Raw genomic sequence first — 72089 nt, forward strand, 5'->3', positions numbered from 1 at the left:
TGCCAGAAAACCCTATGTCCTTTGGTTCAGGTTTACAGGGAACGAAAAATTTAGGAAATCTGTTATTAAAACCCTGGAACAGCAGCTGACAACCCATACCGATGGCCATGTGCGAAAGGATCTGAAATTTGATGAGATTGCATTTACTCTCCAAAAAAAAAATGTAATTGCTCATCACGAACTTACTAAAATAAGACACTTCACAAAATGCATTACAAAATAAGATGCAAAAGACAAGAGATGAAAAACAAATATATGTGAAAACTCTTAATAGCACTCCTAGCGATAGTTATTGTGTATTAAAATGTGTTTACAGTTTTTTTCGATTGCTAAGCGACAGTGGGCACAACTGGAGTCACATGTTCAAAACTCTAACCACAGTCTGCACAGCAGCAGCTCATGTGGACCAAACTCTAGTTTGTTTTTCATTGCTTGAACACAGTTTTCAAAACTCTAACACTTATCCCATGACTTTAACCACAACCTGCACAACACTGTGGATCTACAGCACTTTGTTCAAATGCTAACACCGTGCTGTCAACACTGTGAACCACATTCAAAGCGGAATACATTTCAGCCTGGTGCCTTTCAAACACTGCTGATTGCAATTTCAGCTGAAAGGCTAAGCAGGTGTCTTGTTTTAGACTTGTTAGTGAACACACATATATATATATATTACAGATATAGGATTGTCTCAGAAAATTAGAATATTGTGATAAGTTCTTTATTTTTCAATGCAATTAAAAAAACAAAATGTCATGCATTCTGGATTCATTACAAATCAACTGAAATATTGCAAGCCTTTTATTCTTTTAATATTGCTGATTATGGCTTACAGCTTAAGAAAACTCTAAAATCCTATCTCATAAAATTTTAATATTTCCTCAGATTTATAACAGCTGAGTGTTTGTCAAGGCTCAGGAAACTCTTGCAGGTGTTTCGAGTTAATTAGACAATTCAAGTGATTTGTTTAATACCCTACTAGTATACTTTTTCATGATATTCTAATATTTAGAGATAGGATATTTGAGTTTTCTTAAGCTGTAAGCCATAATCAGCAATAAATCAGAATAAAAGGCTTGCAATATTTCAGTTGATTTGTAATGAATCCAGAATGCATGACATTTTTGTTTTTTTAATTGCATTACAGAAAATAAAGAACTTTATCACAATATTCTAATTTTCTGAGACAGTCCTGTATATAGGTAGAGGTCAGAAAGACTCATTTTGGAAATGGAACAAGGAAGACGGGTTCGTGGAGGGAGAAGGGTGGCAGGGAGAGGGCGGATGCGTGGAGGAAGACAAAGAGCTGTTATTCCAGATGAAATAAGGGCTACACTTATAGACCATGTCGTGAACCATGGTCTCTCATTGAGAGAGGCAGGGTTGAGGGTGCAACCCAATCTGCAAAGATCCACAGTGGCATCTGTAATGCGAATTTTCCATCATACAAACAGGTGAGAGTTACATCCTTACAGTAAATGAAAACATTACAGGAATCTATTTTGTATTGCAATTATAGAATATATAGACAGATATATTACAGTAAATTTGACTGTAAAATATATTTTTACAACAGTACCCAAAGGCTGCCCCCAACAGGGGGAAGAGGAAAAATATTTTCAGATGCGCAGGAAAATGCTATTGTTGACATGGTTGTTGTCAACAATGCAATAAAACCATGGAGATTAAAGATAGAGTGCTGGCTGATAATGATATATTTGAAAATGTTAATTTGGCTCAGCACAACAACTATTGCTCGAGTCCCAAAGAAACACCAGTTACAATGAAACAGATATACACTGTACCGCTCAGAGAAACAGTGAACGGGTAAAAGAGCAAAGATTCCAATATGTCCAGGTAAGACGTCTACACAGCTATAAAAAATATTTACAGTTAAAAAAAACACTCGCATTTCTACAGTAAAACTGTGCACTTACTGTTTTTCAGAGAGTAATGGAGGTGGAAGCACTGGAAAGACCACATTCATTTGTATTTATCGATGAAGCTGGATTTAACCTTGCCAAAACACGGCGCAGAGGAAGGAATGTTATAGGTCAAAGGGCCACTGTGGGGGTTCCAGGCCAAAGGGGGGGAAATATCACCATGTGTGCTGCACTGGCCAATGATGGTTTGCTTCTCAACACACCACTCATTGGCCCATACAACACAGAAAGGCATATAGCTTTCCTAGAACAGCTCTATGCTCAGCTAGTGCCAGCAGAACAGGGGAGCCAGTAAGAAACCCAATTTTTTGTCATAGTTTCATATAACGTTGCATTGCACCACTCGGCAGCTGTCAGAGATTGGTTTGCAGCACATTGCAGATTCATGGTTTTGTACCTGCCTGCATATTCACCTTCCTCAACCCAATAGAGGAGTTTTTCTCTGCCTGGAGGTGGAAAGTGTTTGGTCACCACCCACATGACCAAATGTCTCTTTTGTGAGGACACGAGTCCAGAGGACTGCCAGGGATGGATAAGGCACTCCAGAAGGTTCTTCCCTAGGTGCATGGCAAGAGAGAACATTAGATGTGATGTTGATGAAAACATGTGGCCTGATGCTGGAGAGGCAGGATTAGTCCCTCGATTATTTGTTCGAATTACAGTATGTACTTTTAGTTTCTAATTTTTTTTCTCATTACTGTAACTCTTAAATTTCTACAGACTATTGAAGCAAACTGCTAATTTTCATCCTGCTTAAAGAATTGTTATGTTCTAAAAAATTTAATAAATCATGTGAAAGAATGTCTCTTTGCTTTGAAGAAAATATTACTTTGTTTGAAGTCACTGAAATTGTTCAAACTGTAAAGATGAAAAGTTAGTATTTTCTGTATTGGTGTTTGATGCTAGTGTTCTTACTCTCAGTGTGTTCTGAGTGACAGTGTGTGTTACCTCAGTGAGGGTTGTGCATGTTGTTTGGGTGCACTGAGGTGATTTGAGCCATGTGTTAAGAGTTGTGTTGCTTGGAATGAGTTTTGCAGGTGATGTGAACTGTTTAGCTCGGGTGACTGTTGGGAGTGCAGACTGTGGTTAGAGTTTTGCACATGTGACTCCAGTTGTGCCCACTGTCGTTTAGCAATCGAAAAAAACTGTAAATGTTGAAGGGTCGATTCAAATAAAATTCACTGAAGGTACTATGCCATGCAAGTTAGATAAAATACACTGACAGTATTGTGCAATGATAATACATGAATAACGCTGAATGTATGAGGCAATTGTGGAAGGCCTCAGACAACAACTGTGAAAGGAACAAAGACTTTTGTCTGGGAAATGTTTTACATTATACAATATGTACACATACGACATCCCTGTCCCAGGACCTCACATCAGATGAGGAAAAACTCCCAAAAATAGAAAAAAAAATTTCACAGGGAAAAAAGGGAAGACACCTTTATGAGAGCAACAGATGAGGGTCCCTCTCCCCGGATGGACAGAAGCAATAGATGTCATGTGTACAGAATGAAAAGCGTTACAACACATTCAATGAATATGACAGAAATGTTTGAATAATTAGTAGGCATGGACCACAATCCAGATTTCCACAATCCATGCAACAGAAGGAGAATGAGGGATTGGGGCGCATCAGTGGGGCTATGGCAGGGGGCAGGGCCACGGAAGCAGGAGGCTGGCCCACCAGACAGGAGGCATTGTGAAAGAGGCCAGGGCATTTGAGGCAGGACGCACAGAGGAGGCAGGGCCATTGGGAAGGAGGTAAGAAGCAGGGGCAAGGAGATTAAGGAGAAGTGGGAGCATGGGGGATTTATAGATGGAGCAGTTACCACAAGAGTGAAAACACAAACATTATACCAAACTGCAAATCATAGACAATTTCCTCCAGACATGTGTATACCATTTGGTGAAAAGATCAAAAGATAAGTGAATTAATTTGATATATTACAGCAATTGAGGTCTTACTTAACATAATTATCTAACCTGACACAAAAAACAACAACTAATACTAATACTGCTCTACCCAAGGGTTAAATTGCAACTTCATATTAAATTAAGCTCATGTAAAAACAAGACATTATTTGCATGAAATAAAATGCATCCGATTTTTCATTGTTGTAAATATGATACGTTTAATGTTATTTCATCTTATATATGCAAACCAATTTCATAAGTATGATTCTTTCCTGTCAAAAAAGATAGTTGTTACCGAACGGTTGATTTGTCATGTAAATGTAGTCTTTCTAAACTAATAAATGTAATTTTTTAAATGAAAAAACAATATATATGAATATTCACTGGTGTTGAGATATATGTAATGGTATTCCATTAAATATTGGATGAAATATATTGTTTTCATAAATGTTTTCAAAAGGTTTTTGTTAAAAGTAAATATGGTAAATATCTTGAATAAGTACACGTAATACAACTACTAATTGAATGGTAACCAATTGACATATTTCGGAAGATAACATATTACTATTATTATAAAAATACATGGTTTGTAACTTGTTTTCCTTTCTGGTTTTCTAACTAGATGGATGCAAAATATTGTTACGGTGCAAGGCCAGGCAATTATACTAGAAAATCCTCAAGACTGATGCTGATCTAAGTGATGACGATGACCATGGGGAAATGTATCGGATAATTTTAAGTCCCTCATCACCCCAATCAATACGATTTATATTTCTTTAAATGTGCCTGCTTGCAGTCGGTTTAAAGGTTCAACTCTCCCAGAACAAATAGATAATATATATGTGTATGTACATGTAGGGGTGGGAGATGACATAAAAAAATTTAATTTGGGGGAAGGAGGGGAAACAAAAAAATAAATTTTAAGGAAAAAAAGGAGGGTTTTGAAAAAATGTTTTTGTTTTTTGGAAATTCCCGGGGGTTGAAAATTGGGCCGGGGGGGGAAACCCGGGTTTAAATTAACCAAAAAATCCCCAAAAGGGGTTTCTTAACCCCCCCCGTTTTAAATAAATTTTTTTTTGGGGGGAAAACCAAATTTCCCGGCAATTAAAAAAAGCGGGGCTTTTCCTAAAATTTTTTTTTCTTCCCCCCCCCCCCCAAAAAAAAAAAAAAAAATTTGGGGGTAAACAAATGTCAACTAAAACATATAACACTGTGCCCTTTTCCCTTTGGGAAAAAAAGTGCATATCACCAAACTGGGTGTGAAGTGTTCCAATTGTAGTATGCTGTGATTACTGTCAAAGGACATTGTATTTAATTAATTCACTTTATAAATCTATTGTAAAGAATATTTTTTGAAGAAAATATTACTTTGTTTGAAGTACGAAATGTTCAAACGTAAGATGAAAAGTTAGTATTTTCTGTATTGGTGTTTGATGCTAGTGTTCTTACTCTCAGTGTGTTCTGAGTGACAGTGTGTGTTACCTCAGTGAGGGTTGTGCATGTTGTTTGTGCACTGAATTTGCCATGTGTTAAGAGTTGTGTTGCTTGGAATGAGTTTTGCAGGTGATGTGAACTGTTTAGCTCAGGTGACTGTTGGTAGTGCAGACTGTGGTTAGAGTTTTGCACATGTGACTCCAGTTGTGCCCACTGTCGTTTAGCAATCGAAAAAAACTGTAAATGTTGAAGGGTCGATTCAAATAAAATTCACTGAAGGTACTATGCCATGCAAGTTAGATAAAATACACTGACAGTATTGTGCAATGATAATACATGAATAACGCTGAATGTATGAGGCAATTGTGGAAGGCCTCAGACAACAACTGTGAAAGGAACAAAGACTTTTGTCTGGGAAATGTTTACATTATACAATATGTACACATACGACATCCCTGTCCCAGGACCTCACATCAGATGAGGAAAACTCCCAAAATAGTAAAAAAATTTCACAGGGAAAAAGGAAGACACCTTTATGAGAGCAACAGATGAGTCCCTCCCGGATGGACAGAAGCAAAAGATGTCATGAGTACAGAATGAAAAGCGTTACAACACATTCAATGAATATGACAGAAATGTTTGAATAATTAGTAGGCATGGACCACAATCCAGATTTCCACAATCCATGCAACAGAAGGAGAATGAGGGATTGGTGCGCATCAGTGGGGCTATGGCAGGGGGCAGGGCCACGGAAGCAGGAGGCTGGCCCACCAGACAGGAGGCATTGTGAAAGAGGCCAGGGCATTTGAGGCAGGACGCACAGAGGAGGCAGGGCCATTGGGAAGGAGGTAAGAAGCAGGGGCAAGGAGATTAAGGAGAAGTGGGAGCATGGGGGATTTATAGATGGAGCAGTTACCACAAGAGTGAAAACACAAACATTATACCAAAACTGCAAATCATAGACAATATCTTTGAAATAAAGAACAAAACCTAAAGGTGTAAAACAGAAGCAGTTCCAAATGCTAAAAAATAAATAAAAAAACACAAATAGGAAAGTGCAACAAAATGTATTGGAAAAAGAATGGTTGCCTTTCATTTTGTGAAATCAATTAGAGTTATATATCAGAGAAGGGAAGGAGGGAGACAAAGGCAGAGAGAGAGGGTAAAGAATGATAGTACAGTACAGCACAGAGCACGAGGCAGATGTTAAACTATTCTCTTTTGATTTTCAATATTAAAATCATTTGATCAGTGGAACGTGTCCTCACATTCTCCCCCTACAGCAGGGGTTCTCAAACTTCTTTTCCCGCGCCCCACTTCGGAGGAAAGAAGATGTTCACGCCCCACCGCACCAACTAAATTGTAACAGAATGGTCCATGCTGAATTAGTATTGAAATAACACATGTTTGTGACTCACTTTCAATTAAACCAGATTGCTCCATTAGACAAAAAACTAATATGTTTTCAATCACTTTATAAAAATATCGCATCGCCCCAAAGGCCCCGCCCGGGAAAATATCGCGTCTATCGTAGCCACAAGCATCTGTACGTTGACTTTTCATGGGATTCGGTCGCGCGAAAAAATAGTTTTGCTTTTGGTGTGAACGCACCTTAATATTTGGAAAAAAATAGCTTATTGTGGCTGCATTAAACCTGTTTTGCACTGAATATGTTTTCAAGATTATAACAATAAAGTGCAACCTGAAAAAACTAAGACAAAACAAGTTCAAATATTTGTCTATAAAGAGTTTTACTGAGTTTTACACTGCATATCTTTTCAAAACTAATGTGTAACCTTTGGAAATCCAAACAAAACGAGTGCAGATATGTGTAGTGATTACGTGTTATCACATATTATATATGCTGCAATGAGCTTTCCACTACACCTCTTTTTAAAACGGGGTTGCAGGCTTGATATAATAAAATTTCGCACTACACTCTACCAGTCCCAGCTGTGTAAACACTGGTACAGCTGTCTATGTATAAAGCATATGTAGTTCTTTGTTTGTTTTTTACTTGTGATTTTGTATGTATTTTATTATATTTCAATATTTTGTATGCATTTTATTATATTTCAATATTTTGTACCATCTGGACCTTGAGTCTGTAATAAAAGTTTGATTGTTTGATTCATACAGCCACTCAATAAAGCTGAATGTTGAGCTCTTGTTTTGAAGGACAACAGCAGGAATGCCCAACTCACAGAAATCGTGAATCGCCAGGAATCTCGGTCATGAGAGCTAACCTGTTAACGCTGTAAAAATGTACATTAAAGTACAGGCAATTCGCTCTTTATTTACTAATGACTGAGTATTATATCCGTGTACTTTGTAATATGGTCCTAGTACTCACATATAAATGCATCAACGGACATGCACCCCCCTACCTACAAGAACTTATCACTCCCCTAACCTCCATCCGCACCCTCAGATCCACAGGCCGCTCACATTGGGTCCCCGACACCAAGCTCCGCACCATGGGCGACCGGGCCTTTGCTCGGCAGCGCCAACGCAAGGAACAGTCTCCTGACCACCTGAGGGAAACTCAGACACTGAACTCTTTAAAACTGGCCAAAACCTTTTATTCAGGAAGGCATTTCTTTTACCTTGAGTTAATTTATTGTCAGCTATTACATTCTGATTTTTTTTCTTTTTATGGGTTGCTTTAACTATGTTTTAATCGGTTTTATTTGTTTACTATATGTGTGGCACTCTGAGATTCTTTGAAGGAATTTGGAAATGAAATGCATTATTATTATTATTATTATTATTATTATTATATGTGAAGTTCTAAATAGAGGTCTTGAAATAATAAAAATCTGCATTTCCCCTGCCTGTAATGACTTCATGCCCAACGCTCCGCTACCCCTTCTGTGAGTTCAAGGCTGGGAGGCAAGGCAAAGGGCAGGATTAAGAATTAAACAGTATTTGCTCCAGAGTTAGCCACCTCCTTAAGAATTTGAATGAAGAATTTTCTGTGCATCTGAGGCTTTAGACAAAGCTGAAGAAAAGTAATCTCAAGTCATAAACAGACTAGGGCAAGAGTCTAAAAACAGGTATTGTGACTATGATCAACTTGAATGTCATTCGTTTTAAATCCTTTCTTGCAAGTGGACATGACATCCATTGCTGAGCAACTGAGTGCTGTGTTCAACTTGGATGCTGGAGAGGTGGAGATGGAAATCGCAACGTTTCAAAATGACCTCCACCTCAAAACCTATCAGTCTGCACTAAACTAGTGGTGCCTTGTGGACACAGACATAGGTTAAGCCAAAACGGCCAGCAACTCTGTGAATCAGCCTTTTCAGACATGAATGTGTCAATAACAAACACAGAACATGCCTTACTGATGCACATCTATTCAATTCAATTCAGTTAATTTTATATAGCCCAATATCACAAATTACGAATTTGCCAAAAACTCCCAAATAACCCTTCAGGGGGAAAAAAAGTGACAAACACTTCAGGAAAGCAACAGAGGAGGATTTCTCTCCAGGATGGACAGAAGCAAGAGATGTCATGTGTACAGAAGGAAGCATTACAGAGTTATATAAACACATTCAATGAGTATGGCAGAGTTTTTGAATAGTTCGGATTACACGATACAGAAAGGGCAGGAGCATCCCTGGGCCATGACAGGAGGCCAGCCCGCCAGGCAGGAGGCATCAGATACAGCCAGGTCCAATGGACCCTATGAGGCGTGGAATCACAAAGACTCTAGGGAGGAAGCAAAGTTAATAATGTGATGGGGAGATGTAAAGTCATTCATAAATAGAGAGAGAAGAGGAGATAGGTGCTCAGTGTATCCTTAACATTCCCCAGCAGCCTATAAGCCTAGAGCAGCATATCAAGTGGCTGGACCAGGTGAACCTGATTCAGCCCTAACTATAAGCTCTGTCAAAGAGGAAAGTATTAAGTCGACTCTTAACCCTCCTGTCGCCTTAGGGTCATTTTGACCCGATTAAATATTTAACCCTCCTGTCGCCTTAGGGTCATTTTGACCCGATTCAATGTTTCACCCTCCTGTTACCTTTATATTTACTAACATATTTTACCCTTTGGGTTCAATTTGACACCAGCAATTAAAATCTCCAGAAAATTATTAGAATTAATATTGTTTTCCAAGTTTAAGTGTGAGGCACTTTATGTTTGTTTGTTGACTACCGAAAGAACACCGACATTAAACATTGAATGGGGTCAAATTAATCCTAAGGCGACACGAGGGTGTAATATTGATTCGGGTCAAATTGACCCTAAGGCAACACAAGGGATAAATGAGGTGACTCTGTCTGCCTCCCGGACTGAAGGTGGAAGCTGGTTCCATAAAAGAGGAGCTTGATAACTAAAGGCTCTGGCTCCCATTCTACTTTTTAAGACTCTAGGAACTACAAGATCAGACCCTTGACCATTGTTATACGACATTCCGGGACAGTTACAAACCCCTCCCCCGCCCTGCTTTTGGTAAAGCTGATCACACCTCCATTCTTCTGCTCCCCGCATATAGACAAAAGCTAAAACAGGTCAGACCGGCTGATTAATGAGTATACAGACACTGTTTCCAGTTACATCCAATATTGCATTGAGGACATCGTCCCGAAGAAGACTGTCCGGTCTTTCCCTAATCAGAAGCCCTGGGTTGACGCCGCGGTCCGGACCCACCTTAGAGCCCGGTCTGCTGCCTTTAACTCCGGGGATCCTGATCAGTACAGGAAGTCCAGATACGACCTTTTGAGGGCCATCAAAGCTGCAAAGAGGACATACAGGAGCAAGGTGGAGTCTAGCTACCATGGCTCTGACCCCAGGTGCATGTGGAGTGGATTAAGAGCCATTACAGACTACAAGGGGAGGGGCTGCAGTGAGACCCAGTCCTCTGTCCTTCTTCCAGACGAGCTGAATGCTTTTTTCGCTCGTTTTGAGAGGGACAGTGACCCCCCTGCAGCGGAGCTACCTGAAGGCCCAACCAGTGGTGTGCCTACTATAACTGTAGCAGAGGTGAGGCGCTGCTTCAATAAGATCAACCCTCGCAAGGCACCTGGCCCGGATGGCATATCAGGTAGGGCCCTCAGGGGTTGCGCTGACCAGCTAGCGGGGGTCTTCAGCGACATCTTCAACCTCTCCCTCAGCCTGTCTGTACTCCCCACATGCTTCAAACGGACCACCATCGTCCCTGTGCCCAAGATCACCAAGGTCACCTGCTTGAATGACTACCGCCCGGTAGCACTGACCTCTGTGATCATGAAGTGCTTGAGCGGCTGGTCAAATCATTCATCTGCTCCTTGCTGCCTCCACCCTGGACCCGATGCAGTTTGCATACCGGTCCAACCGGTCTACAGATGATGCCATAGCTCTGACCACGCACACCGCCCTCACCCACCTGGACAAAGGGAATACATATGTGAGAATGCTGTTCATTGACTACAGTTCAGCATTCAATACCATCATCCTCCAGACTCGTCTCAAGCTCGTGGACCTGGGACTAAGCACCTCCCTATGCAAATGGGTCTTCGACTTCCTGACGGGGAGGCCACAGGTGGTGAGAATCGGTGACCGCACCTCATCTACAGTCATCACCAACACAGGCACCCCCCAGGGCTGTGTGCTCAGCCCCCTCCTGTTCTCCTTGTTCACACATGACTGTGTAGCCACGCACAGCTCCAACCTCATTGTCAAGTTTGCTGATGACACAACCATTGTGGGCCTCATCACTGGCAATGATGAGTCAGCCTACAGAGAGGAGGTTGCTACCCTGACTACATGGTGTCAGGATAATAGCCTCTCTCAACATCAGCAAGACAAAGGAGATGATTGTGGACTTTAGGAGACGGCAGGTGGAGGAGCACGCACCCCTGTATATCAACGGTTCTGCAGTGGAGATGGTCAGCTGCTTCAGGTTCCTCGGGGTCAACATCAGCAACGACCTCACCTGGTCTGCTCACACAGACAAGGTGGTCAAAGCGCCCGAAGCGCCTCTTCTTCCTGAGGAGACTGAAGAAGTTTGGCATGGATTCAGTCATCCTCACCAATTTCTACAGATGCACAATAGAAAGCATCCTGACTGGGTGCATCACAGTGTGGTATGGGAGCTGCACAGCCAAGGACCGCAAGGCCCTACGTCATGTGGTCAGGACTGCGGAGTTCATCATCGGTAGGGAGCTCCCAGCCCTGCAGGACACGTACCACACGATGCCTCAGGAAGACTGGCAGGATCCTAAAGGACTGCCATCATCCAGCCTTCAGCCTGTTCACCCCGCTGCCTTCTGGAAGGCGGTACCGTAGTATCCGGTCTCGCACACAGAGACTGGAGAACAGTTTCTTCCCGAGAGCCATCAGGCTGCTCAATGGACACTGACACACGATCGACACTTTTGCACTCGACACTTTACACTCGTCACTTTACATACACTGTCACTTTCAGCCTTGTACTTACACTTACACTTTCTATTGCACTACCTGCTTTCACTTCCTGCTACTCCCATTTGTCTGTAGTCTAGTTATTATGTGTATTATATGTATATATGTTAGTATTATGTTCAGAGTTCTTGTACAGTGTGTATGTCATGTTATGTTATGTTATATTATGTTAGGCTATGGTAGTTGTTGTGTGGTGCCTTGTCCTAAGAATTTCAGTGCCCAGTCTGACCCTGTGTCATTCTGTGTATCTGACAATAAAAGACTTGACTTGACTTGAAGTAGTCCCGCATTTAGTGAGCGCAGCTCTCTAGTGGGGCAATATGGTACTACAAGCTCCTTAAGATATGATGGTTCATCACCAATCAGGGCTTTGTAGGTTAAGAGAAGAATTTTAAAAGTGATTCTTGATTTTACAGGGAGCCAGTGCAGAGCAGCTAGTGCAGGAGTGATGTGATCTCTTTTCTTAGTTTTAGTGAGAATACGAGCTGCAGCATTCTGGATCAACTGGAGGGACCTAAGAGACTTATTAGAGCAGCCTGATAATAAGGAGTTGCAGTAATCCAGTCTCGAAGTAACGAACGCGTGAACCAATTTTGAAAGCTCCTTAAGATATGATGGAGCATCACCAATCAAGGCTTTGTACATGATTCATGAGGAGTTGCAGTGTCAAATTATACTCCAGATTACAGTAAATTGGTGAAAAGTAAGCAACAACAGGCCTTCCACTAACAGACATTTAGAGACAAAGAAAAAGATAACATACTGTTGTCATGGTGTTTTCAATGAAAACCTAACACAAACATATAAAAGATTGTTATGATTTGTTTACAATGCTGCAGATTTGATAATTAGGACTAATGTAACATGAGTCATTTATTCAATTTTAAAACAGTAGTGGTTAGATATGACAGTTAATGATTTCCCAAATGTGATAATTTGTAAAAGAAAATATAACCGGTGTGATTTTGAACAAAATGCTACATATGTGCTTCTGGGGATGTGTTTGTGATGGAGAGGCAGTTTAGAAGGGCTCAGAGATGTTGGTGTCTTCTGGGGGAACATAAGAGAACGTTAACCACAAACAGGGTAACTGTAAGTGGGTTGTGGATTGCGAAACCTGCATCAGAACCGTTATTAGTTATTAATTATTGGTAATAATTTTGATTCAACACTTTTTATTATAACTTTTCATCTCTGGACATTTCTTCGGGTCCACCAAAAAGGTTTTTGAACATAACAGCACTCCATCTGACACGGTGCTCCGACTTGCTAAGTGCACCATTGAAATCATTTGACAACCTTTTGAAGAGAGTGACGATGGGCTTTTCCACACTCATGAACATGGACACGTTGGACATTTGCAGATACAATGACACCTTGATAACCATGGCACCTAAATGCTGACCTATTCTCCTAATCGACAGAGAGCAAAGACATGAACCTTCTTTCTTCGCTCTGTCAGACACAAGTATGCCCAATGACATGTTTGACATCCCTCAAAACACATGAATGTGAACCCTTTTCAACTCTGTTAGCGTATTATTATCTTCATGCACATTATTGCTCGCTGTTCTTCAGGAAGAGACCCACATTTATTCATTACATTGCACACACACACCCCTCCCCTCACACACACACACATCAATGTACATGTGAAGACATATATTCTCTACACACTCATCTCCCAGGTGAAAGGCTGATATTAACGGCTAAGCCTCCCCGTGGCTCCCTGCCCTTTATTAGCTGTCAGAAGCAGACACCACAGCTCAAGACAGAATCACGTCCCTCTTGTCTTTCAATCACTCTCAGTTCTTTCATGATTAAACCTATATATTCACAGCTTTATGTCTTCTGTATGCCTCCTTTATCTGTCCACCCTAAATGATAGATAGACTAGAGATACCATAGAGGAATCAATGTAGCTGCTGTCTTGCCAACCCTGTATCACAAAAATTACGTTCCCCCAGACCTAAAATGCAATTTGCAGTTACGTTTGACTGAAACGTATTTCTCTCCAAATTACGTTTGACTGAAACGTATTTCTCTCCAGATTATGTTTGTATTTGACGTATTATAATAACAAATACGTCTCTGATCAACGTATCTTTGCCGTTTGTTATCTCTCTTTTCTACAATGCTGTTATGAATTGTAAAAAGCGTCCTCTAGTCTTATTTATTATTATGTTATATATGTTGTTTCGCCTCGTATTCTGACAGCAATAAGCGTTGTCGGATCATATGAATTACGTGAAGACTTGCTGCTGGTGACTCTCCTTTATTTTCTTTTTTTAGGTGACAATACATTAATTAAAACTCGTAAACTATCACCACCTCATCACCACCTTAACAGAGTCAGTCCCATACGGGACAAATCAACTATTAAACTTGTTATAAAATGCGCATCTGTCCGTAATCTATACCATAAAGTTCGCATTTTAACCTAAAAAAAAGTGCGCTTCCTTGTTACCTTTCAAAATAAAAGTCCGATTTGTCTGTTAAGCGGAAGTAGTATAAAACGTCTATATTTATTCAAACAATACAATATAAAAGGCATACATCAAAATCAATAAGGAAAATGCTGAACAGTCAAACAACTCAAAACAATAAACCCTTCATGGGGTTATTTACAGGCGTGTTTACTTCTCATCAAACAAAAGAGCAGGTATCTGGAAAAATCTGGGAAATAATTTGGGAATTGTTAATAAAACATGATTTACCCTTCAACTTCCACTGATATGCATGCAACTAATACATCGCTCACACACACACACACACACACACACACACACACACACACACAGGCAGAAACACATAGACACTCACATACACACACACACACACAGGCAGAGACACACACATACTCACACACACAGACACACTCTCATACGCACACACTCTTACACACACACACACAGACAGACACACACTCACACACACACACAGAATGACAGACACACACACACACACACACAGAATGACAGACACACACTCTCACACACAGACACACACTCAGACACACACATACAGACACTCACATACATACAAACACAGGCAGAATCACACACACACCCACACACACCCACACACACATTATTTCCCGATATATTTATATGTATATATCTCAGTGACCATGTTGATCTATATCTGCTGTTTATTGATCAGGAGAGTGCGAAACAGAGTTCATCCAGCAATTACAGACCCACATCAATGATGACATTTACGGTATATCTAACCATTTTTAAATTGAAGAGATTGCTGTTTTATGGCAAACACTCCAGACAAACTATAGAATCTGTCATTACATTTGTAGAAATTCCAGATGTGGACAACATATATGTGGGGCCACCTACTGAGTCACCTGTGCCTGGCCTCCTTCAATGTCAAGATAAACCTAATGTCGAGGAGTTTATTCAAATAAACCTGGGTCAGAGAGTCACTGAGACAAATTGGGCAACGCGGTTTACGGGATCAGTTTGGGATAAAGTGATTTGGAGAATAACCAAACAGGCAGCAGCACAGCATCTCTCCCTCTCTCTCCTCTCTCGCTGTGAGCACATAGGAAGGAGTCAGTTGCCATGGATACGAGGATCGAGTTCATTTTGTCAGGGCTTTAACCATGAATGTTTTGAGTGCAGGCCTAAACATAATTTGAAAGATAATCCTGTTTGTGTGTTGCAACAAGCAAACTTTCCTTACAAACGAAGGACGTGGTCAAAATTGTATAATAAGTCAGATCAACAGTCACGTGCTGGCACCGCCTATTATGTGTACATGTGTCCCTCTCAAGGAAATCAAACGCCCACCCACGGATCTGAGACAATCAAGCCCAAAATAAATATTTCTTGGCTGAGGAAGTCAACCAGAAAAAAATATTAAACCCTTTAGATAGTTTCTCCTTCACATAAAAGTAATCACTTTAATCTGTTATCTTGCACTTGACTATAGTCTGTGTATAAAACAGACTATATTCTTTTGCGGGGAACTAGGAAAATACATACATTTTGGTTTTCTAGTGGAGACCCTTGTTACAAAAACGACTGCCTGTAAAAAGATATGCAGAAATGTGGATATTAGAAGGGGTAGAATGCTTGGCCTGTGGTGTTGATGCTTGCAGCTTTCTGTAAATCCGCGAATACAAAGAACTTCAAACTCGTCACTGTACTTTCTTGGATCCTCAGTAATAAACCTGCCATGACGTATGTAGGAAACCTACAACAGCAGTGCTATTTTCGAGGTATAGGTAACATTCGTGGGATCTACTTTTTCAAGCTCTTCCGAAAGCTCTGTGGAGATAAACTACATGCACAAGAAGATACACTTCATTCACTTTGTACCTTGTACCTTGCCAGAAAACCCTATGTCCTTTGGTTCAGGTTTACAGGGAAAGAAAAATTTAGGAAATCTGTTATTAAAACCCTGGAACAGCAGCTGACAACCCATACCGATGGCCATGTGCGAAAGGATCTGAAATTTGATGAGATTGCATTTACTCTCCAAAAAAAAATGTAATTGCTCGTCACGAACTTACTAAAATAAGACACTTCACAAAATGCATTACAAAATAAGATGCAAAAGACAAGAGATGAAAAACAAATATATGTGAAAACTCTTAATAGCACTCCTAGCGATAGTTATTGTGTATTAAAATGTGTTTAAATGTTGAAGGGTCGATTCAAATAAAATTCACTGAAGGTACTATGCCATGCAAGTTAGATAAAATACACTGACAGTATTGTGCAATGATAATACATGAATAACGCTGAATGTATGAGGCAATTGTGGAAGGCCTCAGACAACAACTGTGAAAGGAACAAAGACTTTTGTCTGGGAAATGTTTTACATTATACAATATGTACACATACGACATCCCTGTCCCAGGACCTCACATCAGATGAGGAAAAACTCCCAAAAATAGAAAAAAAACTTTCACAGGGAAAAAAGGGAAGACACCTTTATGAGAGCAACAGATGAGGGTCCCTCTCCCCGGATGGACAGAAGCAATAGATGTCATGTGTACAGAATGAAAAGCGTTACAACACATTCAATGAATATGACAGAAATGTTTGAATAATTAGTAGGCATGGACCACAATCCAGATTTCCACAATCCATGCAACAGAAGGAGAATGAGGGATTGGGGCGCATCAGTGGGGCTATGGCAGGGGGCAGGGCCACGGAAGCAGGAGGCTGGCCCACCAGACAGGAGGCATCGTGAAAGAGGCCAGGGCATTTGAGGCAGGACGCACAGAGGAGGCAGGGCCATTGGGAAGGAGGCAAGAAGCAGGGGCAAGGAGATTAAGGAGAAGTGGGAGCATGGGGGATTTATAGATGGAGCAGTTACCACAAGAGTGAAAACACAAACATTATACCAAAACTGCAAATCATAGACAATATCTTTGAAATAAAGAACAAAACCTAAAGGTGTAAAACAGAAGCAGTTCCAAATGCTAAAAAATAAATAAAAAAACACAAATAGGAAAGTGCAACAAAATGTATTGGAAAAAGAATGGTTGCCTTTCATTTTGTGAAATCAATTAGAGTTATATATCAGAGAAGGGAAGGAGGGAGACAAAGGCAGAGAGAGAGGGTAAAGAATGATAGTACAGTACAGCACAGAGCACGAGGCAGATGTTAAACTATTCTCTTTTGATTTACAATATTAAAATCATTTGATCAGTGGAACGTGTCCTCACATTCTCCCCCTACAGCAGGGGTTCTCAAACTTCTCTCGCGCCCACTTCGGAGGAAAGAAGATGTTCACGCCCCACCGCACCAACTAAATTGTAACAGAATGGTCCATGCTGAATTAGTATTGAAATAACACATGTTTGTGACTCACATTCAATTAAACCAGATTGCTCCATTAGACAAAAAACTAATATGTTTTCAATCACTTTATAAAAATATCGCATCGCCCCAAAGGCCCGCCAAAAATATCGCGTCTATCGTAGCCACAAGCATCTGTACGTTGACTTTTCATGGGATTTGGTCGCGCGAAAAAATAGTTTTGCTTTTGGTGTGAACGCACCTTTATATTTGGAAAAAAATAGCTTATTGTGGCTGCATTAAACCTGTTTTGCACTGAATATGTTTTCAAGATTATAACAATAAAGTGCAACCTGAAAAAACTAAGACAAAACAAGTTCAAATATTTGTCTATAAAGAGTTTTACTGAGTTTTACACTGCATATCTTTTCAAAACTAATGTGTAACCTTTGGAAATCCAAACAAAACGAGTGCAGATATGTGTGAGTGATTACGTGTTATCACATATTATATATGCTGCAATGAGCTTTCCACTACACCTCTTTTTAAAACGGGGTTGCAGGCTTGATATAATAAAATTCCGCACTACACTCTACCAGTCCCAGCTGTGTAAACACTGGTACAGCTGTCTATGTATAAAGCATATGTAGTTCTTTGTTTGTTTTTTACTTGTGATTTTGTATGTATTTTATTATATTTCAATATTTTGTATGCATTTTATTATAGTTCAATATTTTGTACCATCTGGACCTTGAGTCTGTAATAAAAGTTTGATTGTTTGATTCATACAGCCACTCAATAAAGCTGAATGTTGAGCTCTTGTTTTGAAGGACAACAGCAGGAATGCCCAACTCACAGAAATCGTGAATCGCCAGGAATCTCAGCCGTCATGTATGCGCAGCGTAACCTGTTAACGCCGTAAACATGTACATTAAAGTACAGGCAATTCGCTCTTTATTTACTAATGACTGAGTATTATATCCGTGTACTTTGTAATATGTGAAGTTCTAAATAGAGGTCTTGAAATAATAAAAATCTGCATTTCCCCTGCCTGTAATGACTTCATGCCCCACTGACGCTCCGCTCCCCCTTCTGTGAGTTCAAGGCTGGGAGGCAAGGCAAAGGGGGGCAGGATTAAGAATTAAACAGTATTTGCTCCAGAGTTAGCACAACTCGGCTATGGAGAATTTGAATCAAGATATTTTTCTGTACATCTTTCTACACTACTAAAGTCCACGGCCTGAGATAACGATCATATCAATATCTCTGTTCGTCTTCAAATCCCCAATGTAGAGTGAGTGAACATTGCTCAAATAACGCAGATATTATCTGTGTGTGTACGTGCATGCAAATCTAATTCTGGTCCAGAAAACTTCAAACATTTTGGCTGCATGCTCAATGACTTCTCTTTCTTGTGGTGACTCCCACTCTCTCAAAACACCTTTTATTACCTGTTTTAGACTGCCGTAAACTGCCTGCTGACTCGTCAAGCACGACTTCCAACCGGATCGTAAGTAATAACACCTCTGACTCCCACCCACCAGTCTGTGGCCAGAAAAACAGGATGGGGGGCAATTTGGCAACTAGCTAACACAACTACAAACTGCTGCCTGCCTTTCTATTGCCATTTATACAGTTGTGGAAAAAAATAGACTAGAAATCTAAATAAATGCTTCACGTCCCGGTTATGAGTGTGAGACCTTTGAGTAGAAAACCGTTGTCAACCATATTCATTTAACCACAAAATACGGCAGTGGCCATTGAAGACACACGTTGCAGATATGCACACTACTGAGTGCATTTGTTTGTATTCATCATGAATTCATTATGATTTTATTGTAGGGGAGTACGAATTCACGAGGGCCCTTTAAGGAAAGGGGCGTAGCCCTGGTGACGGGGGGTTTTAAAGGGCACCAGGAAGTAGATTTGAAGGGAGGTGTTGGAAACGAAAATAAACGACCACGGTCAAACGGAATTACTCGACTCTTCGTTCTTTCCGCACACCTACATTATCATGATTTAAAATGTATAATTTGTATGTAACTTTTCCAAATGTAACTTGAATATAGTCATGTCAGAATTCATAACACCCAGTGCAACATTGTCATGACTGGTGTTAGAGCAATGGTAAAGAAAAGCTGTGATTGAGTTGGTAAGCGGATGGACAGTTGAGATCTCAAATGTTAAACTGAATCATCAGAAACAAAAACGAAAATGTAAGGTTTTCTCTAAAAATAAAAATAAATAAAAAACATCAAACATTTGTTGTTCCAGTGGCTGTTGCTAGACCCTACAGTCAGATGTACACGCTCACTCATTCCTATATTTTGCTGTCAGGGGTCATAAAGTATTAGTAGACTGGGCTGCAACACCACAGTGCATGAAAGTGATGTAAAAGTAACTTTGCATATACACAACTTAACTCATTAAAGCTGTATAAAGATTGACTTTAGCATTGATCTGCCTTCACGATTGAGTTGGCGTGAGTATGATATATTAAAACATTAATTATTATTCCGTTTCTGCAAATCTTCCTGATGATGACATGATATACCTTTTGCCAAATGCAGTTACACTTGTCTCTGGAATTTTCTCACATGGCTGAATATGAAAACGTTCCACTCTTTGTATAACAAAAAGGAATGATTCCTTCAAAAAAATTTAGCGAGCAAATACTTTAGAATCAAGGGAAATTATGTCATCAAACTGCCTTTACAAAGCATAAGATTTTAGTCTCAGTATGAAGTAGATTTCCCACTTTTTTGGTTTTGTCTTGCTGCACAGCCAATGTTATTGAAAGTCTCAAGTACAAAAGCCGGTCATTGACAAATAAAAAGAGCGGAAGGTGGCCCCTCATTCAGAAAGAGGGAGTGAGGGAACTTAGGAGAAGGCAAGCAGTGGGCCTTATAAAAGGTCTATGCTGAATGAACAAGCGGAAAAGAACAAAAATAGAAAGAGAGATGGAATAAGAGAGAGAGAAAAGACCCTCTCTTTAATAGAGCCTTATATTCACTTTGTGAATGGTCTCTGCCTGTCTTTCCCACACAGGTCATCACAGAGAAGTTCTTTCCACTTGAAAAGGAGATGGACTGAATAGACTCAAGGTCCACTTCCGTCTGGTGAATAAACATTCCTGCTTTTATTGAACGAGGACAGGAGGCTCAATTTCAAGAGACACACAGGTGAAAATCAAGTGGAAAATGAATGAGAAAGAAATGTGAGGAAATATTAAGAAACACAGGAGGAGGAAAACAAGAGGGCGAAATTAAGAAAATGTCAGCATTTCAGAGAAGTGTAGAGAAGGAAAGTCAAAGACATGAAAGCATTGTAATCCCATATCTTCAACAAGGAGTTTTTTTGTGGCTGCAGCTGGCCTAAGCTTGTTAAAGGAAATAGATTCAAAAGTAGAGACCTAAACTTCATAGTGTAGCTGCAGTTGGAAGATAGCGGAACGGTTGAGTGGCTACACTGACGAAGAGCAGCACTTTGAATATTTATGTGGTTGCATAAATTAGCGCCCAGTCAAACAAAAATGGTCTTTGAAATAGCAGATATACATAACCTCATACACTCTTTTAAGGAGTTCAGAACAGCACATTCTCCCAATAATTCAAACGTGCATACAAATGAGCATGCGTTGGAAAATGTGCACATTTATAATTTGTCTAAATGCTCACGCATCAAACTAACTCAATTGTGAAAAGCTTTTTAGTGGGGGCAGTCCTGCTCAGCAGCCAATCAAAAACAAAGAGTAAAAGTGAATCACTACTGAGCATACAAGTTCTGCTGGTTCTTTAAAAAATGGCATTAAACAAAACATAATGAAGAGGAACATCTACTTTTTGATATCGAGGCACATTAAATGTGCTGAATGAATGCAGTGTCTGAATCTTAAAGCATTCCACTGAAGAACAAAATGTGTCTGGCCTGATGAAGAGTTCTTTGTAGGACTCCTTGGCTGCGGAGGACATATCAAGAGGAGGCCTTTTGACCTGAAATTGGACAGTTCTCTTCAACCATAAAGTCAAAGTCCAAAGAGAAAGAAAGAGGGTATGAGTATGAAATGGAGGACAGAAAGAAGATCTGTAGTTTGTCTGGTAAAATGTTTCAAGCATCAAAGGTGTTCCGCTGTGGGAATTTCAATAACAGCTGACTCAGTTGAATCAGTCACACAGTCAACAATGAAGAGTGAAAGCATGGAGCTAAGCAAGGTCTCCATGAATAAGACCCAAAGACAAACCTCAAGTGAACTTTACTCCCTGACACAAAAAAGCCCATTGAGTGAGAAGAGAAAGTCTCATGGTTGGGATGAATGCTTTTTTATTTCATGTTTAAAATGTATTTCTGCTCTATGCAGTATAACAACTTCGGCTTGCAGGAATTTCCTGCTGCAAATAGCTCATCCATTACGGATCAATTAATCCCATGTGTTTGTTTGTCAAAGTTATTATCTGGCAATGTAGCTGCTAGACAAAAACAACACTAGTTATTGAGAAGTGTTTGGCTATTGATTTAAAATTAGCTCATTGTTAATAATGAAAATACACTATTTACAGATTTTGTAAACAAGGTGCTTCACAATAAAAATCAGCCTTTAACAACATCACAATGTGTTTCTGTAGTTGTCATTGTGGAAAAAACTGATCAATAAATTTGACAGTTAATACATGGTTTCAATTACTGACGCTGGTGTCTGACTTGAGAACACATGGGACAATAAGTGACAATATTCATTATATATAATGTATTTATCTAAATTTAATAATTCGAACAATAATCACCCCTTAAAATACAGTTGAACATTTAAAACTAAATCACCCTTAACCATAAAGCTTTAATTTCTGAGCGCTACGCATCAGTGATGCAAACGTCCCTAATATTCACATTATTGGACATGATAGTTCCCTCAAATGGAGATGAGCATCATATGGGCCTTAAAAGAGGATGGCTGAAAAATTTGAAATAAGTCACGCATTCTACCTGCATATTTCCTGCAGTTTACCACTGCTTGGCTGCCAAACTAAACCTACAACTAACTATAGTTTATGTTACATGAATCTGTAAAGGCACCACACAAAGTAACCTAAATCTATAGCTCATGTCTAGATACATATTACTGAATGAATTCAGCCTGTCTGCGTCGCAGCCATCTACTGTGAAGGGACTACAATGCAACAGAGGAGGGAGTGTACATTAAGAGACTGGATTAAGAGTATGGCTACAATAATAACAACATATTGAGTGAGAATGGTAATTATTAGCCTTATAAATAAATGTGAAGCTTCTTTTTAAAATGTTCACAGATCAGCATCTCTTATAGCTCGTCAGAATGGTTTGTGTTTATTTAAAAACCCAGAAAAACAAGATATGAGAGCTTGTGAGGGAATATAGAATTACAGTCCCCAATGTGGGCAGGTGTTACGTGTCTCTGTCTCTCTCTCTCTCTCTCCTTTCTCTCAGGTGCTAGCCCTGATCATCCACAGCTAAGGACGATCAGCTGATTATGCTGGAGAGGATAAAAGGCTGCGGAAGGCAGGGAAACATCCCCGGAATGGTAGGACATGTTGGAGGAAATGGAGAGACTCAGGATGAAGGGAAGAGAGCTAGGAAGTAGTGATGGTGAGATGAAGCCTCATGAGGCATCGAACCACTTCAGCCAATTGGTTCGAGAAAGGGTTCATTTCTCGAAGCTTCATGTGCTCACGAAACCACCTACTGGCCAAGTGTATAATCACAGGCAGCTGTATCTGAACCACATAATGTGATGCATTGCATTTTTTTGTCTGTTATGGCTATTGGGAATGACTATGATTTACAAAAATGTATGACCAAATCATTTCTGTACATAAATTATCACATATGTGCATAATAAAATATTCTTTTAATGTATTCTGTGTGTGTAAATGTTCCCAAAATGGTAGTAGGCCTATCATATGATATGGCAGGTTGTGTAATAATGTTATTATGTCACTTTAGGAAAATGGCATGGGCTTAAGCAGGCAGAGTACAGTGAACGTGTGTGGGTGTAACTAGGAAGAGGGGACTGAATATGCTTGTGTAACTTGGACAGTGATGTACAGGACAGCAGACATTTTATTCATTTTTATTCAGAAATAACAGTTTCTCAACAGTTGCATCTTATCACCTATCCTTCTCTCCTCACTCTCCTAACTCTCCAAACTATCTCTCAATCTAAATTCTCCAAACTCTCAACCAACAACCCACATGTTGAATGGAGCCTGAGGGGTTTATATTACTGTCAAACCTCTCGGCAAAATCTGAACCACTTCCCGAAGCAGTCACGTGGTACAGCCGGGCAGCGAGGCTTCGGACGTCATCATTTTTGGCTCCTCCCCTAAATGAAGCGAGCCTCGATACGCGCTTCGAGGAAACGCCCCCTCCATTACTCGACACACGCTTCGAAGCGTCGGCACATCTCGTAACAACACTACTAGGAAGTATGTTGGAGTGGGTGTCTAGTGGTCTGGGAAGAGGGTGCTTCATGCAATTTTTGCGAGCGACAGGACTGATGGGGAAAGTATAGTAGTTGGGAACCAGAAGATGGCAGAATTGCAACTAAAAGGATGCAGGCTGCTGTAAAACACCACAGAAGAAGAAGAAGAAGGAAACATCCCCGTGGGCCAGAGTAGAGTGAGGGCTGCGTGTGGTGGTGCTGTTGACAGAGTGACCTGTTGATTTGTGTTGGCGATCCACTGGTATCCCTTCGCTTCCTTGCTTTTGGAGGAAGTAGTTGTTTCATGTTTAGTTAATAAAAAACACCTTTTGTTTATCCCTTTTGAAGGGAGGGAACGTAATAAATGGGGGCTCGTCCGAAATCCATTTTTTTTTGGTAGATGTTGGCTCTGCTCCGGATTCTCATATGCAAGGTAAGTGAAGTGCAGTTCTGTCCCTGGCAGGTGAGAGCGGGTTCTCGTGGGGGTTCGTTGGGGGTGGTCGTGTGGTGTGAAAGTGGTTGGAGCAGTTGTCTAGGGAGCACGTCCGAGGTATGGGTGGGCGGCCAGCTCCTGGTCCTCTCCCGGCCTGCGGGTTTCAGTGCATAAATACCCACCACAAGTAGCGCCTGAAGGCTAGCGGGGAGGTTAGGTAGTTTTCAGTTAGGCAGCTAGAGGGACAGAGCTGCAGTGATACCTGTATATTTAATTCAGTTTATTTGTATAGCCCATTTTCACAAATTACAAATTTGTCTGTGCTTTACAATCTGTACACATAGACATCCCAGTGGAGATGTCTCAGTGGGGGTCTTATGGCCAAACAGTGGTTTGGGTCTTATGGGAGGGGGTGTTACGTGTCTCTGTCGCTCTCTCCTTTGTTTCTCTCAGGTGCCATCCCTGATCATCCACAGCTATGGACGATCATCTGATTCTGCTGGAGAGGATAAAAGGCTGGGGAAACGTCCCCGTGAGCCAGAGCAGCGTGAGGGCTGCGTGTGGTGGTGCTGTTGACAGTGACCTGTTTTGTGTTGGCGATCCACTGGTATCTCTTCGCTTCCTTGCTTTTGGAGGAAGTAGTTATTGTTTCATGTTTAGTTAATAAAAACACTTTTTGTTTATCTCTTTGTTACTCCCTTCCTCTCCTAGAATTAAAAGGGAGGGAATGTAACAGCAGGTATCAAATCATTAGGGGGATTCAATTTAATTCAGTTTATTTTGTATAGCACAATATCACAAATTAATAATTTGCCTTAGCGGGCTTTACAATCTGTACACATACACGGCTCCCGAGCGGCATGCGGCTCATACCGAAGTTTTTTTTTTTAAACGGTGTTTTCATCCAACGTGCATGAGATGAAAATATCGCAAAGTTTCCCAGTAGGGGCAAGATCATTTAGTAAACATTGTGTCCAGTTCGCTCTCAAACTGGCAGGGAAAAAATGCACAGCAAAATGAAAATATGAAAATGAACACAGGACGTTTTTAACAGTGAGTTTAATTTTTTGTTGAACGTAATGGCAAGCCATTCTGCCGTATGTCAGGCGTCATTAGCGCATTTCAAAGCTTCAAATTTTCAGCGCCACTTTAGCTCACTCCATGCCAACATGGACCAGGAACTTCCAAAAGGGACTGAACTTCGCAAGCACAAGTTGGCCACTTAGAAAAATCCGGCAGAAAAGCAGGTAGTTTTTCCCAAAATGTACGAAGCACTCGGAGACCGTAACGTTTGCATCGTATCAACTGGCTTGGAACAATGTATGGGCTAAACAGCCATACAATGAAGGGGAGTTTGTTAAAAAATGCCTGTGACGTTGTTGAAATCTTGTCTCATGAAAGCAAAATTAAACAAACGGTATCAGACATCCAACTGTCCCGCCACGCTGTTGAACACAGAATATCGGACATTAACACGGCTATTGAATCACAGTTGCACTCCGACCTTCAAGTATGTAAGTATTTTAGTGTCTCATTGGATGAGAGTTGTGACATACAAAACAAGCCTCAGTAGGCAATATTTGCATGGTCTGTGTCAAACGATTGTGTGAAGAACTCCTTGATATTGTCCCATTTAAATGGATAGATGTGAAAAGAAACAATGATGGCTGCAATAGTCACTGATGGAGCACCAGCCATCATCGGATCTGAAGGGGCTTGTGGGGCTGTGCAAAGCTGACCAAACATTTCCCGAATTTTGGAATTTCCACTGCATCATTCACAGGGAGCAACTTGTGTCTAAATCATTGAATTTAAACAATGTCATGAAGCCTGTGATGGAAATAATCAACTACATGCGCTTAACCACAGGAAATTCTAGAATCTCATCGCTGAGCTGGACCATGGGCTTCCAGATGACCTGCCGCTGCACTGCACTGGTGGCTGTCAAAAGGCCAGGTACTCTCTCGCTGCTTTGAGCTTTTGGATGCCGTGAATCTGTTCATGGAAGAGAAGGACAAGGACTATCCCGAGCTCTCGGACCTCGAGTGGATTATGGATCTGGCTTTTTTGGTCGACATGCTGTGTCACTTGGACAGATTGAACCTGTACCTGCAGGGTAAGTAGAACATGCTGCCTGACCTGGTGCAAAGTGTGTTTGCGGTTGTTCACAAACTGAAGCTGTTCAAGGCGCATATTCAAAAGGGCGATTTAACGCATTTTCCCACTATGCTAAAAACCAGCGAGCAAGTCACCAGTGCTGGCCTAATATAAAGAGCCAGATATGCAACACTGATTGATTGAAAACCTGCAAGAAAGCTTTGTGACCCGCTTCCGTGATCTAAAACTGAAAAGGCCACAGATTACGTTCCTCGTCGACCCATTTAATGCGGAGACTGACTGTTTGAAAGCCCCCCGCTAGTCACAGATGTGGCCGCGGCTGAGTTAGAGATGATCGATCTTTGTGAGGAGGACCAACTGAAACCTGCTTAAAGGGAAGGGACCATTGAGTTCTAGAAAAGCGTGCTAATGGAAAAATACCCCAATGTCAAACTTAAGATACTGTCAATGTTTGGGTCAACATACAGTCTGCGAGTAAATTATTATATTTTTCTTTGTGGACTTGGTTGAACTGAGTTGTGTAAGAGTGCACAGTGTTCATTGTTAAAATTGACTGGCTTGCTGTTGTCTTAGTACTGTAGTAGTCAATTTCTGTCATTATCATGTTGGTGTGTGACATTTACAATAAATCTGGCTGAGCACAGGTGTGTGTATGTGTAATGGTACGTACACACCAAAAATTGCGCCACCTAAAACGCGTGAGTTTACTCGCTCAACCATTTGCCATGTTCACGCCATAAGCGTTGCGACGCTCTGCGAGGGGCGGGGCTTATCTCCGTGGCATGCCTCCGTAAAAAGCGTTATCATTTTCTTCATCCACCACGGAAGAATTAACCACTAGTTCTGCTTTATACTTGTTGGAGACATTCAACAAACATTGGAACATCTAACGCCCTCGTGTTTGGGTTCATAACATCACCCCGAGGCTCACACAGCTCGGTCACTTTCACCGATGAAGTTAACTAATGTCTGAAAGACTTCCGCTTCCAGCACTACGAGGGCGGAAAATCTAACGTGTGTTAATGTGTTCATAACATTATTATCCTTCTTGTTTTGATTAAATAGCGGCGGGACAGCGATGACGCGCAGAGCAACTCAAGAGCTGATTGGCCCGAGTTGCGAAATGATCGTGGAAAAAATTGCGCCGCTCAAAACGCGCCAATGTAAATTTGTCGCCCGGAAAAATGTTGGGTCTATCGCAGCCACACACGTCTGTACATTGACTTTTTATGAGATTCGGTCGCGCGAAAAAATCACGTCTCTTTTGGTGTGTACGTACCATAAGGGATGGGGTGTGCCCATGTGTATGATGTTACTCTTTGTGGTAACGCATGCAAAAATGTGGCTCTTAGTCTCTGACTGCTTGACCACCCCTAACATAGGACATCCCTGTACAAGGACCTCACATCGGATCAGGAAAAACTCCCCCCCCCCCCGCCCCCAAAAAAGGAAAAATCCTTTCACAGAGAAATAAGGGAAGAGACCTTCAGGAGAGCAACATAGGAGCAACCTACTGCTCTGGTGTGTCTTCTGGGAGCTAGTTGGTGATTCAATTCAATTCAATTCAGTTTATTTGTATAGCCCAATTTCACAAATTACAAATTTGTCTCGGAGTGCTTTATAATCAGTACACAACAGACATCCCTGCCCCAAACCTCTCAAATCGACCAGAAAAAACTCCCAAAACCCCCTTCAGGGGAAAAAGGAAGAAACTGAGAGCAGGAGGAGAGTGATCCTAGTATGGGGAATGCAGATGAAACAGAATGTGTACAGAAGGACATATTTAGAGTTAAACGTCCAATGAATATGACAGAGGTATGAATAGTAATATTATGTCATATTATACGATGGATTCCTCCACGATCCATCAGGCAGATGAGGAGTGGGGAGGAGGAGGAGGAGGTCTCAACAGGACAGTGGCGTCAGTTGAGCAGGAATTGATGTTATCAACCATCCACTGATAGACTGGCATTGCATAGGTAGGATCGACCCATGAGACGAAGTGTAAAGTCCTCCGGGGCCCGGGAGAAAGGAAGTTAAGTGGTGATTGAGAAACAGTGATCATCCTTAGAAAGAGAGAGAAAAAGGAGAGAGCATCCTAAAGTGCATCCAAAAGATACCCGCAGCCTGCATATCAGCAGACATCGCAAGCTGGACCAGGGCAAACCGGGGCAAACTCAAGGCTAAGCTCTGAAGGCCTGGAAGGTCTGAACCATCAAAACGTCGTGACTGTGTCTGCCTCCGGACTGCTGGTCTCCCGGACTGAGATAAAAGAGAGCTTCCATAAAAAAGGGCTTGATGGCATTCTACTTTTTAGATTAATACTCTAGTCCAAAGTTAGTCTTAGTGAGCCTAGTTTCTAGTTATGGTACCGCTCTCTTCCCAAGTGGTATAGCATGGACAGAGCACAATCAAGGCTTTTGTCAAGAGAAAGGTTTTGAAAGATTTTCTGATTTATTTTTCCATATTGAGAGCAGCTGGTGCAGGAGTGATGATCTCTTTCTTCTTTTTTTTTAAGAACATTGACGCATTCTGCTGCAGACCCAACTGATAGATTTAGGGACCAGCTCAAGGATAAGGAGCAAGGGGCTCTCAGTTTCGGCAATCTAACGCTGAATTAATTTTTCTGCATCTTGAAGACAAGATTTTTCTTTTTTGATGTGATTGAGATTGAGCAGAGCAGCCCTGGAAATGATTTGGGAGCAAAGATTAAGTTTACGGTCCCGATAAAACCACGAGCCAAGAAAGATAACAGATATGTTGGGCATCAGTGCAATGCTGCCTCTACAGATGCAACATCACCAGATAATATCAATGAGGTGCTCATCTGAGATGCTCAGGGTTTTATTTTGTCTGAGCGGTGTCATCCATGTCTGCAGGTCATAAGTGTTTTATGTTTTTTGTTGTCGCTTGGAATTCTTACAGAGTACTTGCTCTATGGTGGTTGGTTATGGTTTATACAATGATATAGTTGAGTGTCATTTCATCTTATGACAGTGTTTCCGACAGTCCCCAAAGGATATATTGCCCAAAGGAAAAATGTATCAGGTAAAATGATTGGTCCAGCCGTGATTAACCATCATTACAAACAAACGGCGATGTGGTTATCGAGGCAAACTGAGAAATTAAATACAAACTGAGATTTAATCCAAATTAGTGCCGTGCTCTGAATGCCAATCGACTGCCCAGTTCTGTGGTGCTGATGCTCCAGTCTCTGTCAGGAGCTCTAAGTCAGCAGGTGGAAAGCAGCACTCCAGGACAGAAGACCAGGACAGAGAGGAGTCCTTTATCTGCTGCCATGTACTTTTCATGTAAAATTCCCACCAGTGCTGTGTTAGGTGCTGTGGTGTTTCTAAATCCTGATTGCACTTTCTCAAATAGAAATGCAGGAAAAGTCGCAGACCAACTCTGTTAGGACCCCACTTTCTGGAGGGAGGAGTGAGAGAGGTCAGAGAGGCGGGTCTGTAGTTAGCCAGAGTAATAGGAGAGTGGCCATTAAGGAGAGATTTTGTTGGAATGGCACGTGAAGTTAGCAGAGTCAGCCGGATAATATCTGCAAGAGACAATGACTAGCAAATAATAGAGAGCCGCCAATTAAAGGCAAAAGGGAACTGCAGGTAATAATGTGTCAAGGGTCTGAAAATAGTTGTCAAATATGAAACCAGAAAATCCGGTTCTCACGGTTGATAGAGAAAATCCTCCCTCACATATTCTGGGCAAACAGATTACAACTTTATGGCATTCTTTATGAGAATCTTATCCTGGTTATGGGCAAGAGATTATTAAAGAAAGGTTTAATAGTTCCACTACTTCATTAATAGGTGACTCTCTGTCAGCAGAGTTGTGTTTATAGGGAGCCTGGCTACCAGAGTGGTAGAGGTCCTGGGGTGAAGAGAAACCTGGTGTTTATTGATTTTTAATTGGCTATGGTTTCAGGACTGCCTTCTTATATGTTTGGGATTCTTCGATGAGGGCCTTCTATATGTTTTAAGACCATCTCGCCAAACTTATGCGCTCAAGCTGGGGACGAGGAAGCTTCGTGGCGTTTACCTCTTCAGCAGTTTCCTCTTCAGCCCACTATCGGAGCTAACCTCCTCTTCCTCAACTCCTTCCTCACTGTCAGAGCTTCTATCATTCTGTCAACAAGAGAGCCAATCTCAGGAGGACTAAAGTTAGATTAGAGTCACTATTATATGATACAGGTATCTGTTATAATACAGAAGGAACGCTTTTTGAATGAGACAATCGCACTATCAGTTTTACGCTTTACGAAACACTGTTAGACATCTAGTGTAGAGTTATTTGGTGTAGTGTAGCTCCGCTGAGGACCACGGGGGACAGAAGAGGAGTCTGCGTGTCGTCGAAGAAAATGCTCAATGTCAACGCCATAAGCCTGAACGCTGAGCTAAGTACTAGCAAAATCAGTAGAAGGGTTAAGAGTAAGCCGACAGTGGCCTCTCGGCAGAGCTGTCGAGATGAACAGACAGATAAGGCAATAGTTAAATCAGGAATCATGGATATTATCATCTCAAATAATAACTTTTTATACATTTTAAGAATCATTCTATAATAAATACTTGAGAATTTTTAAGAACCAAACTTATAAAATGATCTTTTCTTCATGGTTTTTCTTGACCAGAAAACACTCAGTTCCCTTGATGCAAGTGATTTTAATACAACTAAAAGTCAAATGAACACAGGACTTTCAACCCAGGAGACAGTTGTTCATTTCCCTTGTGAAACCAATGTGCTGTTTTTCTTTGTGTTGGCAATGTTAAATTTCACCTTCAATTTATAAATGTATTATTTTTAAACCGAACAATTGATCTTGCGTTCCTTTTGCCTCAAATTAAGTTCTGTTTGAATTCACAACATTTGTACGCGTTTACTGCGACCGGAGGAGATTGTCAGTCACGCATTAGAAAGAGATGCCAATGGTCCTGACCAAGCATCAATATGTGACTAGTTGGGATGACAGGTTGAGTGAAGACGATTTAAGACAGAGGGACTCTGGAACAATGTACTGTGGAAGTGCCAACCCTAAAAGTTGCCCTTTAGGAAAAGCCTAACTTCCTCTGAAGTAAATAAAAGCTCCATAAGTACAGCTCTCAAAAGGTCAGGTAACATCAGCACACTACAAACAATAAATCAGACGAATAATAATTGCCACTCCCTCAGAAGTCAGCACAGATAGATAACCTTAGATCTCAGCTCATTACTCCTTATCTCACCTGCCAAGCTTCTGGATTAGCAGCAAACACTTTGAAGTGCATTTGCAGAGAAAATCATTATTTTTGCAATTAGTTTTATTGATGCAACAGGTCTGTCTGCCGACTGGCTGCTCGTGTCGACTCCCCATCTTTCTTAAGTTTAGTTTGAACCAAACAGGGATAACAGCAATGTGTGCCAGTTTTTTCAGTTCTACAACGATGGAAAATACTAAAGAATAGCAAAACAATTAACCTTGAGTGTGACACAGCAATGACTTTTTCTGTGAGTTAAAACAAATAAGAATCTAGGCTTTGAGTATGGTGACCCTATGTAGATATCCTTGCAGTCTCATTGCCATGATTTTGCCATACATTACAAACAAAGTGTTTTTCCTTAGCCCCTGTTTCAGTGGGAAACACTGCCAACTCTTGAATAAAATGTCATTCTTAATTCAAGCTACTCCTTTGAAAAGTGCAATACTTGTCATTCATCCCAAACTTGGCTTTGTTCATTGAATACCAATTTGCATAAAAATGCTCATTCATGTGCTGAAAGCAGAAACAAGCACAAACTATATATTTGTCACAGCCTTTATCTCTGAATGCAAACAAGTCCATGGAATATAATGCTGTCCAGAACAGTAAACAATATCCTCATTTGGAGAGGAAAGACCATGAACACAATTACTGTAGTTATTAGCCATTTAGTGTGACTGCCACCTGCCAGCTGTAATATAACAACCAGACATTTAGAGAGATGCTGCAAATCCCCGTCAATAGTTTTTATGATGTGGAGCAGTGGTCACCAACCTTTTTAGGCCCACGATCCCTGACCTTGGCCTCGGTGACTGGCAAGATCTACACTACCGTTCAAAAGTTTGGGATCACTTAGAAATGTCCTTATTTTTCAACGAAAAGCATTGTTTTTTTCAATGAAGATAACATTAAATCAATCAGAAATACACTATACATTGTTAATGTGGTAAATTACTATTCTAGGTGGAAATGTCTGGTTTCTTATGAAATATCTCCAGAGGTGTATAGAGGCCCATTTCCAGCAACTATCACTCCAGTGTTCTAATGGTACATTGTGTTTGCTAATCGCCTTAGAAGACTAATGGATGATTAGAAAACCCTTGAAAACCCGTGTTCAATTATGTTAGCACAGCTGAAAACTGTTTTGCTGATGAGAGAAGCTATAAAACTGGCCTTCCTTTGAGCTAGTTGATTATCTGGAGCATCACATTTGTGGGTTCGATAAGACTCAAAATTGCCAGAAAAAAAGAACTTTCATGTGAAATTTGCCAGTCTATTCTTGTTCTTAGAAATGAAGGCTATTCCATGCGAGAAATTGCAAAGAAACTGAAAATTTCCTACAGCGGTGTGTACTACTCCCTTCAGAGAACAGCACATACGGGCTCTAACCAGAGCAGAAAGAGAAGTGGGAGGCCCCGGTGCACAACTCAGCAAGAAGACAAGTACATTAGAGTCTCTAGTTTGAGAAATAGACGCCTCACAGGTCCTCAACTGGCAGCTTCTTTAAATGGTACCCGCAAAACGCCAGTGTCAACGTCGACAGTGAAGAGGCGACTCCGGGATGCTGGCCTTCTAGGCAGAGTGGCAAAGAAAAAGCCATATCTGAGACTGGCCAATAAAAAGAAAAGATTGGTATGGGCAAAAGAACACAGGCATTGGACAGAGGAAGATTGGAAAAAGGTGTTATGGACAGATGAATCCAAGTTTGAGGTGTTTGGATCACACAGAAGACCATTTGTGAGACACAGAACAGGTGAAAAGATGCTGGAAGAGTGCCTGACACCATCTGTCAAGCATGGTGGAGGTAATGTGATGGTCTGGGGCTGCTTTGGTGCTGGTAAAGTGGGAGATTTGTACCAGGTAAAAGGGATTTTAAATAAGGAAGGCTATCACTCTATTTTGCAACGCCATGCCATACCCTGTGGGTAGCGCTTGATTGGAGCCAATTTCCTCCTCCAACAGGACAATGACCCAAAGCACACCTCCAAATTGTGCAAGAACTATTTAGGGAAGAAGCAGGCAGCTGGTATGCTGTCTGTAATGGAGTGGCCAGCAGTCACCAGATCTCAACCCCATTGAGCTGTTGTGGGAGCAGCTTGACCGTATGGTCCGCAAGAAGTGCCCATCAAGCCAATCCAACTTATGGCAGGTGCTTCAGGAAGCGTGGAGTGACATTTCAACAGATTACCTCAACAAATTAACAGCTAGAATGCCAAAGGTCTGCAATGCTGTAATTGCTGCAAAAGGAGCATTCTTTGACGAAAGCAAAGTTTGAAGAAAAAAATTAATACTTCAAATACAAATCATTATTTCTAACCTTGTCAATGTCTTGACTATATTTTCAATACATTTTGCAACTCATTTTATAAATAAAAGTGAGTTTTCATGGAAAACACAAAATTGTTTGGGTGATCCCAAACTTTTGAACGGTAGTGTACATTTGGAGGCATTGAGAAAAAAGTCTGGTGCTGCAAGTGGCTGTAATCTACTGTTAGAAGTAAGACGAAAGACACGTTGATACATGGGATCAGTTTATTTATTGAGTCATTGTCTAAATCCAGATTGTGTGCAGTCTACAGAAACAGACATAACTGATAACGTCCGTAATACCTCTGCAGTGTTTCGCCTAAGTTTACAGCTTCGGGGGGGGGGGGACCGACTGACCGACCGACCGACTGACCGACCAACAAATACCTATAGTTGGTGCTTTTGCCAATCTAAAACAAATTTGAAAAGTTAACATTAAATGATGCTTGACAATTAAATGCAGTATAAGAATTCTTTAACTCATTTTATGCAAGAAACATCTAATTCATTGTCGTTATGTCAAAATAATGCAAACAAATGTGGGGGTAAACGTGTACAGACGAAGCTTACATTGCACTTGTCAAATTAGGTGCAGCCCAACAGATTAGCCAGTGTATTGTAATAAATATATAGCTATATAAATGCTTTTTTTAGCCAGTACAAGCTGTCACTGGCCCACAACAACAGCCTCATGCTCCAGAAGAACTGTGGGCTCAAATGATGTCAGGACGGTGTTGCCTGAAATGACATCATCATCACATTGAAAAGCCAAACATCCTTTATGTTGGACTGGCAGGGAGAATCTAGAAATGGCCGGGCCTGGTTTCACTCACAACAGTTTATGCCGTCTACATATTCGACACAACATTCCTAAAACCAAAAAGAAAACTGAAATAATCCCTTTTTCATTCTCTACAGTGGTTCTCAAACTTTTTCTGTCATGCCCCCATAGAAATAAAAACTTTGACTCCTCCATCTGTCCTTTTTCAAATAATAGAATTACTTTACAATCACTTTCAATTAAACCAGATTGCTCCATCAGACGAAAACTAATATTTTAATATATACTAATATATTAAATAGGGTGACCAGATGTCCTCTTTTTCCCGGACATGTCCTCTTTTTGAGACCTAAAAAATGCGTCCGGCAGGGATTCCAAAAACTTCCGGGATTTTGCTTCGTCGGATATTTGTGTTTCTCTGTGTCTTTCACAAACTAGTTATTACGCCCTTACAAGTTTTGGAAATGGTATCTCCCTTACGTTCCACGTTCTTGCGCGAGCTCTGACTGTAGAGAGAACAGTCATTGGTCGACCGAACTCAGTGTTGCCAGATACACGATAAGTATCCTCCAAATACGACCATTTTGAGGCTTTGGTACGATACTTCACCATTTCCAATCTGCCAACACTGAGCACCTTGCCGCCTCCACAAGTTGCATTGTTTACAGCACATGACATCTGCAGCCATGCCGAAACGTAAATGTAAGTTCACAGACGAACTAAACAAAAATACCCATGTTTTCGCCTCGGCCGTGATGCTTCGGAAGCTGAGTGCATGACATGCAGAGCAGGCACTTACGTGTCAGTGGCAAATGAAGGTTTTTTGTAACATTTGTATGCATTCACATGGTCAAGGTGCGGCATGCTATACACATAAGCTTTCCACTACACCTCTTTTTAAAATGTGATACAGTCACTCAATTAAGTTCAATGTTGAGCTTTTGTTTTGAAGGGCAACAGCAGGAACGCCAAACTCGAGCAGACACCTGGCAAGTCGGCAAGAATCTCGGTCTGCGTGCATGCGCAGCTTAACCAGTTAATGCCGTAATGTAAAAATGTACCCGAAACCACCGGCATCTGGCTCTTTTTTATTAATTACTTAGTTTTATGTCTATTTTGTAATATGTGAACTTCTCAATGGTTTTGAAATAAAAAAAATCTGCATTTCCCAGATATATCGGTTTGCTTTTCACGCGACATTAGACGCTCTCTGCTGGGCTAGTGAGAGCGCGCTCACTTGTGGGAGCATGCACGTGTCTGTGTATGGGGGCGGAGCTTCGCCATGCTCGTTACCAAGAGCCGAAGTGCGAGTGAGACAGAAATGACATGCTGCTGTATAGATACGATCAATAACATATGGCCGTTTAATTTGTATAATAAAACAACAAAGTGGAGAACCTTCAAATTACTGCTGTTATCTGGCGGTATAGAGAAAATTATAAGGGGCCGGGCTGCCACCGTGTTATAATGGTAGGGAAAAACTCTGTAGCTAAAAACCTACACGCTTTGGATATTCTCTGACCAAATATTGCCATATGGAAAAAAAGAAACAAATTAAACCTTTTTCATCATGCTCAGAGTAAAAGATTAATGTTTAATGAAAATTATACAAAAGAAGAACAGCACCTAAGAAAAAGTGTGCCCCTGTGGATTTTTAATTATTGTACTCATACCTGCAAACTTCACCTTTCGACGAAATTCGCCGTTTTTAAATCAAAATAGGTCATCCACATGAATCGTGTAGATCCGAAGAGTTTTTGTTTTGGGCTGGGAGCGTCTGTCAACTGGCCGGCCGGCGTTTGAGATTGGAGTGAGACACGGAGAAAATGTGATGTGATGATCTTCGCAATAAAACATCTTTGATGGGACGTGTCGAATCTTGGCCAATCAGTGTTAAGATGTCGACAGCGTTTGGGGGGGTTAGTAATAATAATAATACATTCATTTTATAAGGCGCCTTTCAAGGCACTCAATTGTCGCCGTACAACATATTTAAAAATGGACACAATTAAAAAGCAGAACAGGTCAGGCATAGGCCTGCCTGAAAAGGTGAGTTTGAATAAAATGATCGTCAATATTTCTGATGTCAGGGGGGAGGGAGTTCCATAGGCGAGGGGCAGAGCGGCTGAAAGCTCGTGACCCCATGGTGGACAGACGAGCTGGGGAGACAGTCAGGTTGATGGAGGAAGCAGACCTGAGAGACCGGGTGGGGATGTTGATTTGGTGGAGGTGAGACAGATATGGAGGGGCGAGGTTGTGGATGGCCTTGAATGCATGGAGGAGGATCTTAAAGTCATTGCGGTGTTTGATGGGAAGCCAGTGGAGTTGTTGTAGAACAGGGGTGATGTGACAGATGGAAGGGGTTTTGGTGATGATGCGGGCAGCAGCGTTCTGGACCAGTTGGAGTTTATGGAGGAGTTTGTGGGGGAGACCAAAGAGGAGTCAATTGCAATAATCCAAGCGGGAGGTGACAAGAGAGTGGACCAGGATTGCGGCGCTGTTGGGTGTGAGTGAAGGTCGGAGGCGGTTGATATTTCGGAGGTGGAAGTGTAAAGAATATATACTTTTGCTTGGCTTGTCCCAAATATTGTGTGCATAAAGATTATGTGTAAGGTGGAACACACTGAATGAAAGTTGAAAACTTCGGCAGGGCATTCTGGCGCCTGACTGATCTAAAGAAGATAACAGTGATACACTCTAAGGAAGTTTTATGCACCCCCCTCCCCCGCATCACGCATATTCTAGAAGTGGTCACAAACAAAGAGCTCATTATATTCATAGTTCAGAAAGAGCAACTATAGACCTTAACTCACCGGGCAGATAGATAAGGGAAGGTCCAGATGGGGCCATTATTCTCCGGAGTCACCCATGCCCCCTCACTGACCTTTTCACACACTCTCACACGTGAAGAGGCCTTTGTTTAACGACCTTCTGAGAGCATCAGTTCTCATTCCTGCACTGATAAAGCTCCCCGAGAGGAGTGAAAGACAGGTTCAAAGAAAGAGACAAAGTAACTCAACTCTCTTCCTTTCTCACACTTTTTCACAAACATATGCATTCCTTGGCGGGCCACAAGAACCAATGAAGGAGCGACAACGGCGGTAGCAGAGGAACAAGAACCAATGAGAAGACACCGCCCTCTTTTCTCCTGACCAATCAGAACTGTTCCTGTTGATTATTTCAATGGCCGCGCACTCTGCTCAGCATCCTTTTTCCAGCTCTGAGGCCATTGGTATCAGGTCTGAATTTGGGTCCATGTGCATGATTGTCCGTTTGTATCCTGATTTTGAATTAAACGTTTTATAGATTTAAAGTAAAAGTCTACCGCTGTTTCTTTCAGTAAGTGCCGTCCAGGTGGTGTGTTCCTGTCCAACATCAACAAAAGTAGGCAGACCGGATGGTGGTGTTGATGTGAGTGTGGAATGACAGTGTGCTGTCGAGGACGACACCCAGACTCTTAGCCTGAGGGGAGGGGGAGACCGAGGAGTTGTCTATTGTAAGGGTGAAACTGGGATGCTTGGTGAGAGTGGACTTGGAGCCAATGAGGACAACCTCGGTTTTATTGCTGTTCAATTTGAGGAAGTTTGAGGTGAACCAGTATTTGTCTCTATAGCGCCCCCTAGAAACTTAAAAAAAGAAAAGCTATAGCTTTTTTCCCCCCGATGACCGATTGACTTGAGATTTGGTCCACAGGTCAGAATTGACCTGCTCTACAAAAAAGCCTCAGACCACTAAGCTCTGCCTACTTAGATTGTCCACCATTTAGAATTTTGTAAACACATTTTTTCCAACTTCTAAACCCTTGGTCCGAATCATACAAAAGTTGTTGTACTTCATTATTGGTTCAATGCCATCAAATATCTTTGAAGGATTGTTGATATGTCATTGTTTTCAGAAAATATGGACCAATGAACATCCAAGGGGTGTGGCCTAATATGCAAAGACACCTAACTTCCAAATCACTTCGGCTATCCTCACCAATTTGGTAGCATATGTCCACAAGGACACCCTTAACCTACCTTAATTATTTCATAATATTTGAACATTAGGGGGCGCTACAATCAATCCTTCAATATATGCATTTGCCTTTTTTCATGTTTTTAGGGGTTGCAAAACAGTTAACTCCTCTTAGAGCTTAAACCCGATTCATTCCAAACTTGGGCAGTATGGTCTTAAGACCTTTGTCTTGAAAAATCTTTGAAAGATTAAAAAAATATTAAACAATGTGCATTTGCCGGACCGGCAAAGAAACGCCATTCGCCATGAAAATGTACGTTCTTGTAACTCGGCCATACATTGTCTAATCAGCTCCATATTTCTCATATGACACGTTGAAGTGCTGCAAATCTCTCCATCAGCAAACATTGATCCTTCGCTCTGAACGAATATACCGATATAACTCGACTAGGGCTGCAACTAACGATTATTTTGATAATCGATTAATCTGTTGATTATTTTTTCGATTAATCGGATAAAAAACAATAAAACTGTATTTTTCAACCCTATATTCAAAACAGGGTTCGTACAGTCATGAAAAACCTGGAAAACTCATGGAGTTTTTAAATAGCTATTTCCAGGCCTAGAAAAGTAATTGAAAAAAAATAAAATCCAACATATTTTTTTAAATATTCAAATGTTAATTTACACTGAATATATACTGTATGCCTTTTAATTGTCATTGTTAGTTTAAATAGTACATCTTCTCACTTCATGTAATACACAGAGTTTTCACAAAATGTTTAATCATGGAAATTTTGTTTAAAGTTATGGAAAGGTCCTGGAGATCCACTGGTCAGCATCTGTATGAACCCTGTCACAAACAGAACTGAAGAGAAGTGTTTACTCAGCCGACTAGTTGTGGGTTAAACGCGTCATACGTGTCGGTGAGGGGGCGGGGCTTATCTCTGTTGCATTTCTCCGTGGAAAAATATTTTTCACCATCCGCAACGGAATAAATAACCACTTTTTCTACGTTATACTTCTTGCGGAAATGCCACACACGTTGTAGCATCTAGCGCCCTGGTGTCGGGGTTCATAACGTCACCCGTAGGCGCACGCAGCTCCATGAATGTCTCCGACTACATGAAGGTGTTATGATTTGGAGTGTTTCCTGTTTTGTTTTGAAGTCCCTGTCTCGTTTCCTGTTTCCCTGCGCTTCCTTCCCTGTGCTTGTCTGTTTCGTTCCTGATTGTTCCCAGCCACGCCCTGATTGTCTCCACCTGTGTCTCGTTTCCCCAGTGTATTTAGCTTGTGTCTTTCTGCTTGTTCTGGGTCTGTTCGTTTTTGTTCCTGTCCGGTTCGTGTCTTTGTTCCTGCTAGATCTTTAATAATAAATCCTGTGTTTTCTGAGAACTCTGCCTGCTGCGTTTGGGTCCAAACCTTGCCCCCCCTAACAGAACGATCCAACCAAGAAGATGGACCCAGCACAGGAGAGTTTTTCCGACCAGATCTGTAGGACCTACCCGCCGCTCATCATTCCGTGGAAGCACCCGGCAGTTCCCGTTCCACCTCCGCCAGCACGCAAGACCCTGGAGGAGAAATATGAACAATTCCGGCGGGTCGGCAGGAACGACGGGCCATTCGTTTGGCCCTCGGATCACCAGGCACTTCCCGCTGCAGCCTCCGCCAGCACGCAAGACCCTGGAGGAGATGTATGAACAATTCCGCCGGGTCGACAGGAACGAACGGCCGTTCGTTCGTGCTGCCGCCTCGTGGCCCCCGGCCGGTTTCACCTCCGGTGTGTCGTCACCAGTTCCAGTCCCCGGCGTTCTGCCGCCAGCTCTTGTTCCCGCCGTCCCGTCCAGCCCCGGTTCCCCATCCAGCCCCGGTTCCCCGTCCAGCCCCGGTTCCCCGTCCAGCCCCGGTTCCCCGTGACCCGACCCGTCCAGCCCCGGTTCCCCGTGACCCGTCCCGTCCAGCCCCGGTTCCCCGTGACCCGTCCCGTCAGTCCCCTCATCTCCTGAGCCGGGCCCCCTAGCTTCCCGTTCCTGTCCTCCGGCCCGCCCCCCAGACTCTGTCCGCCATGCACTTGGCCCCTCCTCCGGCTCCCCTCCACCCACCGGTGTTGAACACTTGGGACGTCTTGAAGCCGTCCTTTAAGGGGGGGGGGGGGTACTGTTATGATTTGGAGTGGTTCCTGTTTTGTTTTGAAGTCCCTGTCTCGTTTCCTGTTTCCCTGCGCTTGTCTGTTTCGTTCCTGATTGTTCCCAGCCACGCCCTGATTGTTTCCACCTGTGTCCTTTCCCCAGTGTATTTAGCTTGTGTCTTTCTGCGTCTATTCGTTTATGTTCCTGTCCGGTTCGTGTCTTTGTTCCTGCTAGATCTTTAATAATACATCCTGTGTTTTCTGAGAACTCTGCCTGCTGCGTTTGGGTCCAAACCTTGCCCCCCCTAACAGAAGGACTTCCGCTTCCAGCGCCACGTGAGCAGCAGCAGCCAATTAGATGCTCAGCTTGACCATCTAGTCGGCTCTATTTTGTTGACGGACCTCGTGGCCAAGGAAACTCGTCTAAAGGAAGGCTCGGACACAACAACGCCTCCAGTTAGCATTCCTACTCCTCATTCATCATTGGGTTACAGCAGGGGTGTCCAAACCTTTTGCAACAAGGGCCAATTGTGATAAAGTAAAGATGCCCAGGGGCCAATAGTTCCATTAGACATTTTTTGAACCACAAAAGTTACATGAAAATACACTTATAAAACAATTTATTTTTACTGTCACAATTACTTTCATTTTTTAAATGACAATGTAACCACATAATATAACCAAGTCTGCCTTTCATTCAGTCAGATAACAATGAAAAAGCTATATATAGAATACCTTACATTTCTATGAGTTACATAATGTTGCTTAATGAACATTTTAAACAGGAGTTATAAGTAATGCAAAGTGGTCTGTTATCATGACACTAAAAAACTAATTCATTTTGCCTTTATCTTTTACTAGATCTTTTCAGAAAAGCAATAGTTTGTCACATCTACAGGTTTTTCACTGTTAATGACATGTTCAACACACTTCACATTTAGCTTATTGTGGCTGCAATTAACCTGTTTTGCAAGATAATATCAATAAAGTGCAACCTGTGAAAAATTAAACAAAATAAGATCAAATATTTGGGCATAAAGAGTTTTACTGAGTGTTAGTTACACTGCATATCTTTTCAAAATAATAACGTGCAACCTTTGAATAATAAAACAAGTGCAGATATGTTTGAGTCATCACATTTTACTCTGTGTGATAAAATGGGCTTTCCACTACACCTTTTTAAAACGGGGTTTCAGGCTTGATACGGCCACTCTCAATAAAGCTCAATGTTGAGCTCTTGTTTTGAAGGGCAACAGCTGGAACGCTGAGAGGTAACACCTGGCAAGTCGCCAAGAATCTAGTCTGTCAAGCATGCGCAGCGTAACCGGTTAACGTCGTAACGTACACATTTACACGAAAGCAGGCGACAGGCATTTCGCTCTTTATTTATTCATGACTTAGTTTTATGTCCGTGTAGTTTGTAATATGTGAAGTTCTCAAACAAGGTCTTTCAATAAATGAATCTGCATTTCCCCTCACGCCCCACCTCGTCTCTACTCTTGAACCCGGAGCAGAGAGCTACTCTGAGACGACTTGTCCGTCTTCACCACCGTGGGAACGCAGAGGTATCGGTTTGCTGTTCACGCGACATATTGGACACTCTCTGCCGGCTGGTTGGAGCGTGCTCACCTGTATGTGCGCACCTGTTTGTGTGCATGGGGGCGGAGCTCCGCCGCGATAACGAGAGCCAGAAGTGTGAACGCCACCACGTAGAGACAGAAATGACATGCCGCTGTTTAGATGCGATCAATAATATACGACCGTTTAGTTGAATAAAACAACGTGACATTACTTGTGTTGTAATCTGGCGCGATAGAGAACATTTCAGTGGGGCGGACCCCCACCCTGTTCTAATGGTAGGGGAAACACTAGTAATTCCCACCGCTCCTGAAAGCGGCGGCCCTCACTGTCAACTTTTCTCCTTTTTTTTTTGCCGTCGCCATGGCAAATAGGTTTCGAGAAGGGTTCACGCCACGGATGCAGAGCCAGATACATTAGAAAGGAGGAGTTACGTCTTTCAAGTTTTTATGATTTATTTATTCTGACAGATCTGGCGGGCCAGAAATAACACATTATATGACCGATGTTGCAGGCCGTATGAAAGCGGCCCGCGGACCGGACTTTGAACATGCCTGGGTTACAGCAACATCCTTTATTTAATTTTCACCACTTCCAGTGTTTGGACTCCAAAGGGAATTTTGCCTAAGCAGATATCAACATCACTACCCCTGCGTGTCCAATCCCCAAAGACTTTGCACTATTCAAACATATGCAATTGTAAAACTCTAACAAGCTTTGTACGCTCGTAAAAGTACTGGAAAGTCATGTAATTTTAAAATGGTTATTTCCAGGCCTGGAAAAGTCTTTGAAAAAAATGTAATCCCAAAAGTTTTGGAATAGTCATGGAAATGTCTTGTATTCATATGTTCATGTCGTATATTTACATTGAGTTTGAAATAATGAATATGCTTTTAAAAGAAAGACGCTCAAATATGCTTTTAAAAGAAAGACACTCAAAATATAAGCAACTGACAAGTTAAAGGAAGCAGACATCAGAGCGCTGCTACAGCAACCCCCATCACCGTCTTTCTCGCCACACAGAGGGCAACTGCTACAATGAGCAGCACGTCTCTTTCTTCGAAAACAAGAATGCGTCGATAACCGATGCTGTAACAAAAAGTGAACACCAACTGCTGAGGTAATGTGGCCACTGAAGGTTGCCAATTCACATTATTATTTTAAATCATCCAAAAATGCCAGCCTGCTATTTTGACGAATGTTCCCCAATAGCCAGTTTGCAAAGCCATTTGCTTGTAGAGAAAGCAAATGTGCATATCTCTGCTAGTTCGGGCTCGGTCCCGACTTCAAGAGTCTCACATTGTCCAACGGGTTGAATTAAAGGTCCTATGTAATTGTATTTCACCAAAGCCGTAACCACTATTTACAGTCCAAACAGATGAATTTACACGTGAGGGACAATAGTTTGATTAAAAGAATAAACATTTATAGACTACAAATGTTTATTCTTTTAATCAAACTATCATCTCCTATTCATTTGTCATTTATGGTATACTTTTGGAATTCTTATTGTTAGTTTAAATACTACATGTTCTCCCTTTTTCATCTATACACAGAGATTTCACAAAATGTTCGCACCTACAGGTGTGATTATTAAATGGTATTATTGCTCTGGACCTGAGGGTGAAAGTCACATGGTTACACTTTCCCTGAAATTAAACAAAACAAATTTCTCTAATCTCACTACTCAACGATCTGTCCAACCCAAGTAACATGCTCACTGATTCTCAACCTCATTTTTTTAACAAAATAATATAGATTGAGTTTTCCTAAGGAGCAAAGACAATTTATTTTAAGACCAGTTACTGATGTGTTTTTTTTAATGTATCACCTAACTGGTTCTCAACAATGTCTATGTCCTGGAATTACCTCCCTCAACCTCACGATTAATCAATATTACCTCCTCAAATAAATTAATCTCAAAATGTAGCATAATATCACATTCTGACTAAACAATATCCATACTATCAAGAACATGGGAATTAGATCCATCTATTACACCTGATGCTAACTTCTGGATCCAAATATGCTATTAACTACTTCATAACCCAAAATGCAAATTTTCAATTTATATAGTAAAAAATACTTCACAGAATTCGGTACACTGGGCATAGAATGTATAAAAGGGGATTCACGACAGACATCTGTCCACACTGCACTCAAAATAGTCCGGATAGCTACATTCACACCACATGGCAATGCACACCAGTTCAACACTGAGAAAAAATCAATGTCTGTTTTCCTGGGCTGCCTTGTCCGGTTATCTCCATCACTGTGTTTATTAGGAGACATTACAACAATAAACCTGAGCGAAACAAACTGCAGAATACTTCTCATGGCCCTAACTATCGCCGAGAAAACTATCCTCATAAACTGGAAATGAAGAAAAAAACACATATCACACACTGGAGAAATATAAATACAAAACAGAATATATTTCAATGGAAAAACTAACCTCATCCATGATTTACAATAGAACAGAACACCACTACATCTGGTAGATATAGTGTACTATGTTTTTACAAACATGACACCACCCATGTTATTAATGAATTAATCGTAAAAAAAACTGTCTGCCTGAAAAACAATTACATTTCACGTAGATGCACAACCATATAAATCTGCCCTCATCTATGTATTTTGTTTCTTTGATTTCAAAAAGGCTCAGACACACAACCACACACCACATTCTTCAATACTCTGACGTTATGTTTTGTCGTCATCTAGGTGTTAGGTTTATGTATTGTCTTGTCTTATTATAAAAACATTTTTAAAAGTCCACGTCCAAAAAATAGTAAGTGAGTTGTACGCATGAACTATGAGTTTGATGTTATTCCTGTGGCCATTGGCTTGTCGATTGCCAGTGTGTCTTTTAAGGTACAATACCAACATTCCATTATTTTTGCCTTTGTGTGACATTTTGATGAACTTGTACTGATAATCACCAGTCTGTATTATGGTGTGTGTTTGTGCTCTTGAAATGGGAAAATGCAATTTTAGAATCATGACAGCGGAATGGTGTATAAGAGTTGTAATATCAAAATGTATACCACTTCAGATTATTTTCTGTGATTTGAATTGTCCTTGTGACGATATGGTTTTCTGTGCTCATTCACGCCTGATTGTAACACTCAGAATGACAAAGTGTTGACATACCATGTTACAGTATTTTCTTAGAGATATTAAATTAACAAAAAGACAACAGTGCCATCACACGAGAGACGGATAGAAGGGCAAATAAGACGATAAAGAGATGTCACCCTCGACCAAAATGAGAGCGGAGATTAGAGTTGTGAGGGAGAGGCATCGCCTCCAGACAGAGTGGAAGGGAACATTGAAGTGACACAGAAAAATGTTACCCCACATTCAAAGGAAAAGAGCCCCCCTCTTCAAAGAAAGTTCGCTGAGAGACTGAGAAAGGGAAGTTGCCCACAGCTAGAGGGGAAGTGGGGCTTTCAGAAACCAACAGAGGATCAAAGTGACTTCATCAATCACAGCAGACAACTCGGCGAGACACAAGAGGGGAAATGTTGAGTTAAGGCTTGGGGCACTATGACCACTTGTGTTGAAGCACAGCATTGTCTTGCTGTTGTGAAGCTCCCATTCAAAGGTTGTTGACAGGTTCAGCTGGTTTTACACAGCAAACCTACAGTTTACCGTTTGCTCCTGGCTGTTAAGGTTCAAATGGGGAAATAGAAAGATATTCAGTTCAGAAGCTGTATAATATATTTGGAAAAATCAGTTAGTTTGGCGAGATAGTCTTAAAACATATAGGTAATAGAGAAAAATAACAACCCCAGGTTTCTCTTAAGCACTGTAGCCAGGGTTACAGATTGCATTCCTATAGACCTCAGTAGTAAAGGCCTGATGAACTTCTTCAATAAAAATAATCTAAATATCAGAGGCAAGATTAGTTGCAACAGTTCTCTTAGTTGTTTTCATCCGGTCTGCCGGTTTTATTAATTCTCATTTCATACCTGATCATCCCTCATAACCTTCACCTGGTCTTCATGCCTGTATCACCTGCAGCCTATTCCCTCATAAATCCCTCACTCCTTAGGTCCCCTCACATACACTTGTCCTCTGCCAGATTGTCTTGTGTTTTTCCAACCAAGCTCTCCAACGTTCTGTAGTTCCGTTTCTGCCTGTTCTGTTCCTGCCGGTACTCCAGTAAAGGATTATTCATTTCTTCTGAGTCGTGCTTTGGGTCCCTGGTTATCGCCCCGTGACATTAGTGATCTCTTGCCCTGAACCAGTGCCGAGGTTGTAATAGTATATTTTGAATCTGCAGATTGTAAGGTTGTAATAGTTTATTTTGACATTGCACATGTGCAGAGGAAGTCTTATGCTTTAAATTAATACATATAGAAATATGTTATAATAGGAAATATTAGGGGGAGAATATTAATGTGTTATAATGCATAGGATAATGTTTACTCTATGCAAATGTAAATGGCAAGAATTAATGTATGTTGCATGAGAGTGAATGTTAGTTTAGTATTTCAGAATTGTCGAAGCCTGTGAAGTGATTTTAATGCAGACAACAGACGGGACTTTTATTGTGAAAATACTTGTCTATTGACTTGACCGGAATTGACGTTTTGACCCGGGATTCGTGGCATTTGACCCCTCCATTTTGATAGCGGGACCTTTATCCAACAGGAAGGTGTTAGAGGCTGGACTAAACTTTGAAAAGTATGTGATTTTGCGACTAATGCTCTGTACTGGGGAAATATCGTCGTCTTTCGTCGCGGACCCGGTCCTTCGAGGCTTGTTCCTGAGGAGCCCGGATCACCACGAAACCCACGATCATGAGCCTTGATTGTTTGTTTATACATCTTGCCATTAAATGTTGTTAAACTTAATTCACGCGCATCCGGAGCCTGATTTCCATCATCTGCGAAGTGCCCAGTTTCAGTTACTCTTATAACATGTACACAGAGGAAGTCTTATGCTTTATATTAATACATATAGAAAGATATTATAATAGGAAATATTAGGAAGAATATTATTATGACTGTATTATGAATGCAGGGCTCTCAAGCAGTCACGTGCACAGACATTTTGGGGGGCAGGTGCTCAAACCCAAAAAAAGGGCACCCAATGCCAAAAAAAAATTCTGAAAGAGTTGAAGCATAAGCAGCATTACATTGATGCAATACATCCTCGACCTGCGTTTCCTCTGGGCAGCATCAGACCGCTAGCTTACATTTTCTTTATGAATAAAGATGAATATTATATAGCAACAACAGTACAGGCGTTCTGATTGGCTAATGGGCGTCATGCCAGCCACGTATTGCCCTCCTCGCTGGTCTGATACGGATCCGTATTGCCCTCTTACGTCATTTTCAAAATGAGCAATATTGATAGACATTAACAGCCAAGAGCAGTGCTCCTCAAACTAAGGCCCGCAAATCCTAGACTAGCCCCTGTTAAATAGAACGGAATAAGAATTATCTCTCTTCTCTCTCTTCTCTCGCTCCTCTCTCTCTCTCTCTTTTCTCTCTCTCTTCTCTCTCTCCTCTCTCTCCCTCTTTTCTCTCTCCCTCTCTCTATTCTCTAAACACAACTAACGTCAGTAAACAGCTGGACCAGTACTTGTGACGTCATGTTTTCAGCAGCGCTAATGTTGTGGTTGATTTATCACAAAACAACGTCAGGGGACAAACACCGTCATGACCTGTTTGTCTGGTGCTGCGCGTCAGAGGAGAAGGAGGTGCACCCGTTTGGTGGCGCGAGGAGCACTGCGCGGAGGAGGAAGTGGAGGAGGAGGAGGGGGGGGGGGTTGGGGGGGGGGCTCGCGAGCGTCGCGGAGCATGTCGGGGCGAAATTCTCACAAGAACTCAAATAAATGCCCCGTCGGATATTAAAACACATTTGGGGGGGACTTGATAACAGAGTGAGTAACTTTTATTCTTAAATATTGATGAATGAAAAAAGTGGGCTCCAGCAAAAAGGGCACTTTTCTCATCCAGGGCAAAAGGGCTGGTGCTTGAGCACCACTAGGGCTCTATCTGTGCACGTGCCTGCTCTCAAGTGTCACGCATTGAGCGTAACAGTCACTCATTTCGGTCTTTAGTCACGCACTCCCGCCACACATCGCATTTCTCACGCTGAAAAAAAACCTCTAGGCTATTTTATGTGCCGCAGCGCACAAACATGACCTGGCCGCGCTGCCCTCACTAGGGAGGAATCAAGCACGTCTCTCCGAATCCCCTGGAGTTCTGCTGTGAGGTGCCACTTATCAGCCAATCAAAAGAAATGGGCTACACAATAGCCAATCAGAAAAAAACCGTATCTTTTGTATCTGGGTAAGATTTAATCCAGCAACCAATAAAAATAAAGCATCCTGGAATTGCGCGCGACTGATATCCGAAAGTTTCGTTCATCACCTCAGGAAACCACTGGAGCTCCGAGCATCAATCTTTTACAAAGAGCAAGTCATCTCCTGTTTTAATGTTACAACAAATTCACAATGGTTTGACACAAGCAGTGACAACTTGACTGCAGTTAGAGAATATTTCCCAGATAATTAGCATCTGTTTTTAATGTGTTTGTAGCCAACAGTTTTAGGCTAGCCTGCCTTTGACTAAAGACTAAAACTAATAATAATAATATGGGGGGGGGGAATATGTCACTCTTGCCTGTCTTCAAAACTTGAGAGCCCTGTGAATGTATTGTGAAGTATTAGGGAAAGACACTGTGTACTGTATGTGATGATAGAATGTAAATGGCAAGAGGTACCATTTACATGTATGTTGCATGGGAATAAATGTTAGTTAATGTTTCAGAAATGTCGAAGCCTGTTGAAGCCTGTGACGTTACTTTAATCCGGAAAGTAACACTTGACTTTTATTGTGAAGGGACTTGTTTAGTAGTCTAACCGGAAGTGACGTTTGACCCCTCCATTTTGATAACAGACAAAGGACTAACTTTTGAAAATAGGTGATTGGCTGCTGACGATTAATATCTCTTTGTACTGGAAGAAATCGCTTTTTGCATTCTTGACTTAGACAGCAATACTTGCTTTAGCTTGTACCTGTGGAGCCTGGTTCACTACGAACCCACGATCGTGAGCTTTGATTGTTTGTTAAACTTAATCCATCACATTCCGGTCTTGATTTCCATCGAGCGCGAGACGTCCAGGAAAACTACTCTTTTACGATCCATCCTCAAGTGGAGTGGCCTTGGAAACGGCTGTATACCCTGGTGTATATTTGGATAGCTTTTCTCCTAATGTTTAGTTTTGTAATACATCAAAGATGCTATATTCAATCCATTTCTAATGGATGAAGCCTTGGCCTGGAGGAGGGGTCATCAGGTGGTCCCCAACCTTCTTAGAGTGTTTCAACCCTTAACCACAACACTCTCCAGTTGGCGGGTCAGCAGTGATTGGCCAAGTCACTGCCCCCCTCCTCCAGGCTTCCAGCTAGTGTCCTCTCTCTTATGCAAGAGCCAACAGGAGGCTGTCTCTGCCGCTTCTCCCAACCTACGAACGGCTGTTTTCCTCACATGGCCTCTTAGTCCAACCCTTGTCATCAGATTCCAGGCTGACTGAGCTGGGAATCCTCGACAACCCACTTCCACTGTCATCAGCCATGTTGTCCACCCCTTGTCCCGGCAGTCCTGGACAAGTTGTTGGTACTTCATTTTCTTTCTCTCTGCAGCCTCCTCACAGTTCTCTTCCCACGGGACCGTTAGTTCCACCAGGATGATCTTCTTACCCTCTAGGGACCACATGATGATATCTGGTCTCAGGGTTGTGGACAGTACCGCCTCTGGGAAGTAGAGTTTCCTCCCCAGATCGACCTCCAAAACCCATCCCTGGGCTGACTGCAGGAGATTCTGCTTGGCTTGGCTTTGGACGGCTGGTCTCTGACCCTCTTTTACAAAGGCGATGGTACTCAACAGTGGCTTTGTTTTGGCTGGACGTTTCTTTCTCCTCTCTTGCTCCAGGGTGTCTGCGAGCTGTGCCAACACCTTGTCATGGCGCCAACTATACCTCCCCTGGGTCAATGCTGTTTTGCACCCTGATAGGATGTGGGCCATGGTTCCTTTACCGCCACACAACCTACACAGTGGGTCCTCCCTCATTCCCCTCCTGTGCATGTTGACTGGGGTCGGTAGGGTGTCGTACACTGCTCGGAGCATAAAGGAGATACGGAACGGCTCCAACCGCCACATCTCACTCCACGTGATGGTTCTTTTGGGAAGGTTCCACCTTGTCCAGGCACCTTGAGTTGTGAGCTCAATGGATTTAGCTCTTCTTCCTTCTTCCTCAAGGTTTCGGACTTCATCCTGGATCATGGTCCTCTTTTCCCTGGGAGTGGACTTTGACCACTGCTGGAAATGGGATGTTCCTAGACCCTGCCTTCCAGTGCAAAGGTTCCCGATGGTATCTTTGGTCCTCAGAGAAGATTCTGCCTGGTTAACTGCAGTGCTGGCGGCCCACTTTCTGCCGGATCTTGTTCTTATTCCTGCTTCCCTGGCGAGTTGGTCTTTGGAGTCCCTATATGTGAGGGAAAGTCTACACTTGGCAACTTTAAACTCCTCCACAACTGAGGACAGGGGGAGCCGGAGCTGACCCGACCTTATGTAGAGCCCCACTGATGTAAAACTCGGGGGTCTTCCCAACCATCTTCGAAGGTGCTCGTTGAACTTCCTCACCATCCCTTCAACTGATGTTATTGGCACTTCGTAGATGGTGAGAAGCCACATAAGTCTTTGGAGTAGGCCATGTTGGTAGATCCAGCACTTATATTTCCCAGGCAGGCCAGACTTGTCCATTTTGTTCAACCATTCTTCAACTTGTTTTAAAGTGCTGGAGATGCTGTTTTTGTCTGACAGGGAATCATCATACCACTTCCCAAGGCATTTAATAGGGTTCCCCTGGATGTTCGGGATCACTTCCCCTTGAACAAGCAGCTTGAACTTCTCAGTTGTTTTGTCCTTTTGGATCACCGGACATCTTGATTTCTTGGGCTTGAAGATCATCTTCGCCCAAGTGGCCATACGTTCCAGTTCTGCCAGGACCCATCTTGCCTGCACATGGGTTGGTGTTATGATGGTAAGGTCATCCATGAATGCCCTGATCACTGGCTGTTGACTTCATGCAGCAGTCTTCGGTCCTCTTGACTGTGTACTCGATGCGGTGCTGATCAGGTTCATTCCCATGATGAACAAGATGGGGGAGATGGTACACCCGGTTACTATTCCCTTCTCCACTGGCTGCCACTTTGTTGTAAACATGGCTGACTGGAATCGTAGCTTGATGTCTCCCAAGTAGCCGGTGATCATGCCCTGGATGTGATGTGGGATGTGGTAATGGTCCATAGCCACTTGAATCAAGTTATGGGGGATAGACCCGTATGAGTTAGCAAAATCAAGCCAATAAATCTAGCTAATAAACATTGGCCAATTGTCAACGGTTTCTACTTCTAAACCCTCTACCCGTCTCTTGGACCCTATCCCGAAGCTGCTTAAAGACGTTTGGCCTTTAATTGGCTCCTCTCTGTTGGATATGGTGAATGTGTCTTTCCTAACAGGCCGTGTACCACATTCCTTGAAAGTAGCTGTAATTAAATCTCTTCTGAAGAACCAGAGGTGTTGGCTTATTAGAGACCGATCTCTAAAAGATCCTTGAGAAAGTAGTCGCAAATCAGTTGAGTGACTTTCTATTATTATTATGTCATTTAGCTGACGATTTTATCCAAAGCGACTTGCAATCCTGTTACATTCATACACCGTAGGTAGACGCAGCTACAGGGAGCAATTCAGGGTTAAGTGTCTTGCTCAAGGACACATCGACTAGGGCGGGGATTCAACCTCCAACCCACTGATTGAAAGACGGACCTGCTACCCACTGATCCATAGTCGCCCTTTCTACATCATAATAGTTTATTGGAGGAGTTTGTCAGGATTTAGAAAACGCCACAGCACAGAGACAGCAATGGTTAACATTACAAATTACCTCCTAATTGCATCAGATAAAAGACTCATCTCTGTACACATCTCAATGATCAGTAGTAGTAGTTGCACCTATGTGGAGCCGTGTATTCCTATAGACCTCAGTCATAATGACTTCATGGACTTTTTCAATGATAATATTCTAACTATTAGAGACAAGTTTAAGAATCTCCTGCCTTCGACCAGTATCGATCTGTCTTGAGTGCAGTGATGTTAGAAATCCTGATGTATATTGACATGAATTTTCTCCCATTGTGCTTCAAGAATTTTTACTTCTAAACCTTCTATCCATCTCTCAGACCCCATCCCAATGAAGGGATCCGCCTCCGTTACTCTTCCAAAGGTTTCTTCTTTTTTTTTTCCTGTGAAAGGGTTTTTTCTTTTCCAATGTGAGGTCCCGGCACAGTGATGTCTTATGTGTAAAGATGTTAAAGCCCTCCAACGTGATTTGTGATTCTGGGCTGTGCAAAGTAAACTGAATTGAATTGTCTGGGCTATACAAAATAAACTGTATTCAATTGTCCTTACTAACAGTCCATGTATCACAATTCTTAAAAGTAGCTGTAATTAAACCTCTCCTGAAGAAGCCCACTCTTGATCCAGCGGTGGTGGTTAACTACAAACCAAGCTCTAACCTTTTCTTCCTCTAAGATCCTTGAGAAAGTTGATTGGCATTAAAGGAACCACACAAAGCTGGTTTTATGAGATTGATCCTAATTTGTATGCAATCGATGAAACCTCGATGACCACCAACGTTAGTCACGGAGTTCCACAAGGTGCTGTGCTTGGGACTAATTTTGTTCACCTTAACCCTTGTGTTGCCTTAGGGTCATTTTGACCCGAATCAATATTACACCCTCCCCCCGCCTTTGGGTCATTTTGACCCGATTCAATGTTTCACCCTCCTGTTACCTTTATATTTACTAACATATTTTACCCTTTGGGTTCAATTTGAGGCCAGCAATTAAAACCTCCAGAAAATTATTAGAATTAATATTGTTTTCCAAGTTTAAGTGTGAGGCACTTTATGTTTGTTTGTTGACTACCGAAAGAACACCGACATTAAACATTGGATGGGGTCAAATTAATCCTAAGGCGGGGGGAGGGTGTAATATTGGTTCGGGTCAAAATGACCCTAAGGCAACACAAGGGTTAACCTGTAAGACCCCTCGTTGTAATATTACGTCACTTTTATCTCTCTAAAAAACATTTGCAAAAAGTTTTTTGGGGAAAGACCATATTTACATAGTCAATGGGTCCTATTGTCTTGCCTTGCAATGCCATTGGATTGTAAATGTGTATATAGGTGTGGCCATAAGGCCATGAACTCACTCTACCTGCAAACTTTCCCGGAAGCACATCTCCTTGTTTCATTCAACTGGTTTTATCAACATTGAAGAAAGTAAATTCCATGAAATATTTTTTTGGTGATTGTTAGAATATGTAGTTCATGTAAATACTAAGTTATTGTGGAATTAATGCATCACATTAGATTTTCAGCTTGTTATGTCATTGTTGTAATTTTACAACGTTGGGTGAAAATGGTAGCTAAAATAGCAGGTGCACCTTGCACACTACATGGAGACATTCCACTTCTCGGATGTTCAGATACAGGATAAATATAATGTATTTGATGATTCACACTTTACAAAAGGGTTATTTGTTATAATTTTAAGTTTAGACCATATTTGAATAATTCTAAATGGGTTAGAGTAACCCAACCCCTATGTTATTTCTTTGTTCGCAGTGAGATATAGTCAACTGTTTTTTTAATCTGGAGTTTGTTGGTTTGCCCAAATATCTCCTTGTTACACAAGCCAGATAATGTGTGTAGAATGCTTTGGAGGATGGTTGTTCAGGGACAAGTGTAAATGTTTTGGAATGTGGGAGTTGCATGTATTTTGCATTGGTCAGGGAGAGGGTAAATGTTTTGGAATGTGGGGGTTGCATTTATAATTCATTGTTCAGGGAGGTGTAAATGTTCTGGAATATGGTGGTTGCATTTATAATGCATGTTCAGGGAGAGGTGTAAATGTTCTGGAATATGGGGATGTAAGAGTTCTGGGGGGGTTGTATTTTCCTTTTGTAAATGTAAGTAGAGAGCACATTAGGCTAGCCAGACAGTATTGTGTGCCATCAGTGGAGTGTATTGCCTGAATAGGATTAATTTGCATTGGAATTAGTTATAGGCACATTTTTCCCAGCTGCTCCTGAACGCATCATCTCACTCTTCCGGTAAGCTCTGGTTGCCAGCTCAACAGCGAGCATGACTTCTTCTTCTCTCCCTCCCGCTCCCTCTTGCTCAGTGTGTCTCATGTATAGTTATCCCCCTGCCTCCCTTAATGATAACGATACATGCAACAAGTGTAGTTTATTTGCTAGGTTGGAGGCAGGTCTAAGTGGGTTAGATGCACGGCTCCGCGCTATCGAAGCTCAGACAGCTATGCTAGTTAGCCCGCCCTCTCCCGTAGTCGGCGCGGAGCTACAGTCAGCTGATAGCTGTTCCCCGGCGGTAACCGTGCAGCCGGGTGGTTGGGTAACTGTTCGCAGGAGTAGTAAGTCTACACAGAAGCCCGCTGTGCACCAACCACTTCACGTTTCGAACCAGTTTTCCCTGCTCAGCGACACACCCGCTGAGGAACACACCCTGGTTATCGGGAGCTCTATAGTAAGGAACGTGAAAATAGCAAAGCCGCGGACCACAGTCGTGTGCCTCCCGGGGGCCAGAGCGGGCGACGTGGAGTCTTGTTTGAAGCTGCTGGCTAAGGATAAGCGGAGATACAGTCAGATTGTAATACACGCCGGTGGTAATGACGCCCGAGCCCGTCGGTCGGAAGTCACTAAAATTAATGTGGAATCGGTGTGTGCTTATGCCAAGACGTTGTCGGACACCGTAATTTTCTCTGGCCCTCTCCCAAATTTGCAGACAGACGAATTGTATAGCCGAATGTCGTCTTTCAACCGCTGGCTGTCGAGGTGGTGCCCAGCGAATAATGTGGGCTACGTAGACAACTGGAAGGCTTTCTGGGGAAAACCTGATCTGATGAGGAGAGACGACATTCATCCCACGTTGGACGGAGCGCGTCTCATTTCTGCGAATATGACCAAGTTGATCACCGGACTTAATCCATGACAACCCAGGGTTCAGATCAGCAACCGGGAGCAGAGTTGTAGTTTAACACCCTTCTCTGCTCTTCCATTCGAGCAGTTACCCACCCATGACTCTAGAGTAGAGACTGTGTCTGTCCCACGGCCACTTGAATTAAATAAATCAAAAGTAAGCAGAAGAGGAGTCGTACACAATAACCTTATACAAGTTAACACCATTATTTCAGCAGTGCAACAAAATAGGTCTATTAAATGTGGTCTCCTAAATATTCGATCTCTGTCATCTAAAGCTGTGTTACTAAATGATTTAATATCAGATAATCACATTGATTTATGTTGCCTAACTGAAACCTGGCTGAGCCATGAAGAATATGTCTGCCTGAATGAATCGACTCCTCCAAGTCATATTAATACTCACATTCCTCGAGGCACCGGTCGAGGAGGTGGAGTAGCAGCCATCTTTGAATCAAGCCTATTAATTAATCCTCAACTAAAATTACACTACACCTCATTTGAAAGCCTTGTTCTTAGTCTTTCACATCCAACCTGGAAAACACTACAGCCAATTCGATTTGTGATTCTGTACCGGCCACCAGGTCCATATTCAGAGTTTATATCTGAATTCTCAGAATTTACATCAAGTTTGGTTCTTAAAACCGATAAAGTTATTATTGTTGGAGATTTTAATATCCATGTGGATGTTGATAATGATTGCCTTAGTGCTGCATTCATCTCCTTGTTGGACTCGATTGGCTTCTGTCAGAGAGTGCAGAAACCCACTCACAGCTTTGGCCACACGCTTGATCTTGTTCTTACTTATGGCGTTGACATTGAGCATTTGAACGTCTTCCCACAGAATCCTCTTCTGTCAGACCACAACCTCATAACTTTTGAATTTATACTACCGAGTGTACTCCGTTAGTCAAAAGTTTCTACACCAGATGTCTAACTGACAGTGCTGTAGCTAAATTTAAAGCGATTCCTTCTGTATTTGATTCGATACCACGTCTCAATATAACAGAGGACTCCTGGTCTAACTTTAGTCCGTCCCAGATTGATCATCTTGTTGACAGTGCCACAGGCTCTCTGAGAATGACACTGGACTCGATAGCCCCTCTGAAGAAGAAGACAGTGAGGAAGAGGAGGTTTGCTCCCTGGTATAACCCTCAGACCCGCAAACTGAAGCAAACGTCACGAAAGCTTGAACGCATATGGCGTTCAACTAATCTCGAAGAATCCCACTTAGTTTGGCGAGATAGTCTTAAAACATATAAGAAGGCCCTCCGTAATGCCAGAGCAGCCTATTACTCATCAGTAATAGAAAAAAAATAAAAACAACCCCAGGTTTCTCTTCAGCACTGTAGCCAGGCTGACAGAAAGTCACAGCTCTGTGGAGCCGAGCATTCCTATAAACCTCAGTGGTAATGACTTTATGAACTTCTTTAATGAAAAGATTTTAACTATTAGGGACAAGATTAATATTCTCTTGCCCATAACCAGTGCCAATCTGTCCTCAAGTGGAATGGCGCTCGAAACCGCTGTATGCCCTGGTGTATATTTGGAGGGCTTTTCTCCCATCAACCGTGACCAATTATCTTCAACGGTTTCTACTTCTAACACATCTACCTGTCTCTTGGACCCCATCCCGACGAGGCTGCTTAAAGACGTTTTGCCTTTAATTGGCGGCTCTCTATTAGATATTATCAATGTGTCTCTGCTAACAGGCCACGTACCACACTCCTTCAAGGTGGCTGTATTAAACCTCTCCTGAAGAAGCCCACTCTGGATCCAGAGGTGTTGGCTAACTACAGACCGATCTCTAACCTCCCCTTCCTCTCCAAGATCCTTGAGAAAGTGGTCGCAAATCAGTTGTGCGACTTTCTACATCATAATAGTTTATTTGAGAAATTTCAATCAGGATTTAGAAAACACCAGAGCACCGAGACGGCACTGGTGAAAATTACAAATGACCTCTTAATGGCAGCAGATAAAGGACTCCTCTCTGTCCTGGTCTTGTTAGACCTTAGTGCTGCATTCGACACCATTGACCATGACATCCTATTACAGAGACTGGAGCAGTCGATTGGCATTTCAGGCACGGCACTAATTTGGTTTAAATCCTATTTATCAGATCGATCTCAGTTTGTATTTGTAAACGATGACGCCTCGATAACCACCAACGTTAATCACGGAGTTCCACAAGGTTCTGTGCTTGGACCAATTTTATTTACCTTATACATGCTTCCTTTGGGCAATATTATCAGGAAACACTCCTAAAATGGCGCTGTGCCAACGGCTGCTTGTTTCAGTAGTGGCGTTTTGCTTTTATTTTATTGTCTTTTTTTGCACTTTTCCTCTCTTTTTCTTTTTCTTCACGTTTGTCTTAGTTACGGTCGGACACTGGACCATAACTACTTTTTTCGATAATTCTACTGTGGCTTTTGTTCACTTTGTCGTGAGTATCGGAGAGCCACAGCAAAACAATGACGGGGACCGTCGTCTACTCGCGTGCTCATTTGATCGCTGTGCAGGCGAAGCTTCTGCCTGGAGAAAGACCTGTGATCCCGCTGGAGCTACGGAGAAGGGCTCGCGGTTGCAGATTGGGTGTCAAGCGGAGGGCTAAACGAGGAGATACAAACCCTCGGTACCGTCGATCATAACGGGGAACGTGAGGTCTTTGGCGAATAAGACGGATGAGCTCGACGCTGGTAATGACTGAGAGGATCTTCCGTGAGAGCAGTCTCTTGTGCTTCACTGAGACGTGGCTACCGCGGACTATCCGGATCACAGCGCCTTTGCCCGGCTTCAGGACTGTTCGGGCTGACAGAGACGCTACACAGAGCGGTAAGAAGAGGCGGGATCGCTGTTTATGTGAATGAACGGTGGTGCCATCCGGACCATGTGTGCGTGAAGGGGTGCTTCTGTAGCTCGAACATTGAACTGTTGGCCGTGGGGATGCGCCCGTACTATTTGCCGAGAGAGTTCACGTCCGCCATTGTGGTTGTCGTGTACGTGCCGCCATCAGCTGACGCTGAGGAAGCTGTGGACACCATCCACTCCACTGTGTCTGCTCTGCTGAATCATCAGCCTGGAGCATTCATGGCTATCACTGGTGACTTTAACCACACCACATTGGAAAAAGCTCTGCCAACCTTCCATCAATACATAGACTGCCCAACAAGGAACAATAAAACTCTGGACTTGCTGTATGCTAATACTAAGGACGCATACAGCGCCACTGCCCTTCCCCTCGGCAGGTCTGATCCTGGCCTGGTCCGACTGACACCCAGGTGTGTTCCTCTGGTGGAGAGGCTGCGCGTGACCACCAGGGCTGTGAGGAGGTGGTCTCTGGAGGCTAACGACGCTCTACAGGACTGCTTGAGTCAACGGACTGGGATGTGCTGTGTGGACCGCACGGGAGGACATCAACAGTATGACCGACTGCATCACGGAATACATCAAGTTCTGTGAACACACCACCATCCCATCACGGACTGTGCGCTGCTTCCCCAACAACAAGCCCTGGATCACCAGGGACCTGAAGGCGCTTCTTAACATGAAGAAAGCTGCTTTCAGGTCTGGAGACAGGGATGAGCTGAGGAAAGCCCAGCGCAACCTGAAGGTGAAGCTCAGGGAGGGCAAGGACTCCTACAGGAGGAAGCTGGAGGCCAAACTCCAGCTGAACAACACAAGGGAGGTGTGGTCTGGCATGAAGCAGATAACTGGCTTCAAGGTGGGAGGAGACAGCCAGGGGCTCCTGGAGAGGCCAACGAGCTGAACAGTTTGTTCAATAGGTTCAGTTCACAGCCCTCTCCTGTCTCCTCCACACATCACACCTCCCAAACACCTCCCCCTCTGTCCCCCCTGCTGAGCTGCACATCCACCGAGCCCTCAATGACAATGGGCTCCTCCACCCTCCCTCCTCTCTCTGTGACGACTGACCAGGTGAGAAGACAGCTGGAGAAACTACACCAGCGCAGAGCTGAAGGTCCTGATGGCATCAGCCCCAGGGTCCTAAAGACCTGCGCCACCCAGCTGTCTGGTGTCCTGCAGCGCCTCTTCAACCTCAGCCTGAGGCTGGGGGAAGTCCCGTGCTGTGGAAGACGTCGTGCCTGGTCCCTGTCCCAAAGAAGTCAACACCATCTGGCCTCAACGACTACCGACGGTCGCCCTCACCTCCCATGTGATGAAGGTGCTGGAGAGGCTGGTCTTGGCCCACCTCCGGCCGCAGGTGAAATCGTCGTTGGACCCTCTGCAATTTGCTTACCAGCCTCATGTGGGAGTGGACGACGCCATCATCTACCTGCTGCAACGAGCTCAGTCGCACCTGGATGGAACCGGTGTCTCTGTGAGAGTCACTTTCTTTGACTTCTCCAGTGCATTTAACACCATCCAGCCACTGCTGCTGAGTGAGAAGCTGCGGGTGGCCGGTGTGGACGCGTCCACCATCTCCTGGATCACTGACTACCTCACAGGCAGACCACAGTTTGTCAGAATGGGGCGTGTGCTGTCTGGAACGGTGGTCAGTGATGTTGAGCCCCACAGGGAACTGTTCTGTCTCCCTTCCTCTTCACCCTGTACACCAGTGACTTCCAGTACAACACGGAGTCATGCCATCTGCAGAAGTACTCTGATGATTCTGCAGTGGTCGGGTGTATTAGGGATGGACGGGAGGAGGAGTACAGGGCAGTGGTGAGTGACTTTGTAAAGTGGGCGATGAGAACCACCTGCGGCTGAACGTGGCCAAGACCAGAGAGATGGTGGTGGACTTCAGGAGGGCGACAGCTCCTACACCTCTGAGTGTCCTGGGAGTGGACGTGGACATGGTGGAGGAGTACAAGTACCTGGGCGTCTCCATCGACAGCCGACTGAACTGGAAGGCCAACATCAACGCTGTGTACAAGAAGGGATGAGTCGACTCTTTTTCCTGAGAAAGCTTGATCCCTCAACGAGTGCAGCAAGATGCTGGAGTTATTCTACCAGTCGGTTGTGGCCAGTGTGCTGCACTTTGCCATTGTCTGCTGGGGGAGCAGCATCGGTGCCGGTGACACCAGCCGTCTTAACAAACTGGTTAGGAAGGCTGGCTCCATCATCGGCTGCCAGCTGGAGCTCCTGGAACAGGTGGTGGAGAGGAGGTCGTTGAAGAAACTTGTGTCCATATTGGACAACCCGGACCACCCTCTCCACCACCTCCTACAGGGACAGAGGAGTACTTTCTCCAGACGTCTCCTCACGCTCCGCTGCCACAAGGACAGATACAGGAGAACATTCCTGCCGACGGCTATGAGGCTCTACAACAGTTCACCTCTTGCCAGATCACCCTAACCCTTCTTATATTTTGTGTTTTGTTTTTTTATTCTTGTGTGTTGCTGCTACTGGCTCGACAAATTTCCCCTTGGGGATTAATAAAGTATATATCTATCTATCTATCTATCTAAACTTTCATTGTTATGCAGATGATACTCAACTATATTTATCGATAAAACCAGATGAGAGCAACCAACTCGGTAAAATTCAAGCATGTCTTAAAGACATAAAAACATGGATGACCTGCAACTTCTTGATGTTAAACTCAGACAAAACCGAAGTAATTTTAATCGGCCCTGAGCACCTCAGAGATCAATTATCTGGTGATGTGGATTCTGTAGACGGCATTGCCCTGGCATCCAACACCACTGTTAAGAATCTTGGCGTTATCTTTGATCGGGACTTGTCCTTTAACTCCCACGTAAAGCAAATCTCAAGGACTGCATTCTTTCATCTACGTAATATTTCAAAATCAGGCACATCTTGTCTCAAAAGATGCAGAAAAATTGGTTCACGTTCGTTACTTGAGACTGGATTACTGCAACTCCTTATTATCAGGCTGCTCTAATAAATCTCTTAGGTCCCTCCAGTTGATCCAGAATGCTGCAGCTCGTGTTCTCACTAAAACTAAGAAAAGAGATCACATCACTCCTGCACTAGCTGCTCTGCACTGGCTCCCAGTAAAATCAAGAATCACTTTTAAAATTCTTCTCTTAACCTACAAAGCCTTGATTGGTGATGCTCCATCATATCTTAAGGAGCTTGTAGTACCATATTGCCCGACTAGAGAGCTACGCTCACTAAATGCGGGACTACTTGTAGTTCCTAGAGTCTTAAAAAGTAGAATGGGAGCCAGAGCCTTTAGTTATCAAGCTCCTCTTTTATGGAACCAGCTTCCAATTTCAGTCCGGGAGGCAGACACAGTCACCTCGTTTAAGAGTAGACTTAAGACCTTCCTCTTTGACAGAGCTTATAGTTAGGGCTGAATCAGGTTCACCTGGTCCAGCCCCTTGATATGCTGCTATAGGCTTATAGCTGCCGAGGGACATTTTAGGATGCACTGAGTACCTATCTCCTCTTTTTTCTCTCCTTAAGGATGAATTTTCATCTCTCAATCACACGTTACTAACTCTGCTTTCTCCCGAGTCCTTGACTTCACGTCTCATGGGGTCATCGGACCCTATGAGACGGCATAGATCCTATCTGCCTGATGGATCATCGAGGTCTGGGTCGTGAAATTCCTGCTCCTGACTACGCCACTGTCCTGTTGAGACTCCGCCCACTGTTGAGACTCCGCCCTCCTCCCCACCGCCATCTGCCTGATGGATCGTGGAGGTCTCCATCGTGGAATATGCCTACTATGAACTATTCATACACTGTCATATTCATTGAATGTATTTTAACTCTAAATCTGTCCTTCTGTACACATTACATCTATTGCATCTGTCCATCCTGGAGAGGGATCCTCCTCTGTTGCTCTCCTGCAGGTTTCTTCCCTTTTTTTCCCCCTGAAGGGTTATTTGGGAGTTTTTCCTGGTCCAATGTGAGGTTTTGGCGCAGGGATGTCTATGTGTACAGATTGTAAAGCACTCCGAGACAAATTTGTAATTTGTGAAATTGGGCTATACAAATAAACTGAATTGAATTGAATTGAACATTCTCTAACTATTGTTTCCATTTCAGAATGCCACGAGCAAGGAGAGCAAATGCTGAAATTCTGGCCCAACGTTGCAATATTACAAGGTTTCCCTAAAAACGTACAAAAACATTTTTTTTTAATTAATCCTTTATTATCTGCATCAGAAGACTCTTACAACATCATCTGACTTAAAAAAAAAATATTTAGATATTATTTCTATACTTGGGTCTTCCTTGAGGCAATATCAGAAAACAATCAAAGATTAATGCATATGATACCAAATTATATCTGTTAATCCAGACTAAACCAACCAGCTCGGTGAAATTCAAGCATGTCTGAAAGACATAAAAACTTGGATGACCTCCAACTTTATAATGTTAAAATCAGACAAAACTGAAGTTATTTTACTAGACCCAAAACACCGTAGAAATTAATTATCTAATGATATAGTTTATTTTGATAGTATTACCCTGGTATCCAGCACCACCATAGAGAATCTCTGGGTTATCTTTGATCGGGACCTGTCCTTTAACTAAAAATAATGCACATCCTGTCTCAAAGTGATGCAGTCAAATGACTTTCAACATTACTTCTTGACTAAACTACTGCAATCCCTTATCAATTATCAGCTGCTCAATTAGTTTCTTAAGACCCTTCAGTTGATCCAAAATGCTGCAGCTTGTGTACGAAGAAAACGGGTCATATTACTCCTGTATTAGCTTCTATGCACTGGCTCCCTGTAAAATCAAGAATCACATTTAAAATTATTCTTACCTACAAAGCTTTAATTGTTGAGGAGGAATCATACCTAAAGGAGCATATAGTACCATATTACCCTACTGGAGATCTGCACTCAATGAATGTGGGGCTATCTGTGGTTCCTAGTCTTAAAAAGTTGGATGGGACCCAGACACTTCAGTTATCTGCCACTTTCAGTCCGGGAGGCAGACAGTCACCACATGTAAAAGTAGGCTTAAGACTTTCCTCATTGATAGCGCTTATTGTTAGGGTTGTGCTCATGTTTGCCCTGGACCAGCCCTTGGATATGCTGCTACAGGCCTATACTCTTCTCTCTCTCTCTCCCATCTGGACAAATGTATGTCATCCAAATATACAGCGGTTTCCAAGGCCATTCCACTTGGACAGATTGGCACTGGTTAAGGGCAAGAGATTATTAATCTTGTCCCTAATATCCCTGTTGAATGTGTATAGATTGTCGAGCCCACTGAGAAACTAGAAAGAATTAAGTTGTGTTACAGTTTCCACCACTAGGCTCAGTATCATAAGATATACATTGTATTAACCTGAAAAGTTGACAGCATATTCATGTAGAACCAGGTACTTTTCATTAGGTGTATTACCGGGAATTAATGAACACCCTGCGCCAATAATAATCAGATATTCATACAGACCATAGTAAAAACTAATATTAATGACATTACACGAGTAAGAAACAACTTTATGTGTATGCTGTGAAAAGTAGGGCAACTGGAATGAGCTGGCTTTCCTAACTAATGCAACGTTCCATTGTGGCCCATAGCTTGCTGGTCCAAAACCACTGGCAGCTGATTAATGGTATGTTTTCTTTTTCAATCCCTTGCCCCACTATACTTCATTCCTCTTTATTCCCCAGAGGCAATCAGTGTTTCATCTGCTGCCAAATGCCACGTTGCTTTCAAGAAATATATGTTTGCAATGAGAAAAAGGGAAAAAAACAGTTCTAGCCTAAAGCAATGATTCATTCAGATAAGCAAGATGCATCATCACCTCCACTGTACAGACATCATAAGAGCAATGTGTGGTCTGTATGACAGATGAAGACTGTCATTTTTTACAGTGAATGGATTTCAGTAACGAGCATATTCGGTTTGTTTATTTTATATAGCCCCAAATCACAAATTACAAATTTGTCTCCGAGGGCTTTACAATCTGTACACATACGACATCCCTGTCCTAGGACCTCACATTGGTTCAGGAAAAACTCCCTTAAATAGAAAAAACCCTTTTGAGGAAAAAGGGAAGAAAACTTTAGGAGAGCAACAGAGGAGGATCCCTCTCCCAAGATGGACAGAAGCAATGGATGTCATGTGTACAGAATGACCAGCGTTACAGAGTTACAACAAATTCAATCAATGACAGAAATGTATGCGTGCTTCTTTTGTATGTTTCTTCCCCGTGTCCCCTGATTGTTCATTATCGTCACCGATGGCGGCACTCATGTACGCAGCGGCTCAGCACTGTTTGATAGCAGCTTTTTCGCCCCATGTGTGTATTTGTTTGTGCATTAGAGTGTCATTACGTGCAAGCTGAACTCACTGACATTGAAGGAAAGTGTAAGGTCCCTATCCCTGATATATTGGACTCTATCCCACCGGAGATCCTGCAACTGGTAGGGCCCGGGGATGTCACCTTTATCCCTTAGGATACGCCGCAGGCGGCAAAGAAGGTAGAAGCGGGGCAAGAGGAGCGGCCTGCAGGCTAGGCTACGAGCTAACCCCAACCAACCAACTCTTCAGTCTTTTTCTAACAAACTCCCGGTCACTCATCAATATTATCGCGGAAATGAAGCTAAGGATTACATTGCACAACATGAACAACTGTGTGATGGTAATTACAGAGACTTGGCTATACAGTACAGGGGGGTATAGCATGCCGCACCATGACCATGTGAATGCATACAAATGTCACAAATGAAATGACAAAAATGACACAAGTGACTATATGAACATCTATTTATTGAACTTTAACAAAACTTTTCAGTCCTCATATATTAAAGCAATAATAATAACAAATACAAAATTCAAAATAAATAATAATTCTTTATATGGCCACAAATTAAAATTAAGACACTTTTCAGACCTCATGTGGTTGGGCATGTTTCTCTGAAGACTGAATCTTTCCCAAGAGTCGGCGATTACCTATCAAATAGGTATGAAAGTCCTTGCAGGTCATGTGTTTGTAATTGTACTGGGTGCACAGAATCCCGTTCAGTGATTCAAGAGACAAGCGATTCCTCTTCTTGGTCCATTGGGCTTGCATCAGCGAAAAGATTCGCTCGACATTTGCATTGTGAGCAGGTATTGCAAAAAAAAACTGCAATCTTAAGCAGCTCTGAATGAAAATCTACACTTTTGGATTTCTCCAGGAATTTGGTCCACTTCTGGTGTGCTTGTAGATCACTGAAATCTTCATCACTGTTACTCCTCTCAATGAATTTCTTAAGATTGGTTACCTGATCAAAGCACTTTGCATCATCAATTTCCACCCCTTTTACAGCTAGGTGCCTGATACAGCCCTCAACATCATTCCAGTCAGGTATCTCATTCAGATCCATCCACATGAAAGTGGAGAACTCCTCCATGGGCGCCATCCATCTCTCTAAATAACCAAGACAAGCACTGTACAGGCCCTGTACTTCAGCACTGAAATGGTCACACCTTTGACCAAATCCATCCTTTTGCTTTTGTGCCAGCATACCCTTGACTTTAAGAGGCATGAAGTTATTTGTCTTGTGTTCATGAAGCTATGGTTTGGACCTTGTCCAGAATTTTCTTTACTTCCACAACTGAATTGTTCTCCCTCTCCATCTCCTGAATGTGCGTCTGAAATATACACATCAGTGAATGCATTTGCCAGAGGTAAATCTCACTGAACTCATCCTCAAAAAAATTCTTGAGCAATGTTGAAGGTTGGGAAAAGATGACCAGGACGGCAAAGTAAAATTCAAAACAAAGTGGATTTAATTAAGTGTGGTAGAACAAAAAGTCCAAAGACACAAAATATTTAACGTGCAGCACGGGCCTGGATGAAGTTAGCTAAAAGCATCGTTCAATAACAGACTCCAGTTCTCAAGGAGAACATGACTTTATATCTTTAAGAGCAAGGGTGATTAGATGTAATCTTTAAGAGCAAGCGTGATTGGATAATATAGATGAAGACGTCACTCGGTTTAAACTTTGTCCGTCTCATCGTTGGAGCTCAGGGTGGTCCCACCCTCTGGGCTCACGACAGCAGCACTGGTTGGTTAAAACAGATGGAGGTGTTCCTGGCTAAGACTTTGAACACCTTCTGATGGAGCTCAGGGTGGTCCCACCCTCTTGGCTCATGATCTTCTCGCCATCATCACTGTGTATGTATGTTGTTCTCCATCTAAAGCAGGAGCTGTGCAGTTTCTACTATTGAGGTGCTGGTTTCTTTAATATAATAGAAACTAAAAGGCATTGAAACTATCTGTTGCTTTCATAAACAAGTTATTTGATGGTGACAGGTACGGCTCTTATTAAATCTCAATTCTACGGTCAGAGCCAAGGGTTGCACAGTGTTCCTAGTGGTCCTCCCTGTGTGGATGGGGGGGTTGTGCATAGTTTGTGCCTAGTACTCCCCCGCTTGCCTAATTATCCTCCCTGTGTGGATGTGTCATCTTCTGGCCGAGGTCAAGAAGTGTTTGTACCAGTCTGTGCTTCTTATGCAGCAATGTCAGTATGTTCCAAAACATGTGGGTGAGCATGAGTATGTGCTGTTCTCTCTGGTCAGGGCCTTACTGCCATAGAAGGACACAAGGTATGGTGCTTCGGGGCCTTAATGCAAAGTGAAGGACATGGGGTACTATGTATGTATTTTTTATATTCTTAACAAGCTCTAAACTCCTCGCCAAGTGGCAAGGGCCCTTTGTGGTCACACGGCGAGTTGGGGATGTCGACTATGAGGTGGTGCATTCTGACAGGGGTGGAGCAACACGGATTTACCACCTCAACCTCCTAAAAGCATGGAGGGAGGTGGAGTCTGTTTCTCTGGTGTTCTCGGTCAAAGCAAATATCCACCGGCAGGTACGGGTGGTATGGGTATGTCCTGGACTTACGAATACCTAACATTTGGAGTAGGTCTCGGATCAAGTGACTTTCGAAATACCACCCCTAATCCCAATATATCCTTGCTGGGAGTCCATAGTGCATAATCTGATTTTTGGCTGGAAATTTTTACGTGCAATACATCTGCCACAGTTTTCAATGTGCTTCTCCACCTCCGCTCCCATCTTAGGCCAGTATAACCGGTCTCCGATTAGTTGTATCGTCCTTTCCACGCCCAGACGCGTCGTGCAAGGACCCAAGTACCATGGGGACATACTCCCTGGGGAGCACAAGCTGATGTACCTCAGTACCCGGAGGTCTCTCGGTAAGTCGGTAAAGCAAGCCCTTAGCTACCAGCAGCTTGTTGGCCTCTCGCTGCAAAAGGGTTACTCTGGGATCATCGCCTCTAGCTAAGGGGGACGAGTGGCCTTCCAGGACAACTTTCTTCACGGGAGATATTGTGAGGTCTGTATCTTGAGCTGTAATTAGATCTTCTCGACTTATCTGAATCATACAACCAAAATCCAGACTGGTAGGGAACACAAAATACTCCGGAAGGGCATCAGGGGAAACTCCTAATGGCTCGGCAACGTTGAGCGATTCACCCGCTGATATCCCACATCGGACCTGCTTACAGAGGGCGTGGATACTTTCTGGGAGTATGTGTTGCCATTCTATGTCATCATATGGCAGAGGGTTGCGTGACAAGGCTTCAGCATCAATATTGCTGTTTCCGTGTCGAAACTGGAAGGTGAAGTTGTAGGTCCAGATTGCTGCCAGCAAACGATGACCAGTGGCGTTCAGCTTGCCACGAGTGAGGATATCTGTCAGGGGGTTGTTATCGGTCCTCACTGTGAAACTTGCTCCTTACAAATAGTCTTGGAATTTATCCACCACCGCCCATTTAAGTGCCAGAAATTCAAGCTGATGCACTGGGTAGTTTCTTTCCGACGAACTCAGCTTTCGGCTTGCAAAGGCGACTTGTCTCAGCCCTTCTGGGTGGTCTTGGTTTACCACCCACCCTAAGCTAGCATCTATGTGCAAAACATAGGGCTTGGCGGGGTCAGCGAAGGCTAGGACAGGGGTGTGGGTGAGGCAGTGAATTCTCTTTTTGAAGGCCTCCCTGCTGGATGGATCCCACCTGTCCTCAATGTGTTTACTCACTTGGTAGGTTATATCTAGTACCTGGGCTGCATTCTTCTTCTTTTGGGTGGGGGGGATAACCCTTACAGAGTTCAGTCAGAGGTCTGACTATGATCGAGTAGTTCATTATGAAGCGACGGTAGTACCCACAGAATCCTAAGAGACTGCAAAGATTTGAGGTTAATGCTGGTCCCAGTTGGCTACCATTTCAGCTTTGGCAGAGTCTGTGGCAATTCCATTCTCCGACACAATGTGTCCTATGTAGGTGACCTCTGGCCGATACAACTGGCATTTATTGACAACTTTAACCCAGCCTCTTCCAGTCGGTCTATTACCTTGAGTAGTCTTTCCTCATGCTCTTCCAGAGTTTTCCCGAATATGATCAGATCGTCCAGGTACACTATGACCTCAAGCAGGTGCATGTCCCCGACCGCCATCTCCATAAGTCTTTGGAAGTTGGCCGGTGCTCTGGTGACCCCCTGGGGCATCCTCTCAAACTGATGAAATCCCAATCTTCCGGTCAAACAGTCCAATGCATCATCAATGCGTGGCATGTTGTACTGATCAGGGATTGTTCTTCGATTCAGCGTTCGATAGTCCACACACATGCGCAGTTTCCCAGTCTTCTTTTATGCCAGGACAATGGGAGAAGCATAGGGGCTTCTGGATTCCTTTATTAGCCCGGCAGCCAGAAGTCCTTGAAGGTGGCGTCGAAGGTCGACTAGGTCAGTGAGCGATATGCAGCGAAATCTTTCCCTGAAGGTGGTATCATCAGTCAGCCGTATACGTTGTTCCACTCTCTTGGCTAAGCCAACGTCCAATTCGGCAGTTGAGAAAATGGACTTCTCAGAGAGTTTCTGTCTTGGTCTGTCTTCATACTCGGTGGGAATGGGGGAATCTCCAAAATCAAAACATTGACACATCAATATTTGGGGCTGCCTCGGCTTTTGGACTTGGTACCTCGGTCACCATACACATACTACATATAGGTGGGCAATCACTGTACCTGAAGGGATGGAGGTGGCCTTTCTTGACTCATTCCGCAACACCACAAGGAACTTGTACTTGTCCATTATTTTTGAGAATAAGACAGTGGGCTGCACAAACACACTTGGAGGTAGAGCAAGTGAGGAGGCGCGTTTTGTGATAAGAATACTATCTGCCAAACAGTGTTTTTCGTGAACTTTATAGACGGCTACGTAGTCACTGCCAGCTAGAATGACAAGGGGGCCATGGTAAGGGGCCAATATAGTGGCTCCTTTAATGAGTTAGTCCAGACGTGCTTGATCGGCTTGGACATGCTGCAAGCCTCCCTTTTGAACTACTTTGTTCAACAAGCTCTCCATTCTTCTCAGATATTTGGAAAGTTTCTCGGAGGGGTGCTGACACAGCAGTCTCCCATTTCAGGGGTGCCAAAAGTGGTTTCAATAACATCAATGTACTCTATAGGAGTGGCATCAGGGTTGTTGAATCGAACAGCTTGCAAGATCTCTAAGGCAGGACCCTTGACATTATCTATGATCTTCATTATCTTGTCTCTGTCAGATCGATCACACTCATCTATCATCAGGCGAGCTTGCTCTATCCAGTTATCCAGCTGCTCTTCTCCAGCAGGGGTAAGGATGACTCCAGAGAATATCCGCAACCTCCGGTACGAGTAAGTCACTGGTAGGTCTGGATGTTCTCTGCATTATATCTCCCATGACTCTAATAATAGCTTCCGGCGTGGAAACCTTTTCCCGGTTCCAGTGCCTTATCCCTTAGTGGGGCATCAGGGGACACATTTTCCTCGTCAGAGGGTCCAAAAATGATCCAACGTGAAACCCTGCCTTCTGGTAACATCTAGAGGGAGGGCTGGTGTGTTGATGTCTTCTCTGCATTCACATAGTACAGTGAGGCATTGACTCTGAGGGTCAAACACCCTTCCTCTGACCCTAACACGTCCCAGAGCTTTTATGGTTTGCAGGGTTTCTTCAATGAAGCTAACTTCGGTTTTCTTCTCAACATCCTTGACCAGTATGGCATGCAAAGGGTTAAGGTCTTTACCATTGCACCAGCATTATAGTTGTGCCACAATGCCCTTTCCGTTTTTATATGGGCCTAAATTAAGTTTGTTTTTATATATATATATAGCAGCTTTAATTTTACTCTGTTAAATGTTCTGCTTATCTTGCTTCCCCAAGGTGGTTTTCTGTGGTCAGAAACTAACATCTATATGCTCCCAGCATTGCCTCCATTTTATGTAGCACCCCAACACTTTGAGTTAGAAAGATGGGGTGGTTGGGTTCATGCCTTTATTGAGCAGAATTGAGTGATCAATCTGATCGACCATATGAGAGGTTAACAAGACTGACTACAGATGACTGCTTTTAGTGACCACAATCTGGTTTAAATGATATATACAAAGATACAATCAAAACAAACTAACTAAGGGAACGGATTTCTCCAAAAAAATGTGCAGTCCCGCCGCGGCTGTTGCATTGGCTGGTTTGCCTGTCTTCAGAGCCGCAGCAGTGTCCTCCGTCCACAGCACGCTCCTCCCTCAGCAGTGCGCTCCTCCCTCAGCAGTGTCCACCTTCCACACCTCATTGACCTGTCATTCTTCATCTCTCTCGCTCTCTCCTTTCACCTTTTATCTCCTAAACCCCCGCATTATTTCTCCTAAACTGAGCGCAAAGATCTTGAAAATGGAAATTCCCCATTTGAAAATAGCCGTCACAAAAAAAGAGTTAAATCAAAGTTTTCTAAATATGACTGGACATAAATAATTGAGTTTTGAAAATAACTTTGATCCTGAGGAGAATTTGTATTATGATTAGAAAATCAAATTCTGAATATTATACTGATTTTAGATCATTAAACTGATGTTTAATGATCTAAATGTGGATGATTTTAATAGTAGAAGTCTCCATTCAAATTTTGATGAAAGTAAAGACTGTTTAGAATCATTAAAATATATATTTCAAGTTATTGCTATAAGTGAGACTTGGTTAGCAAATGAAAAGGATGTTTATTTGTCCTACAAGGGTACGATATGATCATAGCAAACCGGATTAATAAGAGGGGTGGTGGTGTAGCATTTTATGTAAGTTACGTAATCGATTTAACAATGTTAAAATGGATGTAAGATTGGTCAACTAATTTTTTCTTTCAAAAGGATCATTTATAAAACAATGTTTTAGGGTTATAAGTGTTATTGAAACATATGTTTATGGAAGATGTGTATATATATATATATAGTGGCATCACAAGGGGCCAGGTAGTGGAGGGACGCTACATTCCCACTCAAATACAGCGGCCACAGGTCAAAATGGCCGTCAGGAAACTACAGCTCCCAGACTGCCTCACCACTCACCCAGCTGCAGGTGTTTAGGACAGCTAATTGAGGCAGGGCTGGGAAGCTTAAGAGGAGAGAGCAGAAGGAGGGAAGGAGCTGGACAAGCCAGGAGTGGAAGGGCCTCCAGAACGAAGACAAGCCTAAGAGAACAAACAAGAGGAGGACTTTGTTAAGCGGACTTTGCTTAAAGATAAGTTTTTGTTTAAGGAACCTTTTTCTACCCCGGGATGCTTTTTGTTGAGCAATGGACTTTTTCTTTTGGTT

This window comes from Pseudoliparis swirei, chromosome 19 (assembly GCF_029220125.1).
Source record: "Pseudoliparis swirei isolate HS2019 ecotype Mariana Trench chromosome 19, NWPU_hadal_v1, whole genome shotgun sequence".
NCBI lineage: Eukaryota > Metazoa > Chordata > Actinopteri > Perciformes > Liparidae > Pseudoliparis > Pseudoliparis swirei.